Source organism: Moschus berezovskii, chromosome 21, assembly GCF_049115385.1.
Source record: "Moschus berezovskii isolate FMDL1 chromosome 21, NW_MosBer_1.0, whole genome shotgun sequence".
NCBI classification, from domain to species: Eukaryota; Metazoa; Chordata; class Mammalia; order Artiodactyla; family Moschidae; genus Moschus; species Moschus berezovskii.
The window spans coordinates 43,798,006-43,870,094 of record NC_142480.1 but is presented as its reverse complement, the minus strand read 5'-3'; the positions used below and the strand labels follow the sequence as shown (position 1 = coordinate 43,870,094).

At 39.8% G+C, this 72,089-nt stretch overlaps 1 protein-coding gene across 10 annotated transcripts; it reads left to right on the top strand.

Moving 5' to 3' along the window:
* The first annotated feature begins 14,663 nt into the window (after nt 1–14,663).
* On the top strand, nt 14,664–70,750 carry ZFAND6 (zinc finger AN1-type containing 6). Of its 10 annotated transcripts, none has more exons than XM_088829580.1 (7): nt 14,728–14,865; nt 45,801–45,961; nt 60,826–60,996; nt 62,159–62,327; nt 63,225–63,325; nt 66,953–67,066; nt 69,688–70,750. In XM_088829580.1, exons 3-7 carry the CDS (start codon nt 60,843–60,845, stop codon nt 69,834–69,836), a joined length of 687 nt encoding a protein of 228 aa, XP_088685706.1. In that variant the 5' UTR covers nt 14,728–14,865; nt 45,801–45,961; nt 60,826–60,842; the 3' UTR covers nt 69,837–70,750. The 10 variants fall into 10 exon arrangements, with proteins under 10 accessions (XP_088685714.1, XP_088685706.1, XP_055273915.1 ...); XM_088829582.1 differs by lacking the exon at nt 14,728–14,865 and adding an exon at nt 14,976–15,175; XM_088829581.1 differs by lacking the exon at nt 14,728–14,865 and adding an exon at nt 15,217–24,998.
* Nucleotides 70,751–72,089: the final 1,339 nt, after the last annotated feature.

The following is a 72,089-nucleotide window of genomic DNA, read 5'->3' as shown; positions in this document are numbered from 1 at the left end:
CCAGCCCCTGCTCCGCCCTATGTCCACAGGTGTTTATACCCTGTGTATAATTGTCTGGTGATTGCCTTCCTCCTCCTTGATGATGAGTTCCATCTGCACTCATCTTGTTTACCAGTGTAGCCCAGCGTGCAGTCCACCGCCTGCACAGAGGAAACATTGCATATAAGCATTTAATGAGCTGGTAGGTACAGGAGGCCAACACCAAGAATCAAAGTCATGGGGGCAGGTGAGGGTGGAGTCAGCTGTGAGTAAGACATGAGTCAACTGCCCACATCGGTTGGCATGAAAGAGGCTGCAAGCCAAATGGGGCACACACAAATGTTGGTGGCACTTAAGAGCCACATCTGGAGACAAGCAGGTGAGCAAGGACGCAGGTGCAGGAAACACAGGGCAGGCCCGAGTCATCGGTGATGGCACCCTTCCGACTCTTCAAAAGGTTTGGCTTACACCTGATAGGTCATGCCATGGCTGTTAAAAGGAAACACCCACATTGGACACTTCATGGCTTCTCTACCACATCGTGGCTCTGCGTGTATCTGGGCCGAGTTCCTCTAGGACACATGCACTCTCAGGGCAGTTTTAGCTTCAGCACCCTGCTGGGCTTCCCAAGTGGCTCAGTGGTAAAGAACCCGCCTGCCAAGGCAGGAGATGCAAGAGACGTGCATTCAATCCCTGGGTCGGGAAGATCCTATGGAGGAGGAAATAGCAACCCTCTACAGTATTCTTGCCTGGAGAATCCCATGGACAGAGGAGCCTGGCAGGTTATGGTCCATGGGGTTGCAAAGAGTCAGACACGAGACACGACTGAGCGTGCACACACCCTGCTATTGCCCACCCAGTGCCCTTGAAGTAGGATCCAGCAAGTTTCTGTTCAAGGAATGAATAGCCGGCAGAAGACCTGGCAGGCAGACCAGCTGGTGGGGAGGACCCTGAAAAAACGGACCTTCTGCCAGGAAATATAGCAACACAAGGCCCCCAGGATGACTATGAGGTTGTTGTCTGACTGCTTCCTGTTTGCTCCCTTGTAACCAGACTTCCTACAGTTGTCTATTCCTGTTCTCTTGTTTTGACTTACCAGCTTTCAGAATGATCAGCTTCACTATGTCATCTTGTCCTTTTAGATCCTAGTTTCTGCAAGAGCTAAACTGAATCTTCCTGTATTTATTCATTAAACATTTGCTTAGTCCCTATTATGTGCTAGATACTAAATTTTCAGACTCAAGATTCTGAAGGGTCTGGTAGGAAAGCCAGCCAAAGAAAAAAAATGCAGGACTTTCCTAGTGGTCCAGGGGTTAAGAATCTGCCTGCCAATGCAGGGAACACAAGTTCGATCCCTGGTCTGGGAGGATCCCATGTGCCTCGGAGCAACTAAGCCCATGTGCTACTACTACTGGGCCTGCGCACCTAGAGCTGGTTCTTGCGAGCAAGAGAAGCTACCACAATGAGACGCCCATGCACCCCACCGAGAGAGTAGCCTCGCTCGTCACAACTAGAGAAAGCCTACTTGAAAGAATGAAGGCCTAATGTAGCCAAAAATAAATTTTAAAAAAATTTAATTTAAAATAAATGCACAAGATGCCTCGTTAGCGCAGTAGGTAGTACGTCAGTCTCGTAAAATAAACATGCACAATCCGGGGTGATAAGACAACAAAGCACCCAGGGGCCACTGGGAACAGATAACCAAATCAAAATAATGTATGGTTTAATCTTTAGTGCTTTTTCTGACTTCGTTTCCTCATATATAAGAATGACTAAGGAACCAGAATTGGAGGAATCTGGGTCAGAGATGCCACTCACTTATTGATTCCCACACGCCCAGCCATGGTGTGGCCCTTCAGACCATCTGGGAATAAACACCAACCCTGAATCCTTCAGGTTTCCAAGGCTCCAGCCTAGGGAGTTCACCTCGGGGCCAGCTATTACACACTTTGTGTGTGGCCACCCCTCCTTCTCAGCTGCCTGAGGGCCTCAATCCTTGGGTCTCATTGCTCTCTGCCAGAGACCAACTGTCCCAGTTTCCCCAGGACTGGTTCCATTTTACCATCGTCCCAGGAAGCCCTTCAGTTCCAGATAAACAGGAGAGCTGATCAACACCCTGCAGTCTGTTCCGTTCCGTTCAGTCGTGTCTGACTCTTTGCAACCCCCTGGACTGTAGCCTACCAGGCTTCTCCGTCCATGGGATTCTCCAGGCAAGAATACTGGAGTGGGTTACCATTTCCTTCTCCAGACCCTTTGCCAAACGTGCTGGTCTGCACACTTGGGCCAAAGCTGCAGGTCTGGGGCTCACAGAGGGAGGGGCGGTCCCTGGCGCACTCGGAGGGACCTCGGTGTCAGCATCTGCCCCTCTGATGTGGCGTCCTGCCAGCCCCAGCTCCCAGGCCCCAGGCTGTTCCAACCTGCTGCCTGATGACTCAGCCACACCTCAGCTGCTGAGTCAGTCCCCAGGGAGGCAGAAATGGTAAGTCTGAGCTCTATGAGGGAGGCTGGAGACCCTGCTGCTCTCGTTCATTCTTCTGTTCTCTGCCTTGGCAGCTAGCAGAGTGTTCCAGGCCACAGTGGCCAAGGATGGATGCGCTCAGAGTAGCCTGGGTCTGTCCATTCAGTAGGGCTTAGGGGATGCCCTTGACCCAGGCCGCATGACCCTCTGCTCAGGTCACCTCTGTTACGATTGCACATAGGATGTCCAGACCTAAGAATCAGCCTAGAGCACCCACATTGCCTGGAATCCAGCCCCTCTCATTTTCCCACTCCATGGGGACACTTTAGAGCTGCCCAGGCCCCCTGGCCGTTATCTAACAGTCCTCTGCCCCTTCCTGCCCCAAAGTGGCCTTGCCTTGCTCCTGCCAGCTCCTTCCCACAGCTTAGAGACAGGGCGTCCACCTCCTGGGCTCAACTCCAGGGGGCTGGCTTCCCAGTCGCCCACAGTCTGCAGTCTGGCAGCTGCCTGGACTAGGATCCTGTGTTTTACCCTGCACCTCCCCTGGAAAATCTCAATGTTGAGTTTTCTGAATCTCTGAGTTGGCAGCTCCCTGGGACCATCCCACTGTATCCAGCTGTGCTCTCAGGTCAGAGTCAGGCAGCTGATGAGGTGACAATGAGGCACCCAGGGAAGTGTCAACCTTCCTCTTTTCCTTCCCAATCAACACTTTCACCACCAGCTGGTGGTTGGGTCCCCTGAGAGCTGTGAGGAGGGTGTGGGAGGAGTGGGGGCTATTTCTAGACTAATCACCTCAGCGCTGAAAGGAGCCCGGCCTCCCACCTGTGCAGGGAAGCCATCTTGCTGCTTTTTGCAGAGAAGTCGACTTTAGCCTTGGCTTAAATCTACCTGGTGGAACGTATCTAGTGTCCCAGTTCCGGTGTCTAGGGACTGGTTGAGTCGTGCCCATCGTTAGGAAGAAGAAGGAAACATGCTTCTCTCCTACAAGGAAAGCAGCCCCTTTGTGTACAGACGGATTCCAGAGCTGAACTTCTAGATGAGCTGAGTGGGCACCCTTGTGTTTGGGGTAAGAACTCTCCTGAAGTACATGTTGTCATTTAGTTGCTCAGTCGTGTCCAACTCCTTGTGACCCCATGAACTGTCACCCGCCAGACTCCTCTGTCCATATAATTTCCCAGGCAAGAATCCTGGAGTAGTTTGCCACACCCTCCTCCAGGGGATCTTCCTGACCCAGGGATCAAACCCATATCTCCTGTGTCTCCTGCATTGGCAGGCGGGTTCTTTAACCAGTCTAGCCATCAGGTAGCACTGGGGCTCTTCCTCCATAAGCCTGCAGGACCTAGGGAAGAAACCTGGGCAGATGGAGTCTGTCTATCAGGATGACCTGAGGCTTTTCAAACAGACTGTCCACCCCAGACTCCCAGTGCTGGGGTGGGGCCCAGGGGCAGGGGTAGGGAGTTTCAGGTTTTCTTGGACCAACGACTGGTGAGTGCAAGCTGGATCAGCAGGACCTGCAGCACAGAGAATCTGGATTTGATCAGGCTGAGTCTGGGGCTGAGAAAGAGCAAAGTTCTCAGGGCTCAGGATTCAGGCAGCTGCCGGCCTGAGCAGGAAACATGGGCAAAGTGCATAGAGAGCCTGCGAGAGGCCCCGCAAATGGGGTAAGTGCATGGGGCCTGTTGTAATTGGGCTCTGGCCCTGGTCCAGGCCTCTGCTGCTCCCTAAGAGTTCTTTCTTACTCCAGACACAGAATCCATTTCCTTGAATAACTGACCACACCTTCCTCTCCCCACCTGGGAACTCCTTCTGTCTGGACTCTTGGGTCCCTGTCCTGTCCTGCTAGTTGGTCGTGCTCAGTGATGGTCTCACCTTTGGGCCTAGAGCCTTGTTCTAGGGGCCCATGCACTGACAAGCCAAGTCTGTGATCCAAACTAGTGCTTCTCAAAGTGTAAGTTGCATAAAGATCCTCTGGAGATCTTTTCTTTTTTAAAAATTAATTTTTTGTCTGTGCGCGGTCTCAGTTACAGCATGCAGGATCTTCAATCTTTGTTGCGGCGTATGGGATCTCTTAGTTGCATGTGGGATCTAGTTCTCTGACCACAGATCAAACCTGGGCCACCTGCATTGGGAACTCAGAGTCTTAGCCACTGGACCACCAGAGAAGTCCCTGTGTTTTTAACATAAATATGACCTTAACATAGTACTGTTCTGTGACTTGCCTTTTCACTTAATATATTACTGAAATACTTTCCTAAATCTTTGGTTTTATTCACATAAATTCTACAGGCAGTTTACAGACTGTCTGTAAACTGAAATATTCAACTGAATAGTTATTGAAACTCACTTAGCATTTCTTTGCTGTTATTCCTGACTTTATTTTTTAAATTACACAAGCAGTATGTGAATGCATTCAAAATGTAAAAAGTTCAAAGTACAAAGAAAAAAGAAAAATCTCAGTCTCCTTCCTTCCTTCCCCACCCATATTTCCCCTGTCCAGCAACACCTGCTAGTGACCGTCTTTTGTATGCATTGACATGTATGTACCTATTTATTTAGATGGAATCACACTGTATCTATTGTTATGCAATTTGCTTTGGTCATAACACACAAGTCAAAAGGGCCTTTACCAGCCTTGAATTGCCTTTACCTTTTACCACATTTAGAAAAAGGCACTTCTTCCTCAGATAAAATATTTTTGTTAGGGTATTATTGCACAAGCTGATCAGCTCTGCCAAGGGCACAAAGAGGTTTGGTTATCCCCAGTAGCCACACTCTTACCCACATATAACCTGAACTCCCTGGACACAGTGTCCCTGGGCCTCCAAACAGCGCACCCTCCATTTCCAGATGAGGAATGGGTGTGAATCTCCAGACTCAGAGTTGGGCAGGAGGCAGGAATTGGTGCAGCAGGCGAACAAGAAGAGACTGCAGTGGGCTCCCTTGTGCGGTGGTCAACCTGGAGATGCTTTACCGACTGAGCTACTCGGGAAGCCCCTCAACCTGGAGATGAACTTAATCATATTCTACAGCTGCATAGTCACCCACAGGATGGCTGTACAAAATTTAGTCCGCTTTTCTCTTATCGACAGATATTTAGGTGGTTTTATTTTTTTTATATTTATTTTTTAAAATTTCTTTATTGGACTGAAAGGTGCTTTCCTGGTGGCTCAGATGGTAAAGAATCTGCCTGCAATGCAGGAGACCTAGGATTGATCCCTGGGTCGGGAAGATCCCCTGGAGAAGGGAACCGTTACCCAGTCCAGTATTCTTGCCTGAGAAATCCCACAGACAGAGGAGCCTGGTGGGCTACAGTCCGTGGGGTCACAAAGAGTTGGACACAACTGAGCAACTAACACTCATTGGACTGTGGTGGGTCTTAGTTGCGGCATGTAGAATCTTCTATCAACCTTGTGGTATGTGAAATCTTAATTGAGGCATGGGGGATCTAGTTCCCTGACCAGGAATGGAACCTGTGTTGGAAGCACTGAGTCTTAGCCACTGGACCACCAAGGAAGTCCTGCATTTAAAATTTTGAAGACTATGGTGTTCTGGTATTGTGGAGGGCCCAAACTGCATGATTGAGAGTCTTGGTTATATCCTTTTCCAGCATTACATATTATGAAAGCAATTTCCTAATTTTGTAGGCAAGACATAGTCTCTCACTATTATTTGCATTTCTTTGCTTCCTGGTTAGGTTGCATGTGTTTACAGCTTTGCTAGCCAGTTCCTTCTAGTTGCTTGCTAATTGTCTGAAGGCTACTCATTTATCTATTGCAAAAGGCCGCATAATTTTAGCCATGATTGTATTAGATAACCAATTAGACAACATTTAGAACTACTGTTTACTGAATGTTCTTGTGCCAGACACTGTGCCAAGCACTTTGCATAAACTCTTTTTACATTTAATCGATGTAGTGAGGAAAATAGAATTATCTTCACTTGGAAGATAAGGAATTAAAGCTCAGAGAACTTAACTTACCCCACATCACTCACCTGGTACGTGAAGGAGCCATAATTTAAGCCCAGCACTGAGTGCCCAGTGTTCTAATCACTGAGCTGCTTTTTGGCCAGGGTTTCTTATAACTTTAACACTCTGTGATTTATTGACCAATTCATTTGACAAACATATACTGAGCTTGGGTCTTACAAGGTGGCAGGAGTGGTAAAGAATCTGCCTGCCCATGCAAGAGACTTAAGAGATGTGGGTTCGACCCCCAGGTGGGGAACATCCTCTGGAGGAGAAAATGGCAACCCATTCCAGTATTCTTGCCTGGGAAATCCCATGGACAGAGGAGCCTGGCAGGTTACGGTCCACGGTGTCGCAAACAGTCAGACGAGACTGAAGCGACTTCACAAGTATAAGCACAATATTGAGGGCGCACAAAGGGGCAAACACAACATCTCCCTGGTATCCAGGCACCGGAGGGGTTGCCAGGTGCTACCTCTCAGGACAACACCCACAGTGCTGAGTGAAGGCTGTGCTGCAGGCAGATAAGGGATCAGGGGATCCAGTGTTACTGGAACCTGGATGAGAAGCTGAATGTAAAAGGTCACGAGGATAGGAGCTGTGTAACGTTCTGTGACCTGGCAGGACTAGGACCAAAAATGGGTAACCTAAATTCACGATCCTTCCTCCCTCCCACCTTCTGCCAGGGTTTCCCAAGGATCAACCCTAGATGGAAGCCGAAAGACAAGGATGCTCTCTGAGACCATCTATGTGGGTCAGCTTCTCAGGGCACAGAGTTGGGGGTAAATAGGAAAAAAGTATATCCTAAGAGGCAGACAAAAATAGGAAAGGAAACTATCCAGCATCATCAATGGTTGGTTCTCAGCAATGGTTGGGCATCCGATTGTCTTGCTCACTAAAAAGGACACACCGTAGAAGTGGCCAGGAGTGGGGCCTGTTGGTCCAGGGCCTGGCCAAGGTAGGTCACTGATGCATGAGAGAAAACAGGTTCTGATGGCTGTCAGAGGGGTTACTGAGACATTTTTTAAATAATTATTTTAGAATAGTTTTAATTTCTTTTTAAAATAATTTTTTGGAGTATAGTTGCTTTACAATGTTGTGTTAGAATAATTTTTAGATTTATATAAAAGTTATAAAGATAGGATGGAGCACACAGTTTCCCCTGCTATCAACTACTTACTGTATATTTGTCACAATTAAAGAACCAATACTGGTACATTATTACTAACTGTAGTTTATAAATACTTTTCTGAGATTTCAGTGTTGTTATTTGCTAAGTCATGTCCGACTCCTGTGACCCTATGAACTACATGTAGCCTGCCAGGCTCCTCTGTCCACGGGATTTCCCAGGCAAGAATACTGGAGTGGGCTACCATTTCCTTCTCCAGGGGATCTTCCCGACCCAGGGATCAAACTCACATCTCCTTCATTGCCTGCATTGGCAGGTGGATTCTTTACCACTGAGCCACTTGGGAAGCGCAGTGGTTATATTCAGGTGAGAAATAACAAGGGGGTTGTACAGGACAGTGGGGGTGAAGTACATATCAGAGATATTTCTAAGGAAGAATCAGTGAAATTTGTGATTCATTAGATGTTGGGGAAGGGAAGACTTAAGAAAAGGATGAGTCAAAATTTAAAACTTTAAAATGTTGCCACCATTAAGCAAGTGAAAGGATAATCCATAAAGGGGAGATGATATGTGCAAATTATGTACCTGATAAGGGGTTCGTATTCAGAATATGTAAAGAACTCTCACAGCCAACAATGAAAAGATCAGTAACTCATTAAAAATGGGCAATGGATCTGAGCAGACTCTTTTTCAAAGATGGTATACAAATGACCAATAAGTACATGGAATGATGCTCAGTAGCCATTAGGAAATGTATATCAAAACCACAAGATATCACTTCATACTCACCAGGATGGTTACAATCAAGAAGATATGTGTTGTCAGAACTTCCCTGGTAGTCCAGTGGTGAGGCCTCCGCACTTCCACTGCCTGGGGCTCAAGGCTGATCCCTGATCAGGGAATTAAGACCACACATGATGCCCAGTGTGGCCAAATAATAATAACATTGTCAAGGGTGTAGATAAAGTGAAACTCACTCTTTGCTGATGGGAGTATAAAATGGTATAGCTCCTCTGAAAACAGTCTAGTACTTCTTCAAAAGACTAGACAATAGAGTTACCGTAATTCCACTCTTAGGTATATACTCAAGAGAAATGAACACATATGCCTCCACAAAAACCTGTATACAAATGCTTGGAGTAGTACCATTCAGAGTAGGCAAAAAGTAGAAACAACTCAAATATCCATGAACTGATAGATAAATAAAATGGGGTATATCCATATAATGAAATACGATTCAGCAACAAAAAAGACTAAACCATTGATACAACACAGATGAACCTCGAAAATACCACACTAAGTGAAAGAAGCCAGTCATAGAAGGCCATGTATTGTGTGATTCCATATTTATGACTAAAATAGGTAGATCTATAGAGACACAAAATAAGTGCTTATATAGGGTTGGGGGGTAAGACAGTGACTGTTAATGGGTAGAGGGTTTTTTGGGAGGGTAATAAAATGTTCTAAAATTGATTATGGTGATATTAGTACAACTCTGTGAATATACTGAAAACTACTGAATTGTACCCTTTTAAAAAACTGAACTATAGTTGATTTACAATATTGTGTTAGGGTCAGGTATACAACAAAGTGGTTCAGTTATATATAACTGAGTGTATAATATATATACCATTTTCATTATAGGTTATTACAAGGTATTGAATAAAGTTCCCTGTGCTATACCGTAAATCTTTTTTTATCTAGTTTATATATAGTCACATTATCTGTTGATCCCATACTCCTAATTGATCCCTCCCCCTCTTCTCCTTTCATCAATTTGTTTTCTATATCTGTGAGTCTGTTTCTGTTTTATAAATAAGTTCATTTGTATTATTTTTTAGATTCCACATATAAGTGATATCATATTTGTCTTTCTTTGAATTGTGTCCTTTCAATAGGTGAATTCCATGGCATGTGTATTAAACCTCAATAAAGGTTTTCTTAAAAAAATTTTATAAAGACAGGAAAAGGATCAGGTTCTAGCTTTAATTACTGAAAATGAGGTGTCACTATTGGTCAAAACGGGAACCAAAGGAGGTAAGAATGTGTTTGGGGGAAGAAAATGAACTTTGGACATATCGAATGCCTCTGATGAGCAGACACTAGATCTCGTAGTCTGGAGCACAGGAAAGAGGAAGGACTGGAGACAATAAAGCGAGTTATCATTTACTGAGCACCTATTAGGTGCCTGTGCTATAAACACTGCTTTATGTACACCCTGCCAGTAAATTTTATATAACCATGTCAGTGAGAGGGGGGCCTTTAGCTCTCTTTCTTCCTGCTATATCCTGGTACTTAACAACACAGGTTGGCAGAAAATCAGCATGCAATGTTCACTGGATGGATACAAATGCAGTAGCTTTTAATCCACACAACCCTTTGAGGTAGGTTTTTACGTATTTCACATGATTTGCACAAGACCACTAAGCCAATCAGCCTCCCTGGTGGTTCAGATAGTAAAGAATCTGCCTGCAATATGGGGGACCTATGTTCAATCCCTGGGTTGGAAAGATCCCTTGAAAAAGGGAATGGCTACTCACTCCAGTATTCTTTCCTGGAGAATCCCATAGTTTCATTCCAAGAGTAAGCTGGTTAAGTCCAATTTGTTTGAAAGTCCAACAATGTTAGCCTAGGTACCCAATTAACACAACTGGCTATATAATACTGTACTGTCATAGGTTTATAGTATTTTTCACACAAATAATACAACAAACAAACACAAAAAATAAAGAAAACATTTTGAATCTTACAGTACAGTACCTTGGAAAGTTCAGTATAACAGCTGGCACATGGGGCTGGCATGCACATTCACATCTTTGAAAGTTTGCAGCTTAAAGGTTCGCGTGTAGGAGACTTACTGTGTTGCATTAACTGTGCCCCCCCCTCCACCCAGTAAGAAAATGTTACCCATCAGGTTTCTACCCTTCACCCAAGCGATATTCTCCAAGGTGAATTCCATGTCACTAAATGAAACAGTCAATTCTCAGTCCTCTTCATACTTGAATCATCAGCAGCTTTTGACACTCCCTATGTGACAATTAAAAGATGCTTACTCCTTAGAAGGAAAGTTATGACCAACTTAGATAGCATATTAAAAAGCAGAGACATTAGTTTGCCAACCAAGGTCCGTCTAGTCAAGGCTATGGTTTTTCCCGTGGTCATGTATGGATGTGAGAGTTGGACTGTGAAGAAAGCTGATCGCCGAAGAATTGATGCTTTTGAACTGTGGTGCTGGAGAAGACTCTTGAGAGTCCCTTAGACTGCAAGGAGATCCAACCAGTCCATTCTAAAGGAGATCAATCCTGGGTGTTCACTGGAAGGACTGATGCTGAAGCTGAAACTCCAATACTTTGGCCACCTCATGCGACGAGTTGACTCACTGGAAAAGACTCTGATGCTGGGAGGGATTGGGGGTGGGAGGAGACAGGGACGACAGAGAATGAGATGGCTGGATGGCATCACCGACTCGATGGACATGAGTTTGAGTGAACTCCGGGAGTTGGTGATGGACAGGGAGGCCTGGCGTGCTATGCCTCATGGGGTCTCAAAGAGTCGGACACGACCGAGCGACTGAACTGAACTGATGTGACAATGTTTCATTTGGCTCATCTTCTGATTTCTCCTTTTTGGTCTCCCCCATGAATTCCCACACTTCTCTGTGAACTCTGAGTTGTCAGAACCCCCCACTTCCTGACCCATCTCAAGGCTTTAAGTGCCATTTATGATGATGACACCCTAACCTGTATCCCTCCAACACCTGTGCCACAAACTCCAGGGTTACACATCCAACTGCCTGCCTGATGTCTCCACTGGGATGTGTAGACAGAATCTCCAGTGCAGTGTGTGCAAGAAGAATCTCCTGATCTCCCCTCTGTCAGTTACACAAGCCCCAAACCTGGATATTACCTTTACCTCTTCTCTCTCCCACCCTCCATCCCATCTATGAGGAAATTGTTGGTTCTACCTTCAGATTATACTAGAATCTGACCACTTCTCACTGCTTCTACTGTCACCTGGTCCAAGTAACCACTATCTCTCACATGGATGCTAACGTGCATATGTGCGTGCATGGTTGCTTCATTCGTGTCTGACTCTGTGATCCTATGGACTGCAACCCGCCAGGCTCCTCTTTCCATGGGCTTCTCCAGGCAAGAATTCTGGAGTGGGTTGCCATGCCCTTCTCCAGGGGATCTTCCTGATCTAGGGACTGAATCTGTGTCTCCTGTGTTTCTTGTATTGCAGGCAGATTCTTTACCACTGAACCATGGGGGAAGCCGTGGACGCCGACACTCTGTCCTAAAAGATCCTGTTTCTACACTTTTTGCCATGTTGGTCTACTCTCAATACGAGAGGCAGAATGATCCTTTAAAATCTAAGTCAGATCATGTGACCTTTCTGGTCAAAACCTTGCATTGGCTGCACTTCTACCTTTCACTCATAGTCAAAGCCCATGGCCCCCAAGGTCCTACATGAGCAAGTCCTCTCAACCTAAATTCCTTTCCTATTTTCCCCAGCTCAACTGGTTTCAGGGTCACTTTCCTTGCCATTCCTGCCTGGGGACCCATGTTCTAAAAGTTCTGTTATGGGGAACACTGAGTGAAACCACCCACCCTATCCAGGCACCACAGTAACCAAGAACATGAGTTATTTCATGACAGAAGGTCCTGGTAAGAAACACAGAACAAGCCACCAGCAAACCAGAAGAGTTCAGGAAAGGTCAAAAGGAGATGCCACATGTCCTGCCAATCTCCCAGAGTCCTCCGCTGGAATCCATCTTGGCTGAGTGATGCACCCGCCACCGGAAGGACACTGAGTCACCAAATACAGGCCAAGCAAGATGACTGACCAGAGACAACTCGGACTCTAACTCCATCACCATAAAACCCGAGACTGTGAGCCACATAGCAGAGCTGGTCTCCTCGGTTCCCTTAGCCTGCTGCTTTCTACCTGGGCACCCCTTCCCAATAGTCTCCTGCTTTGTCAGCCTGTGTGTCTCCTCCGACAATTCATTTCCGAGTGTTAAAAAGCCTACTCTCGGGCCCTGGAAGAGGGTTCCCATTCCTGCAGGTTTTCTCAGTCTGGAATGTTCTTCTCCCAGGTTTTCATGACTATACCTTCATCTCTTACAATTCTGTTCAAACCTCACTTTCTCAGTGAAGCCCACCTTGACAACCCTGTTGAACACGGTGACCCACCCTCCCCCATCCACCAGCCTGCTCTCCTTTTTCTTCAATCTATACTACTTACCATCTTCTTACTCACAGCAAAAAGATCTAAATGTGTTTTATATATATTTATATTTCCCCCATGAGAATGAAGAATCTATAAAGGGAGTGATCTTTGTTTGCTGAGGTTTCCCAAACTCATTAAAAAACTGAGACCCAAGGAGGTTATGAGTATTGATCAAGGTCACTGAGTGACCCATCTGATTAGGAACCTGAATCCTGGCCAAAATCTAAGTTCTTTCCATATAGTTCTTCCACCTGGTGACAAGAGGGCAGTGAACAGCTGAAAGTACCCCAGGTGGCCCAGGCTGCAAAATTATTCTTAGTATCAGAAGAATCCACCAAATTGTTCTAATTCACCGTTTGATGCTTTCCTATTTCCCACTAAGTCAAGGACTCAATGTGGCTTTGAGGATCTGTCAAATAACTGACCCTAAAACAGTCTCTAGTCTCCATTATAACCTGATCTCCAGGTCTGTATTATCAGGGATGATGACCTTGGGCAAAATCCTCTTGTGCTGGGTGAGTCCATTGTTTGTATGTATGTTTTTACAATTAAATTTGAATGCGTTTTAAATCAACATTCTTGGGTAAGTCTCCCTTCTAATGCTCACACTAGGTTTAACTTTACAGGATGTTCCTTACCTTGCCCCTAAAGCATCTGTTTGTTACCTCACAACCTTTCACATTCTGTTCTTCCAACCCCACACTGCATTTTCCAGCCTCTTTAGGAGAGCAAGAAAATGTTTCTCCAGGTTGCCAGCAGGCTGAGCCTTACACACTCTCAGTGCCAAAAACCAATGCCACCTCCTCCTTGAAAACTTTCTGGCCCCTATCTCTCCTCTATAATTAACCTCTTCTTATCCCAAAGGCCTATTGCAAAATACCTTAGTCACATCAATATCTCTCTCCCCACAAGTGAGATCCAACTAGGGTGAGGATAGTGAGATTTTTTGAAACGTAAAATTTTAAGGGGCACCAAAAAGCTCAGTAATCAAATATTTCTTATTCCATTTTTTTAACATGAAAATTTCTTCCAAAATATTCCTAAACAAAACACCAAATATAAAACTAAAAAGGACCCGCTGGACCCGGTCCACCTTCTACCTGCCAGCCCCACGTGAACCCCTCTAATCACGGCAGGACTGAATGACCTCGAACTATGAGCTTGAATTTCTTGTACTGCACCGGAACCCAAGGGTGAGAAGCTGCGGGGGAGCCGTTCTGCTCAGCACCCCACGCCCCAGCGCAGTAGGTGGGAAGTCCACTCAGCTGGGAAGTGGACGTGCACTTCTGCAGAGTTTTGCAAAGGGGTCCGGGTGCCTGTGGGGGAATGTGCGTCCATGCATGTGTGTGTGTTGGGGCGGGGGGGACACACCTGTGCATGCTCGCGTCTACTAGTTTTCCTTATCTTTCCAAGCAGTGGCTCAAGACCGGGCAGAGTATTGCCCCAGGCCTTGGATTCTGCGCTTGCAAAAATGGGGGGTGCGGGCACAATGTTGCACGTGGGGGAAAGCTCAGAATTCCTTCTTGCACAACTGGCAGGTGAAGCACAACTCTTTCTGGCTACTCGATCCGAAACATGAACATGCAGCCCCCTTCGAGATAGGAGAGGGACCTGAACCTACCACCCCAGACTCCATGAATCTCCTCTAGACCCCAGGAAACGTCCTCCCGTTGTCGCCCCCGATGCCGCCGGGAGGAAGCCCCAGCAGAGGAAGGATAGTGGAGGCGGGGAGGCCGAAGGAGCATCTCCTCTCGCTTCGCCCCGCCTCCTCTTACGCTCCAGCCAATCGCCGCTTGCTCCGAACCCTGGCCCCGCCCCTCCCCGCCGGCTCCGGCCTGCGGCTCCGCCCCGTCCGGTAATAATTAGGCTGCGGGCGGGGGTTGCCGCGTCAGCGCCGGGCGCCGGCCAATCGCCGAGCTCTGCCCCGTAGTCGCGTCACACGCCGAACAACCAAACAGAAAAGTTTAATAAACAGCGGACGGAGGGGCCGGCGGCGGCGGGGCCGGAGCGACCAGGGGTTTGGCGGCCTCACCTGTCCCCATTCACCGGCGGCGACCGGCGGCGGCAGGCAGCGCGTCAGGCGGAGGGAGCCGCCGCCAGGTGAGGAGCGGGGCCCGCGGGGCCCCGGCGACCGGCGCGTCCCCTCCCCCTCCCGCTCCCTTCCCCCACCGGCTGAGGCGACGCCAGGCCCGCCCCCGGCCCCTCCCGGCCCAGGGGAGCCGGAAGCGGAGGGCGGCCGGCGGGCGCAGCAGGTGGTGGGCCGGCCGCGGGCCCGGGCCGGGCTTTTGCTGAGGGCTGAGGGGCTTCCTGGCCCTGGGGGCAGGGGTCGAGGTGCGGCGGACTCCCCCGGACGCGCGGCGGGCCCTCGCGGTCCCGGGCTTCCCGCAGGGGGCGGGGGCGGCGCGCCGAGGTGAGACCCCCCCCGTCCTCACTGCCCCCGGGCCTCGGGGGGTGGGGAGCCGCCGCCGCCCTCCGATTCCGAGCAGTTGGCGGGCGGGGGCCGGAGGGACCCCGGGCGCCCTCTGGCGCGTCCCTGTCACCGGCCCGGGTCAAGTTCCTCGCCTCACGCCTCCCAGCCCGAACCCTTCTTGGAAGCGTTTTTCACCTGCCGTGTTTCCAGCCACCGGCCAGGGGGAAAGTCTAGCAAGTCAGACTAGGAAAGGGGGTCGGGAGGGTCTCTCTTTCCTCTGCTTTTGTAGGGTGGACTCAGAATTTCTCGATTTTCCTCTGGAGTAGTATTTTCACGTTGCCGTCTAACTACGTAAACAAGGACAGAAGAATAATGCGTCTGAGATGATTTTAACTTTTATGTCGAAACTTTGCGCCAAACCAACCACACGATTAAGACGCTGCGATGATTTATCTTCACACTCAGATTAGTTGTTCAGCAGTGTGAAGAAGTTACACACAGACCATGTATAAGTTGTTTGGTGGTTAAAAAACTGGTTCGTTATTAATGATTTAATGCTCCGAGCAAGAGGTTTAAAGTCCTCTGCCAAATCAAATTCGGAATTTGTTTTTTTAATGTAAAATCCCATAGACTTTTAAGGTTAGTTACGTAATATTTATGTTACCATTTTTAGGACATTTTGCCGCGTTACCCTTAGTCCAGGGCTTCAAGGGAAAAGGTTTTCTTTCTGCAGAATATGCACGTTTATATTTCCCAAACAGGTTATCTTTTAAACTTTTTTTCTTTTATGTTTTAAAATGTATTTAAGGAAAACAGGGATTGCAAAGGTGTACAGGAGAATTTCGGGGTTGTTGGCTTATTATCTCAATTGTGATAATTTCCTGTGTCAAAACAGATCACATTTTACACTTTTAAGTATATGCAATTTATTGTATGTTAGTTACAGATTTTTAAGCAAAGTATTTAAAGTGTATTTAATGCCACAAAGGTATGAACACACACAACACAGTATTAAAGTATGCTGCACACAATAAAGAGATAAAAATTAATAAAAATCCATGCTTTCCATCTCCAAACCAAAAGTTGGAATATTACCAAAACTTGTATATGTTTATGAGTTTCTTATCTGTCTTATACCTCTGCCTCTCCTTACCGAGGTAATCATTTCAGTCTAGTGTATTTTGTTTACCATTCCCTTGCGTTTTTTTTTTTTTCTAAGTTTCATAACATAATGTCTGTGTGCTCAAACTGTGTGTTTAGTTTGTTTTTCTTTTGAGCTTTTTTATAAAAAGAATATGTGGCTGTAGTTCACTCGTTTCATTGCTCTGTTAATATAAAGATTAATCTTGTGTTAATCTTCCACGACTCATGGGCCTTTAGCCTATGTCTTTGATTCTGTTTTGCTGTGTCCCATGAACATTGCTTGTTCCCTGGTTTCTGGTACACAAGTGCAAGAGTTGCTTTAGAGTGAATGCAGATTTCATTGGCACATTTTAGGTACTCAGGAGTAAAATAGATTGAAATACTAGAAATGAAAAACTTTAGGATTCTCTTTTATGTTTTAATGGCAAATTCATATCCATAGTAATTGGTTCATAGTTTTTAAACATTTGCATGAGAAACCAGGATTCCTGTCAATCTGAATGAATCTTGTCCTTGGAAATCCCATGGTAAGAAGTCTGGCACTATTTGCTTTCAACTTTTTCACTACAAAATGTAAATATAGTAGGAAAAAACACTTGATTGGGTATAAAATAAGTCACTTTTCTGGGGTTCCCTTTCCCACTTTTTAATTTCTGGGAAGTTTCTTAAAACTTCTCTTGTGCCGTAGTACACATGTGTAAAAGAAACCTGTCCTGAGTTTATCCTATCAGTTATGCAGACTGAAGTGAAGCACCTATCAAATGGCAGAGCTTTTAAGGAAAATGATTAGGGCCAAGGTGTTATTCTCTGGAATTACATTGAGTGTGTCCTTTGGAACACTTGAGAAAGGTGTGTGGTGAGTATCGGGATATGTTAGCAACACATTTAAGTACTTTTTATTCCCCCCCGCCCCCGCTCCGATTTGGGATTTATCGTGTGAACAGAAACGCAAAGATAAATTATGGAGCAGTATTAACTTCCTGAAAATGGTGTGTGTATAAGTAATATGAGTTTATGTATATCTTTGAATAAACTTTTTTATTTATAGGCGTGAGAAGTGCTGTTTTTTGTTTGTTAAGAACAGTGCACGCAGCCTGCAGACAGATATCAGGAGACTTTGTTTTGATAGGACTATTTTATCTTGCTTTAAAAAAACAAAAACAAACCTCAGTTTTGTATTTCATTATGAGGGCAGCTTTCCCCCCCAAACCGTCAGAAAGTTACAAAGAACGAGTAATTATTAATATTTTGGCAGGTATCCCACCAGTCTCTCTGTTTTTGTTTTTCTTATCCTAAACAATTAAACGTTGAATTCTAAGCAGTACGAGGCTGCTTCTGTGTTCAAAACTTAAACCAAATATGATCCATCTCAGCACCTTTGTTGTATATGGTATGGTGGTGCTAGTCACCTCACTGGTATCTGCTTCAAGGTTCTCTCCTTTTCCTGTGCAGAACAATCGTTTCAATGTGTAAATTAGATTATCTTATTCTCAGACTCAAAACAAATCCAAATGTTTTTATACTCTTGACCAACAGTGTCCAATGAAAATGTAATAGGAGCTACAAATGGGAACCATATAAGTAGTAAACATTTTCTAATAGCCACATTTACAAAGAGAAACAGGTGAAATGTTTTTTAACCCAAAATGTGATTCAACAAGTAGTCAGTGTAAGAAATTACTAATGGGATATATTTTACTTAATCTCTTTCAGACCGTCCTCACCATTGGTTGTGTGTTTTGCACTTAAGGTGCCTCTTGGGCAGGCCTTGTTTGTTGCTGATCTAGACTGTCGGGCCCATCAGCCTCACAGGCTTATTTTATTCTGCTCACCCTGACTCGTGCATCCCCAGCAGTGCTATATGCCAAGTTTAGTTCTCTTAAAATTGTTGTTCCTTCTGACTGAACACCCAGTCGTGTTTTGCTCAAATGTTACTCCTTGTGAGACGCCATTTCAGACCACTTTCCCTGTTAGCTGGCTGTGTTACCTTCTTTGTGTCCTTTGAGAATCTAACATCTGAAGTGATTTATCTGGTTATTGTCTGTATCCCCTGCTTGAAGTAAACTGCTTGTGGGCAAGGATTTCCTCAGCTTTACTGTTCAGTCGCTCAGTCGTGCCTGACTCTTTGCGACCCTATGGACTGCAGCACGCCAGGCCTCCCTGTCCATCGCCAACTCCCAGTTTAGTCAAACTCATGTCCATTGAGTCGGTGATGCCATCCAACCATCTCATCCTCTGTCGTTCCCTTCTCCTTCTGCTTTCAGTCTTTCCCAGCATCAGGGTCTTTTCACATGAGTCAGTTCTTCACATCAGGTGGCCAAAGTTTTGGAGCTTCAGTTTCAGCATCAGTCCTTCCAATGAATATTCAGGACTGATTTCCTTTAGAATGGACTCGTTGGATCTCCTTGCAGTCCAAGGGACTCTCAAGAGTCTTCTCCAACACCACAGTTCAAAAGCATCAAATCTTTGGTGTTCAGCTTTCTTTATAGTCCAACTCTTTTACATCCATATGTGACTACTGGAAAAAACAGCTTTACTGTTAGGTCCCCATATATTGAAAATAAGATTTTTAAAAGGTACATGCTATTTCGTCTTATGAAAGTACTGTTAATTTAACTAGTCACTTATTGTGTATAACTTGTTTCTTTATCCTTTTTTTCACTATTACAGTGTGGTGAAGAACATCTTAAGAGCTACATCTTACTATGCATTTCTTATTTCTTTAGGGTTCAGCCTGTCTTAAAATTGCTTAAAGTATGTGAACTTTTTTTTTTTTGTCATGAATACTGACAAATCTTAAAAGTTCGACTAACATTGTAGTATAAGTTGACCAAACCTCTATGAAGTTCGATGAAAAATATGAGAGAGGACACATTTCCTCCATATCTTTATCAGAAATAATATTTTTTCTTTTTCTTTTCATAAGATTTGTAATTTATTTCTTAGATTAATGAGTTATGATAATGAATAGAGGTATAGGTTCTAGACATCTTCTGGTTTGTCTTCGGCCCATTGGGGTGGTGTTTGTATTTAGGATAGCCACCCTTTGACTCATCCTACTAACATTTTCCCTTGCTCTTCATTAGCCTTTTATAAAAGTTTTTGTCTTTTAAGAAGTTGAGGTTAATAATATTGTTTTTACAGCTTCTACTTTCATATTTAATGAACTCTCCTACCCAGATAACTGTTTTCTTCTAGTTCTGTATGGTTTCATTTTTCACATCTCTCTCTCGTGTTCATCCAAGATTTATTTTGACATAATATGTGAAGTGAAAGAATTGTCCTTAGTTTTCCTTAGTAGTTAATCAGTTATTTTAGCCCCATAAAAGAAAACTTTTTCTTTTGCCTTCAAATATAGCTGCCTTTGTCATATACTAAATACATTTATGTTTGGTTCTTTTTAGCTTTCATTCAGTACCAGTCAGTGCACATTGTTTTAGTAACTGGGAGTAATAATGTGTTTTCCTTTTGTTATTGTTAAGTCTTACCATCCTCTTCCCCCCACTCCCCCTACAATTTTCAGTTGTTGCTTTGTTAGTCCTCGAGTTTTTAGTTGATTCCTTAGGGTCTTCAGGTTGTTTTTGGTCTTGAATTTTTTAATTTAGAAAATACTGTTATTTCCACTTAATGTTTTTTGTTGTATAATGAAAAAACTTTAATGCCATTAAGTTTTCCTTTGAGCCTAGTTGAGGTATTTTTTCCTTTAAATTTTACCTGTAATATCTTTATTAAAATCCCTGCTGTTGCAGTTTTCATTCAGCTGTTCCTCTGTGCTACTTGGGCATTGTGCTAAGTGTTGAGGAGACAGAGACGAATGATACAGGATCTTTGCTGTCATGGCGTTTACTGTCCGTTGGAAAAGCTAGGCTGTTAACAGACCACTGCATAGAGTTTTCAGATTTTGACAACTGCTGGGAAGGAGAGAAGTAGGGTGTGCTGATAGAGATTGGAAGGTGCTAGTTGGGATGTTTGTTCTGAGAATGTAATGTTTAATTAAAGTTAGTGATGGTGTGTGTGTTTGGGAAGTTTTCTTAACTTCCCCAGTCTGTCACAACATTAAAAAAAAAAAAAAAGTGATACACTGAATTAGTTCCATAAACATTTTTTGTAAAAATTGTCTTGCAAACAGGTTCAAGCCCCTGTCCCACCCCCTCCACACCATATCCTCCAGTTGGATTACTGCCTCATACCCTGTCTGGAATAGAAATTTTGGAACTGTGATTCTGACTTTTAAGATCAGAAAACTGCTGGGGCAAGTTTCCCGAGTAAAGGGGACGAAAAGAACCTGGCTCAGTTTAGGAGGTGACCGGAGATTGGAATGGCTGGAGTTTACTGAGTGAAGAGAGTGGGGCAGACTTTATTGCAGGACTTATTTCCAAGTGCTAAGGCTGCTTCACCACCCTCCTATCCTATTTATAGTCTGTGATCCAAATTGGTCACTTACAAATAACCTGGATTATTTTTCTCCTTGATACTTTCCTTCGTTATTTCTATTGTATTTTCGCTTTCCTCCCACTCAGGATCTTTGAATAGGCTGTCCCCGTTTGCTAAATGGTGATTTCCTTTGATGAATTAACCCTTAATGCTGGCAAAACAGGTTAAGTTCTCTGTTGGCTATATTTTCTCATTTCCCATTGGACATTTCTTTTGTAAATACTTGTAACAACTGCAATTCATTAAATGCATGTGATTTGTTTCAGCAGTCTTTTTCTCCTAGAGCTGTACTTTTCAATCTTGCCACTTGTGACTATTTAAATTAACTAAAATTAAATAATGTAAAAAATTCATATTCTCAGTTTTACTAGTCACATTTCAGGTGCTCAGTATCCATATGCAACTAGTGGCTGTTACAGTGGGCAGCAGAGATAAAAAGAGATTTGTGCAGTAATGAAAATTTATCTTAATTTCTGAATAATCATGTGGCTAAAAGCTACAGTATTTAAGTTTAGGTAGCCACATCTGGCTGTTGAATTATGGCAAGTCTGAATTGAGATGTGCTATAAGTATGAAATATAAGCTTGATTTCTAGCACAAAAAAGGGAAAGACTTCAATTTTTCAAGATATTGATTACATATTGAAGTAATGCTACTTTACATATTTCCTGTTAAAGAAAATATTTATGACAGTTAATTTAAACTTTAGTGTTTTAATGTGGCTGCCAGGAAGTTGAAGATTGCATGTGACTCGCATTATTTTCTAGGTGGTCAGCACTGGTCTGACTAGACCGTAAGTTTCTACAATGGAGGGACAGGTCACTATGGCGTTCACAGCAGCCAGTGGTACCCAGCATATATATAGTAGGTGTTCAAAATGTTTGATGAATGAATAAGCTTTTCAATAGGTAGAAAACACTACCTATTCAACTTTTGCTTTTTAAAATTGTTGGTTTTCTTCTGGACTATAATTTAAAAATTTTTTCCTATGACTTTTGAGAAAAGAAGCTTTTCTTTTGATAGCTATATAAAGAACTGTCCTTATTAAATAATTGCTGTGCATCATTCATCTTTTAGTTATGTTTTTCTGGCTTACTCTGCTAACCAGAGAGGGAATTTAAAGTCTTCCAACCTGTTTTCTGTCATTTTTCTTTGTGTAGCAGTTTACTTAGATGATCGATTGTGTGTTGATTGGCACGTGAAAATTCATGACTGTTAAATCTAAATAACTGAGGACTGTGAATGCTTTTCTTTTACTTATACTTTGGTCTCCATATTATGATCCCTGTTCCTTTTTTAATTTACATTCGTTGGTGACCTTGTCTGTTTCTTTAGATTTAGAACAATTTACTGTGTTACAGAAAGATATCTCTTTTTAAGCTTGGTTTATGATTTTTTACCTGTTTACTTCCTAAATGTTTCCTTTGTGTTTGCTGTTCTCCTGAATGGACCCTCACTGCCCGCCTCCTTCTCCCCCATACTCACTTTGTATTTTTTTCTCTTAATGAGAAGATAGTCATCAGGAGTTGCAAACTCAAATACATACCTCACTTCTGTAGACACTGTGTATTTGTCAGGGAAATATTTCTTAAATATTTTTTTCTTCCATCAGTTGATGGTTTTCAGACTTTATCCTTAATGACCCCTAGTCATGTTTTGCTATTGTCGCCAACTACCTTTCACCAGCTACTGCTTTAACTACCTGTAGCACTCAGGGATATTACTGCCAAGGAATAATTTCTGTTGTAGGAAGAATATTGTGAGCCATTCTCAGGCCCTAAAAATTCCGTGGAAGTTTTCCCCTGCTCTGAACGTACCAAAGGTTATTTCTAATAGTCTAGGTATTGCCTTTTTATATAGGGTCTTTTTAATAGTAAGTGAGATGAGACCAAGTTGTTCAGTGGCTTGGTCTCTTCTAAACTGTTTTCAGTTGATAGGTTTGTGAAAACCTCTGAACTCTGACAAAGAGTACACCCTTTGAATACTTGATGTTGGAAAAGTGGTGTCGTCACATGCAGTCAGGGAGCCTTGTCCCTTTTGCCGCCTCCCTGTTCCCAGGAAGCAGTTATTTTCAGATAACCTCAGTTGTGGTATCGCTCTTTTTATTTATTTTTTCTGTTGTTTTCTTCTATTGCAGATTTAGAAGAGGAATAAAATACTCTTACTTGTAATCTGTAAGCCACCTAAAATGATATTTATCAACTTGCAGTTCTTTTAAATAGGTCCTGGAGGTCTTTGAACCATCTGGAATGGTTCAGTCTATATTTCAATCTATATTTTCTTTTGGTTATAAATGGAGAGGATTTTGGTGTTAGATTAGTGTATGTTCTATGTCTTTGTTGTACACAAATAGTTAACTTTGATGTGAAAAATTGATGTTAGACCAAAGGTTCATTTGGTTCCCATAGCTGAATACTAATTTTATGTTTGGCAAATTTTAAAAGTAAAATGTTTGCTGTCTCTTTTTCTATAACCCTATAAAATTTTGGCCATCTAAAACTTATTTTATGATGTAACTCAAGTTTGATGCTGTAACTCAAATTGTATATTTTTTCTATTGTCTGCTCCTGTACCTCTTCTATGCCCAGGGTCTTTTTGCATGTGTCCACACAGTGGCAAGAAAACCTGAACTTGACTTGTGAAGTACTGGGCATTCAAAGCTGTGAATCCTTGCAAAGGATCTTGGGACTGGACCTCTGTGAATTGGCTCTTTCAATTTGTCCACTTAAAAGGCATAATAGATTATGCAGCTGTTTGGGCTTCTGTGGGGTATTACTCCATATTCATGTCTAGTTGCAATTATGTGCATTTTCAGTTTCTTACAGACTTCCCTTTGTATTCAAAATAAGTTTCTTGGGTTTATGTTGTTCTAATGTATGAATTTTCTTTGAGGAAAAATGCTTGCAAGATTTTTAACTTAGAAAATGAAATTTAAATGAAAAATTCTTACATAAAGTAACTAAAAGTATATTTTAAGAAGGAGCTACTCTGATTTTTTTTTTAATTTTGAATTTGTTTTTATAAGTCAGTCAATTTTTGGTAGAGGTGAATACTCTCAAATTTGTCATTCAGTCGATAATGATGAATGTCAGAGTAATAGTTAATGGATCAAACTCCTAAAAACAAATGGTTCGAATTTAAGCATACAGCAAATTAAAAAATACAGCAAATTTTGTAATGTACAAAGTGACCAAAGATCTTTGTTCAAAAGTCAGAGTCTCTTTAGAATCTGTAGTAAAAATAACATTTAACGTAACATATTTTAAGAGGAGGATACCCTTCATCTCTCCCTTAGGGTTACTGTGCCACCTTAGAGTAATATCTCGGTAGGATGCAAAATAGTGTCCACTTTTCTTTTAAAAAAACTAAAAAAGAAAATGAACCATCCTGAAGTTTATACTTGAACATGTTCATTAGAACAAGTTGTCTTCTTTTGTTTTTGCAGTGGATAAGCATTATCCTTGCAAAACATGACATCAGACCTGTAAGTGTGGTGACATAGAAATAATATTTGCCTCATTTTTCTTGTTTTAAATAAAAATATCAGTCTGATGTCACTGAAAATTTTATTCTTGTGATATTGTATTTGATATCTTAGAAATTTTTGCATTCAATATTTTAGTGCTATGTATTTTCATTTAAGATGTAGCTTTATGTTTTAAGTCTTAGAGAAAATGCTATTTTGTTCTCATTAGCAAAATTTTTGCAGTGGATTTCTGTTGCTGTTTTAGAATTTTCATACCAAATGTGAACTCTATTGAAAAAGGAATCTTGTCTTTATAAAGCATTATTTCATCCTCAGGCTCTGTAAAAAAATAAAATAATTTCATTTAAAAGCATTGTATTTTAAACACTTGGTCACTGAACTGCAAATTAACACTTCTTCTGTGAGATTTTCATTGCTGTTACTTGGTTTATTTATTTTTTACCTAGACAAAAGAGTAAGCAAATAGTATATGATGGGAAAACTGAAACATTACCTACTGTTTCTTTAAGAAACCAGCTTATCAGGGGGTTTTAGTATGTTTAACCTAACCTGCTAGCAAGGAAAAGTTCTTTAAAATAATGGATATTAGCCGTATCCAATCACAATTATCAGTTTCACTAACAGGGAGGAGATTTTACTCTTCAGCCACTAGAATTGGAGAAGGTGGAGCTTGGTATTCAGGTTTGGTTGCTTTGGAGTACAGCTTCAAGTGAAGTTAATCTGAGGTGAAGCAAACAGAAAATTGTGGAGGTTTTGTTGGTAGGATTTTTGTTCTAATCTTTTAATGATCCTTTATTTTACACTTTTACTTCTTTGTGCTTCTGTGTATGCTAGCTTTTGTCATTGTTGCTATTTTCTGATGCAAACTGAACATTAAAATTAAGCAGGGAAGCAGAACAAAAGGGCTGTTTGGACAGGAAATAGGTATTCAGAGAATCAAACTTGACTTTCTTTTATCATTATTTTTAGATCAGAATTTTAAGTGTCATTAAAAAATACTTGCATAAAAATCATCTCCAATCTTTTCTCTCGGATTGGATGTTTGAAGAGACCTTTGTCAGTTTTTATAAATGACATCTTGAGGAGGTCTGTTTATGTCATTTTCCTTAAACTTAAGATGTGAAGTTGCTAAAAGACAGATATATGTGGTAGGTTTAAATGTGTCCTTTTTAAAGAATTGAAATGCCAACTGTTAATTTTTTTTTTTACCCCTCAGCATACATCCCCCCTTTTTAAACTTCAGTGTATTTTAAATCTACCAATGTGTTGGCGCTTTTTAGTATGCTCATAATTTTAGTTTTGCTTTTTTAAAAGATCATAGATTCATTTTATATAGAACAAGGTAAAACTTTATCCTCCTTTCAAACTTCATTTCTTTCAAGGTGGACATAAAGCAGTTAACATCCTTTTGAAACAGGAAATGAATGAATTTATATTTTTAAGAGGTATAGATAGGCTGCCAAAACTTAAAGTGTCTATAATTGACATTTCTTACTTAAGAAATAATTATACTATGTTTCAGTACCAGAAGTTTCCTTTAGAGGCTCTTGTTTTTATATTGTTGCTCTTTGATCTCATAGAAGTTAAGGTATAGAATAATTTGAATAATTGTCCCAAATGCCACCTAAGCATTTCAGTCAGTATACTTGTATTTACTATGCTGCTTCTTTCAGATCACGCAAAAGGTTTTAAATTAATGCTTTCTGCTCCATCTATTGCATAAGCAATACTATAATAGTAATAAAATCAAGAAAAGTCACCCAAATAGCCACAAGATTGTTGTGAGGTGATCTTACTTCTTTCCCTGTTCTGTACCTTACCATATTCTTATATTTGTCCTATAATTGTGAATAAAGACAGTTTTCTATTTTTTATCAAACTGTATCGTCTATTATTAAAATTGTTTTCATTTCATTTGCTATAGAATTCTCTTAGGTTAATGGGACCTTAATCTACCTAGTCTTTTGCCTGTTTTACATTTAGATTGTTCCTAATTTTTCACCATTTTAAATGGCATTGCTGAGCAAACCTCTTTGTGTAAATTTTAAGATATTTTCCTCTATATTTCTTTTGGAAAAATCCCCTAGAGTGGGCTTACCTAGATCAAAGGCTATAAACACTTCAGTAGCCAAATTGCTTTTCAAAAAGGTTATTCCAGTTTATATTGCCACCAGAAAAATGTGCTTCAAAATTTCTCTAATGGGTTAAGCCCCTAAGTGTTCTCATTAAAGTGTGCCTCTGAAGGTGTCTGACTTGATTAGTTTTTGCCTAAACTAATAGGCTATTTTAAATTCCGTTTTCCAAGATGTAGATGAATCTGAATCCATTTTCTGGACATTAAAATCAGCTGAAGGAAATTGGGAGAATTTTTACCTACTTAAGTGAGCAATTATATCTTTGTTGATTGTATTGTATGTGTTGCTATCAGTTAAGTACAGAGCTTAATGTTTTACATTGGAATGGTTGCTCATGCAAGTTTTCCTTAGTACATGTTTCTTCTGGTAGCACATATCAGAGGATTTTCTTCTAAGAAAGAACATCAGAAACATTTTTAGAGAGAAAGCTGTAATACTTAACTTTACTCTGAACAGAGATGAATAGCCTTTGTCACTTTGTGCATTTCTGATTTTTTAAGTACAATATAGAAACATAGATCTATGTTATAGATCTAGGTTTTAAAATATTAGCACCTTTCTAGTGTTTCTTAGGTTTTCAATTGAAGGTAAGATGACTTTGTATACACATAGTGTGTTACTAGTCCTGTGTTCTTCCCATTTGTCTTTAAAAGCATTCTTTGGCAATAACTACTGCATTGTGTATATGCTTGGCAGGTAGTCTGTTAAATAGAATAGGCTAGGATTGTCAGGATGTGACCTTCTTAACTAATGTTCCAGTATAAACTTAAAAAAGTTGTTTTAAAGCAAAATTCTATAAGACATTTAAAAAATCTTAATTTATAAATAGGAGTCAGTGATGAGTCATGGGTAAGTTCTAACTCAGTAACTACTGGTGGAGCTAGTAGTTAAGCATGTATGTATAATCTTGAATTAAATAGTCCAGCTCATTTTTCAGTTTAAATAATTTACTTTCTGTAAATTTTTGCTGATAAACTTAAATCTCTGTCTTTTTGTATATTTCTGGGGGAAGTTTTTTTTTCATGTCTGTTTTGTTTGTTGTGGCTTAGGTGTGATTTTTTTTTCCAGGTATTTTGGTTTTCTTAACATTTGAAATGGAAGGGAAAAAAATGAAAACTGATGACTTAATTAATGAAGCAGTTGTGAAATACATTTTCTCTGCATTTAAATTTGCTAGGTGTGTCAGGATTTTATGAAGATAATCTAAATATTTGATTCATGAGTAGAACAATTGCTTCACTTAAATATTTAAAGTTTATGTTGGTGCTTAAACATTTGTATCATGTTTCCTTTGTTCTGAATTTAAGAAAATGTATTTAATTTTCTTCTTAACCAATTCATCTTATTGCTGCCAGACAGAGATGAAGGTAATTGTAAATATAACAGTTTTAGTGAAAGTCATTTCAAATTTGTGTATAGATTATATTTTAGTGAGTAGGCAAGGTAAAGCTTTACCTCCTCTCCTAGTACTCTGGTAACATTAGAACCTTGGGCTTCCCTGGTGACTCAGACAGTGGAGAATCTGCCTGCAATGCTTTTGAGAACAGATAATCTTCCATTGTTTCTCTTCTGTACCTCTACTGCTGATTGCAGGTGGACAGTTTGAACTAAGGAGTATCCGTTTAGTACATTAGTTTCATTCTGGAGGGTAGAGGCCAGTTTTCTAGAGGAAGAAGAATCTCTAAATGATCTAATGTTGAGACAAAATAACAGTAGCAGTAATTCTGTGTTATTCTTTTAGAGTGAAGGAGAAAAGTGGTCTAGAGGAAGGGTATTAAATGCATTCAGCGTCTGTTGTTAGTCTTCATTCAAAGAGAATGCATTGATTTCTTTTTCATAATGACAGAGGAAAAGGTTAATGGACAGAAAGTTGGTAAAATGTGAGAGCCTTGAAACTGTGGCTTAGTAGTTACAATGTCTCTTTGTTCTGTGTAAAAGGGGACTTTACAGTTTTGCAGTGTTTTCCCTTTATGGCTTCTTTATAAAAGTAGGTAAATGTTTTCGGAGGTTTTAGTTTTTGTAACTTGAAAATGCTTATTTATTAACTGATAATGTATATTAACTTTTTTGACTGAATCTGATTTTCAGTGTTTGTATATCATTAGAAAAAAAAAATGAACTCAAAACATTATGGTTAGTACTGTTTTGGAGAAGCGAACAGATCTTTCTATCCTTATACCCATTTTTTTCCTCCACAAATAAGCATCTTGGTTACTTCCCCTACTCGCATGTTTTTTGTAAGTACGTAATTTCTTCGCAGAACTTAGTATATTGACTACTCTTTACTTCCTGAGACTCCTCCCCTAAGTTTAGTGATATGCCTGGGCTTCCTTCTGTTTCTGATCTCTACCCTTGCTGTTTCCTCATTACAGTCGTTAAGTATTGGAATTTCATAGAATTCTGACTCTTAACACTCTTCTCACTCTACACTTCTTGGATAATCTCCAGTCCCATGTCATCAGTTAGCATCTTTATATATTAATGGTTCTGAGATTAGTGTCTTAAATACAGATTTTTTGTTTGCACTTAAGACTCCTGTTCACCGAACTCTCCACGAATGTTTCTTCCACACCTGTGAAAAACTCATCAAAGCTCAGTGGCTTATTTTATCCTCCCCAACCGTGTCCTTCAAGTCCTTTTACCCCTACTTTCACAATAAATGTGCGGTGGTATTACCATCCATGTCAGAACCTGGGTGTCACTCTGAGTCTTCCTTCTCTTCTTCCCCAGTTAGCCACAACTTCCCATTGATTTAAAATCCATAGTAACTCTGGAATTAATCCATTTTTTCTTCACTGTTATAGCACTCGTGACAGTTTGGTTTCTTAGTAAGATTACTAAAACAGCATCCTGACCGATCTTCACATTTAGTTTTGGCTCTCTATAATACATTTTTCACTGTTCATTCACGTCTGTCTCTGCTTTAAATTCTATAGTGATTTTTTATTGCCTTTTGAATTTTTTACCAGCTGATTCTGTCCTAAGGATTCTGAGGTAGTTACCCAACAACCTTAAGAGGGGGAAGTATTGTTACCTTCATTTAACAAGTGAAATGATTTAGAAACACTTCCTATTAATAATTTGTCTAGGGTTGCCTTAGCTGGTGAGTGGCTAGCATACTTTGAACTGAAGTTTGCCATATCAAAGTCCCTTTTAACCACCCAGCCATGTGACTTCCTAGGCTAACCCCTGCTTACTAATGCATCTCCCCACCACCACCCTGACACCATTCTGACCTATTAGCAGTCCCTCCTAAGACAAACTCAAAGCCTGTTGCCTGAGGGAATTCCCTGGTGGTGGTTAGAGCTCTGTACTTCAAGGGCAGGGGGCCATGGGTTCCGTCCCTGGTTAGAGAACTAAGAATCTGCATGCCATGAGGTTCAGCCAAGAACAACAACAACTTGCCAGAGTTTAAAGACAAACGTTTTCAAAGACGTATTTCTGACAGTTTTTTGGAACATGCCTAAAAAGATATAGAACATTTTAGCATCCCTAGGATGTAAGAAGATAAAAGATTGAAATATAGGAAAAATTAAGGTCATTTTCCATGTATGGTTAGTTTTGAATTTCATAGCTGTTGAATTCCTCACATATAATAAAAGCATGAGACCTGGTTGTATAAGAGGAAGATTAGGCAAAGTGTGAATGCACTTCATCTGAGCGATTTAAAATGCTAAAAACCTCCTTAAATAGATGTTAGCCATAACCTTGTGTTCATTTTTGCTTCCAGGTGTATAAAGAATCTACCTGTGAACCCAAGTCATATAAGCTTTTGAGTAAGTTACAGATAGGTAAATAGGCTGCATGTAATCTTTTATATCAAATATTGTATCATCAAAAAAGTTAAATACTTCAGCTAATCTTGTCTAGATTAGCTGGACATTCCAGTTGTAGAACGTTTCCATCACTCCAAAAAGATTCTTTGAGTGTTTTTAAACAGGTCTCATTTCCATCCCCAGTCCTGGGTAACCAACCAATAGCCTGCTCTCTTCTCTGTAGATTTGTTCTTTCTCAGCATTTGATATAAATGGAATCATTAAATACGTGGTCTTTTGAGTTTGGCTTCTTTCACCTAGGTTGTTTTTGTGAGGTATATCCATGTTGCAATGTCTGTCATTAGCCTGGTCCTTCCCTCTCTTCTTTTGCCTTTTCTTTTTTTCCCTTCTTGTTTTCTCCACCCCCCCCTTTTTTTTAATCTAAGTGGAATCAGTGTTTATCCTTTGGTGTCTTACCCATTTCACTTAGCATAATGTCTTCAAGGTTCATTCATCTAGTAGCATATATGATAATCTCACTCCTTTTCAAGGCAATAATATTCCATTGTATGTATGTTTATCACATTTTTGTTTTTTTATCCATCCACGGCCATTGGGTTGTTTCTACCTTTTGGCTATTGTGTAATGCTGGTATAAACATTGTAAATGTCTGTTCTAGTTCTTGCTTTCAAATACTTTGGGTATATACCCAGAAGTGGAATTGCTGGATCATAAGTAATCCTATATTTAGCTTTTTGAGGAGCTGCCGAACTTTTCCATAGAGGCTGCACTATTTTATATTCCTACCACCAATGCAGAAGGGTTCCAGAATTGGTATCTCATTCTGGTTTTGATTTGCATTTCTTAATGATTAGTGATGTTGAGCATCTTTTCATGTGCTTATTGGCCATGCTTGGGTATACCGTCTTTGGAAATAACATCTATTCACGTCCTTTGCCTATTTTTGGATTAAATTGTTTGTTGAGTTGTAGGAGTTCTTTATATATTCTAGATATTAAGTATTTATATCTTTTGCCATGTGTTTCCTCCTAGGAGTTTTGTAGTTTTAGCTCTTATGTTTAGGTCTTTGATCCATTTTCAGTTAATTTTTGCACATGGTATAAGGTAAAGGGTTCAGCTTCATTCTTATGCATGGATATTCTATTTTCTTGGCACCATTTGTTGAAAAGACTGTCCTTTCTCCCATTGAACTGTCTTCGCTTGCTGCTGCTGCTGCTGCTGCTAAGTCACTTCAGTCATGTCCGACTCTGCAACCCCATAGACGGCAGCCCACCAGGTTCCCCCGTCCCTGGGATTCTCCAGGCAAGAACACCGGAGTGGGTTGCCATGTCCTTCTCCAATGCATGAAAGTGAAAAGTGAAAGTGAAGATGCGACCCCATGGACTGCAGCCTACTAGGCTCTTCCGTCCGTGGGATTTTTCCAGGCAAGAGTACTGGAGTGGGTTGCCATTGCCTTCTTTGAATGAACATTGGGATTGTTTCCAATTTTCAGCTAATCTGAATAATGCTGCTATGAACATTTATGTGTAAGTTTTTGTGTGACATACATGTTTGTTTCTCTTAAGTAGAAACCTAGAACTGGAATTACTGGGTCATGTGATAGCTGCATGTTTAACTTTGTAAGAAATGGTTTAACTGTATTCCTAAGTTTCTGTTGTGTTCTGTGTTCCCATCAGGAATGTGTGTTTTTCTCTTTAACCTTGCCAACACTTGATACAGTAGTAAGTCTTTTTAAATTTAACTGTTCTAGTAGACATGAAGTGGCATCTCTTCGTGGGGTTAATTTACATTTCCTAAATGACAAATGTTGAATGCTACCTACTGTTTCTCTGGCTTTAGCCTCCTGTCGTCCCAATTCTCACTCCCCTTTTCCCCACCACACTTAGTCTTAAGCTTATCAAGACCTCACTCCCAATACTTCCTCTTTCTTTTCCTTTGCTTCAGTTCCCTCTTCAGTTTTCTTCCTAGTATTCTTAGCTTTTAGTCTTGGAGCAGTTCTACCATTTATATACTCTGCTTTTAAACCTAAGCCACCGAATGCAACCAGAGAAAGTCACAAAATTTTTTGTTTTGATACCACTGTGAGTTTTTCTGTAGCTTTTTACTTTGATTTAGTTTCAAACTTACATAGAAGCTGCATGAACAGTACAAAAAGGTCCCATTCCCTCTTGATAGATTCTCAGTTATTTGTTATGCTTTTTTCCATCTGCTTTATCATATTGTCTTTCTCTCTCTGTGTAATATAGGCATGTATATATTTTCTTTCCTGAGTCATTTGAGAGTAAAGCTGGAGACTTACCCTGGTTACATAGCTATTAAGTGGTAAAGTGGGGAATTAAATTCAGATCTCTTTTTTTGGTCTCCTTTGTATCTGGCACATATTTGGTGATCTGAGAATGCTTCTTGAATTGATCAATGGCTACACCTTACCTGTTAGAATCTGTATATATCTTGTCTCCTTTTGGGGTTTTAAAAGTATAGCTGCTTGGACTTTGACTCGCTGGATTCAGATCCTTGTTTTACCACTTACTTACTAGCTGTTTGAAATTAAAAGACGCTTACTCCTTGGAAGGAAAGTTATGACCAACCTTGATAATATATTGAAAAGCAGAGACATTACTTTGCCAACAAAGGTCCGTCTAGTCAAGGCTATGGTTTTTCCCGTGGTCATGTATGGATGTGAGAGTTGGACTGTGAAGAAAGCTGATCGCCGAAGAATTGATGCTTTTGAACTGTGGTGTTGGAGAAGACTCTTGAGAGTCCCTTGTACCGCAAGGAGATCCAACCAGTCCATTCTAGAGGAGATCAATCCTGGGTGTTCATTGGAGGGACTGATGCTAAAGCTGAAACTGCAATACTTTGGCCACCTCATGCGATGAGTTGACTCACTGGAAAAGACTCTGATGCTGGGAAAGGTTGGGGGCGGGAGGAGAAGGGGACGAAGGAGAATGAGATGGCTGGATGGCATCACCGACTCTGTGGACATGAGATTGAGTGAACTCTGGGAGTTGGTGATGGACAGGGAGGCCTGGTGTGCTGTGATTCATGGGGTCGCGGAGAGTCGGACACGACTGAGCGACTGAACTGACCTGAGCAAGTTCCATAATCTCACCAAGCCTCAGTTCTCTCATTTCTGAATTGGAGATGATAATAGTGCTACTTGTAAGGGATATTATTGTGAAGATTGGAGGAGACATTGCAGGTATAGAATTTATCCATGGACCCTTCTCATTTCTGTTCTCTTGTCTTACTACTCTGATTTAGCTACAAGCTTCTGGTTTGTCCTGGCCCATGATCTTTTACTGGCAGAGTTGATGAGACATCTAAGTGAATTTCTAGACAGTTAGCAAAGAGAGACCTTTTAGGAGAAAGGTCTGGGCTAGAGTCATGATTTGAAGACATTTGCATAGAGCTGCTAGTTAGCGCTTTGAAACTTGAACTTTGTACATAAGAAGACAAATTGCAGGTGATGAGATACTGAGATACAGGTCCAGGACCCACACACCTTTGGACATTTCAGTTTTCAAGTATTTTTTTTCCTGGCTTCTCAACTTTTGAAATATTTCAGAAATACCGACTTTTTGGCATCCATAAAAATGCAGAGTCACATACCTGGAAGTAGTATAGAAATTTCAGGTAGTCTGATATTTCTGCCCATTTCCTGCACCCTTTCCAAAGGTACTTTTTTTTTTTCAATAAAATATTCTGTCTTGTTAGATCACATATCCTAGGTTTTGATTCAGAAGATAACGGTCATCATAAGTGTGACCCCATTTAACAAGTAGGAGGAAGAGAAATCATCAAAGGAATTAATTCCAAAGTAAGATTTCATTAATGTTGTATTGTCTTTTTAGTCAGTAAGATGTCAGGCACTACTCAACCTGAAATCAGAGGAAGTGTAAATGATAATGAGAGAAAATGTAAAAAAAATCACAAGAATCTGTGATTAATCTAGATGTTTAATTGCTGATTTGTATATGATTAAACTCCAAGCCATACTTTATCCTTTTAATAATTTGGATAATTTTCTCAGAATTACTATCTCTTTGAAGGAAATGGGTTGCCAGGACCTCTTGTCTGATTCCTTTTACAGAATGAGTTCCATGTAGATAAAAATTTTAATATTATTCTTTATGGTGCTGTCTTCCTATGAAAATCAGGAGTAAAATATTCTAGAAAAAGCACAGAACCTTGCTGATTTGTCACCAATATCCTTGGTTTGGTTGTCTCTAATAAGGAACAGATTCTGGGGCTTTTCCTGGTGGTTCAGTGGTTAGGACACCTACACTTGCACTGCAAGGAGCTGGGGTTCAGTCCCTGCCTGGTTAGGGAACTGAGATCATGCATGCCTTGTGGTACAGCCAAAAACAAAGAAACAGTCCCAATTATAGGTATCTCTTAATACCTCTCTCTAACTGTGAGTGTTAGAATTTTACATTCTAGAATTTAAAATTTTACTGTCTGATACAGTGAGGAAGCTTACTTCTCAAGACCAAATCAATTGCAGTGATTATTCAGTTGACATTTTGGGGTGGAAGCTGTTTTATATTTTCAGTACCATAATTCTTAAAATGAGAGTGTTCCATAAATTGAGAATGTGTGTTAATAAAGAGAGAACAATATCCTGGCTTGCTGCTTGTGTTTGCTTGGTTTCACATTTATGGTCCATCTTAAGACAAAAACAGGGGCTTCCCAGGTGGTGCTAGTGGTCAAGAACCTGCCTGTCAATGCCGGAGACATAAGTGACTCTGGTTTGATCCTTGGAGCGGAAGATTCCCTGGAGGAGGAAATGGCAAATCACTTGAGTAGTCCTGCTTGGAGAATCCCATGGATGGGGAGCCTGGCAGGCTATGGTCCATGGAGTCGCAAAGAGTTGGATACGACTGAAGTGACTTAGCACAAGGACAAAACAAATATATATTTGAATAACATAGAAACAAATATATTTCATACTAACCAGAAATCTTGCATGTAAAATGAGTCTAAAGTGGTTTTCAGTTTTTTGTGTTTTTTTTAAGCCGAGGGGAAGGAAACTTGAGTGTTTATTAACAGGAAAAAGAATTCTTTTGTATTGCAGGTAAAATACTTTTTTCATTACCTGTCATTTGTTAGACCTAGCTCCTTAAATAGTTAGAAGAGATAAAAAGGTATTAAGTAATGTTCAAAGTACATAGGTAGCAAGATAATTGCACCCCAGAGCTTCTGTAAGGTGTTAGCCACAGCTGAGCATTTTTAAATGATCATAATCCCAGGAGGTCTAATTATTTCATAATTCACATTTGCTTAATTGGAATGTGTATGTTGAATGGACATTCCATCTTTTCAAGGGAAACCTTTATTGCATAGTTAGTTGGTTTTAGAAGTTTAGAAAAAGCAGGGAAAGAAACCACATTAACCACAGAAATTATTCTCTGCAAAATACACCCACCTTGGAATAATACTGGCATAATGGCATAATTTGTTCTATGAAATCAGACATTTGTATACCTGTCGTGTGTGTATACTAAGTCGCTTCAGCCGTGTCCGACTCTTTGAGACTCTATGGACTGTAGCCCACCAGGGCTCCTCTGTCCATGGGATTCTCCAAGCAAGAATGCTGGAATGGGTTGCCATTCCTTCTTCAGGGGATCTTCATGACCCAGGGATTGAACTCACGTCTCCTGTGTCTCCTATATTACAGGTGAATCCTTTACCACTGAGCCACTCACTGGGGAAGTCCCACATGTCGCATATGTTACCTTTTTTATTTAAAAAACAAAACAGAAAAGCTCATAAAATCCTTAGTTGTTTATGAGAAGTAGACATGTTGAAGGACTTGTTTTGTCTCTTCCATTAGTACAGGAGGGTAACACTGATAGTATTCTCACGTGGTTTGGTTCTCACCCTCTGGAAAGGATTGAGTCAGAGTGTGTGATGCCACGGTGCTTTTTTCTCTCTAAAAATTGGGGTGCCTGTATCTTTTCGAATTTTTGTTTATATATGTATATATCCTGTATAGAGTAGAGTTGCTGGGTCATAGGATAGTTCTATTTTTAGTTGTTTGAGAAACCACATGTTTTCCACAGTGGCTGCATCAATTTACATACCCACCAACAGTGTGTGTATGAGGGTTCCCTTTTCTCCACATCCTCTCCAGCATTTGTTGTGTCCTTTTTGTTTGATGATGGCCATTCCTGTTGACAGGTATAAGGTGATAATCTCATTGTGCTTTTGATTTGTGTTTGTCTGGTGATTAGTTGTATTGAGCATTTTTTCGTGTGCCTGTTGGCCATCTGCATTTCCTCTTTGAAAAAATATGTATTCAAATCTTCTGCCCATTTTTTAATCTGGTTGTTTGTTTTTTTAATGTTGAGCGTATGAACTGTTTATATCATTTGCAAATATTTTCTCCCATTCAGTACTCTGTCTTTTCATTTGGTCGGTGGTTATTTTTCGTTCGCTATCCATAAAAGCTTTTAAGTTGAATTAGGTCCCACTTGTTTATTTCTGCTTTTATTTCCTTTGTCTTAGGGGATGGATTAAAAAAAATTGCTACAGTTTAGGTCAGACTGTTCTGACTATGAGGAAAACTCAAGACTTTTTAAACTTGCTTATCTCTTGAAATTTTGAATCATACTTTCTTTGGTCTTGGGTTTTCCTAGTGACTCAGAGAATCCACCTGCTAATGCAGGAGATGCAGGTTCAATCCCCAAGTCAGGAGGATCCTCTGGAGAAGAAAATGGTAACCCACTCCAGTATTACTTCCTGGAAAGTCCCGTGGACAGAGGAGCCTGGTGGGCTACAGTCCATGGAGTTGCAAAGAGTTGGACACAACTTAGTGACTAAACAACAAAAACAGCAAATCCTTGCTTGGTTTTTGATTCTATATGACTTAAAACCAGGTTCTTGGGATTTTTAACTTGCTGGCAGTATTTTGAGGCTAATATTGAAACTAGTTGGACTTCATCCAGCAGATGTGAGACAAATAAGGAGCTGTTATAAGGCCCATTGTTGATGAAGTAGAAACAATTTCAGCTGAATGCTAAATGGCTTCAAAGAGTATGGTGCCTAGCAGTTTATTTTGTGTTTTATAACTGCACATAGAAAAGTCTGATCTTGGAATGGCATGTATCCTAATAGGAACTTAAAATTATCTAAATGATCTCTATGTATTACTGAAACAAGATCCAATGCATATTCGTGTGTTGATTTCTAAGTAGTTTTAAAGTTAATATGCTGCTTTTTTTCTTAATTTAGGGAGACTTGAAAATTACTGGTGGTTTTTTCAGCTTTTGAAGTAGTGAAAAGATACACGTAGGATATTTTAATGGTGTGGAAAAGGGACTACTTTGATTTTACTTGAAAGGGAAAGTTGCTCAGTCATGTCTGACTCTTTGCAGCCCCATGGTCTAATACATAATGCAGCCCATGGAATTCTCCAGGCCAGAATACTGGAGTGGATAGCCTTTCCCTTCTCCAGGGGATCTTCCCAATGCAGGGATCAAACCCACGTCTCCTGCACTGCAGGAGGGAAGCCCTTCATTTTACTTACGTGTAGTAATAATGTCTTTCTTAAATGACCTATGGGTTACATTAAATTCTTGAATATCATACAAACTAGGAAGTTTTAAACACAGACTTGTCATCTGGCATACTATTTTTAGATTGTCATAGATTAATCTGCTGGCTGTTTAATGGCCTGGAAAGGGGAAAGGAACTAATTTAAACTGGATTAATGTGTTCTACACTGTTAAAGCATTCCCAGATTCTAAAAATTAATTTGATTTTTACATGGGTGATTGGATTTCGTATAATTGATATATAAGAGTTCAGGGTTTGTTTTTGTGATGTGGGTGAATGCAAGTCAAGTGTTAATCCGTTATATAAATATTTGAGTGCCTAGAACACCTGTTCTATGTAGGTGTGCCAAATACTAGAAATACAGAGGTTAGAAAGACAGATGGCTCCTAAAATGTATCGTTATCAAGATATAGTGGACTGAATTACATGGTTTAACTTTGACCACAAAAGTGACTTGTGTATTAACATGTCTTGGAGCCTTTTTTCGTTTCTTTCTATAGCACTCCCTTTCTCTTCAGAGTTTGGACCTGTATAGTACAGAAGAGCTAAGGGAAATATGGCAAATACAGATAAAGGTTCATGATTTTTCATGTCCTATATTAGGGGTTTGCTAGAAATTCAGATGAAGACCAAGTTGATCTGACTTAATAAGGCCTCTAAAGTGAGCTGCATTTTCTGACTCGTGTATGTGTTACAGTCTCCTTGGCAGTTTAGGTTAAGAGTTGATTTAGAAGCCATGAAATTAAAAGACGCTTGCTCCTTGGAAGGAAAGTTATGACCAACCTTGATAGTATATTAAAAAGCAGAGACATTACTTTGCCAACCAAGGTCCGTCTAGTCAAGGCAATGGTTTTTCCCGTGGTCATGTATGGATGTGAGAGTTGGACTGTGAAGAAGGCTGACTGCCGAAGAATCGATGCTTTTGAACTGTGGTGTTGGAGAAGACTCTTGAGAGTCCCTTATACTGCAAGGAGATCCACCCAGTCCATTCTAGAGGAGATCAATCCTGGATGTTCATTGGAGGGACTGATGCTAAGCTGAAACTGCAATACTTTGGCCACCTCATGCGACGAGTTGACTCACTGGAAAAGACTCTGATGCTGGGAAAGGTTGGGGGCGGGAGGAGAAGGGGACGACCGAGAATGAGATGGCTGGATGGCATCACCGACTCTGTGGACATGAGTTTGAGTGAACTCCGGGAGTTGGTGATGGACAGGGAGGCCTGGCGTGCTGTGATTCATGGGGTCGCGGAGAGTCGGACACGACTGAGCGACTGAACTGAACTGAACTGAACTGAGGTGATACCTGAAAATTTGCTCCCTGTCCTCCAAAATACATAGGTATACATACAGACGCCCATGTGCACATCCCATATTTAAGCTAGAGATTTTAGGTTTAAAATTGGATTAAATTTTTAGGTTTGAGTTGGTCATATTTCATTCACAATGTGAGTTGTTCTGATCCTTTTATTATAACAGTGTTTACCTGCAGCATTAAGGGAATTGGAGTTTTGAATTGAGGTCAGAGGAAAAGTTTGTAGAGCTAGCAGATAGGTTTGGTATGGGAGAGTATTTGACACATGCTATCTGAGAAAAAGGGAGAGAAGGCAGGGTTTGGGATAAAATAATTTTGTCTGTTTTGTAGTTGGGTAGAATCCATACGGCCCGCTCTGGTGTTCTTGCCTGGAGAATCCCAGGGATGGGGAGCCTGGTGGGCTTCCGTCTATGGGGTCACACAGAGTCGGACACAACTGAAGTAACTTAGCAGCAGCAGCAGAATCCATACGAGGGTTAGATCCCGGGGTGGGGAAGATCCCCTGGAGAAGGCAATGGCTACCCACTCCAGTATTCTCACCTGGGAAATCCCATGGACAGAGGAGCATGGTGCTCTGCAGTCCCTGGGGTCACAAAGAGTCACGCACAATTTAGCGACTAAACAACAACAGTTCTGTTGTTCAGTTGCCTTTTTTTTAAACAAGGTAGTGTTTGGTGCTATGTCAAAGATTAATCTGATACAGAGTTTGCCAGAAAGAAGGCCACGGTTCAGTAACAGTGCTCCTGACTTGGGATTAGCTTAAGTACCAGTGAGTATTCTACCAGTTAGGTTGCTCATAACTGACAGAGGGTGTATCCAGATTAGTATCGGAGACTAAAATTCATCCCTTCTTCTTTGTCCTGACCCTTCAGTTTTCCCTTCAGTTCTGGCCTTTGTCTCTTTTAGGCTGTGAGCGAGGTGATGTGTTTTTCTGTTCCTTTTCGAGATGAACTGTTTGTGACATTTCCTACTACAGAGACTACTGTTCTGGGCCTCCTGACAAGTAAAACAAAAATGGAGTATGGGCATAGATTGCAAATAATGATTGTATAGTTAAAGCTGTACTCTTAACAGCTCTTGCCATCTTACAGAGACTGACTCTTACAGTTAGTAAAAGACAGTTGAAGATAAGTTCAAGTGAGGGAGAGTGTGTTAAGCCATTGAAGAGAAAGGGGAACATGAAGTCAGTGAAGTGGTATGTTGCTGTCAGGATTTTCTTCTTTCTTGCCTATTTTCCTTTGTCTTTTTTTTCCCTCCCCTTTCCTCCTTTTTTTCCCTCCCTCTCTTTATTCTGTGGATTTACACCACTGAAATGTTGTGTATTATCCATTTATACCTTGGCCTCTCAGTGATTAACATTCTCTTGTCTTTTCCAGGTGCTCTGTAGTCAGTGTGGCATTGTCCGCTTATTGTGGGCAGTGCAAGATTTGCTTGGGTGGGACGTTTGTTTTATTAACAGTATTTCCCTTGTAGGTTACTGATCACTGATTATCTCTTGGCTTTGGTAATGCTTTGCTACCTGGCATACCCAGAAATTAACTTAATTAGGAATTTTTAGCAAGGACACACCCACTACTGCATATCCAAATGAAGAATAGCTGTGCTTTCTTGGAAAAGTTTGGCTCTTTAACTGCATAGAGTAACAGGGTTGAAAAGAGGGAGACATTCACTTGAATCTTTAGCTCTCACACCGATGTTTTAAACGAGAGCACTGCTGCTTATAGTTGATTAAAATGGATAGTCACAAATCAGTTTAGACTGCTGTTGGGTTGGATTTGAGTGTACAGAGATGGCTATAGGAAATGATGGTTCTCTTGTTGTTCGGTATCTGGTTGAATTCCTTTAGAACATCAGGTCCAAATATTTTTCTCAGGTTTAATTTTGAAATTATAGAAAATTGCATTAATAATACAAATAAATCCCATCTACCCCCTGGCAAGATTCACTCATTGGTAACATTTTGCTACATTTGGGCTATCATTTTATTTTTTTCTGAACTTTTTGAGAAGTTCCGTGCGTCCTGTCCCTTTACCATGTAGTACTTAAAGACGTGTATTATCTAAGAACATCATTCTTATAGTTTCAAGGACATTCCAGTTATCAAGGAAATTGATACAGTACATTTCTGTAATACACAGCCCACATTCAGATTTCTCTAGTTTCCTCAGTAATGTTCTATTTTTTTTTTTTTTTGAGGAAAAAGATTCATTTATGTAACATGTCTATAGTTTACAGAGGCCTTTCATTTACATAATCTCGCTTTACTCTCAGAATGATTTGCAAAGTAGAACACTTTGTCACATTTCACAAGTAAGGAATTGCTGCTTAGAAAAATGCTATCACCTGTGGCCATGCTTCCTTTGTGGGTTTTTGGGGCACCACCTTCTTTAGCCATTTTTTCCCTCCTCCTCTCTTTTTTCTCTCTTGGGAAAGGCTTTTTCTTTAGTGAAAGTGTTAAGTTGCTCAGTTGCATCCGACTCAGCGACCCCATGGAAATCTCCAGGCAAGAAACTGGAGTGGGTACCTCACCTTAAAATAAATGCTAACAGGCCTTTCCTCTTCTGCTGGTACCCTCTCATTAGGTGGCCTCATCCACTCTCATGTTTAGCCATCACACGTAACTGACAGCTGCCAAATCTACAATGCAAGTAATGTTCTTTAATAATTTTTTTCCAGTCTAGGATCCAATCTTCAATCATTATTGACTTGTCATGTCTCTAGTTTCCTTCAATCAGAACCCTATCCTTAGCCTGTCTTTGTCTTTTATGACCTGACACTTCTGAAGAGTGACAGACCATTTATTTACGGAATCTCCCTTGATTGGGGTCTGTCTGATGTGTCCTTGTGATTTTATGTAGGAGGTGTCGCAGTGATTGGATGTAGGAGGTGAGCAGGAATGCTGCGTTACTGCATGTGATTCTCAGGGCCTCTCATCAGGAGGAGTGTGTCCACTTGTCCTCTTTGCAGTGATACCAGCTTTGATCTTCCCATTAGTGTGGGAAAGTTACTGTTTTCCTTTCTCCAGTAAGCAATTTCTGGGGAGATACCTTGAGATTTAATATATGCTCTTCATCATCAAACTATGATCCTCAAAAAATTTTAACATTCTTTGGCAGTTTTGCCAGAATCTATCATTAGTATGGTGGTTGACGTTCAAATCTTTGTTTGCACCAACCCAGTAGTATAGGAGGAAGTCTGTTCCAGCTGTTGGGTTCCTTGGCTTTATAAATATTTTGTGTTGAACTGGAATTTCTCTTCTGAGACTTAGACACATTATTTCAAACTTTGTAGTTTTATGCCACTTGTGAGATAAGCCCGCTGTTTTCTTCTTTGTAACAGCCCCTCAGAATGCATTCCACTTTTGTCTTTTCTCTCAGTCACTACTCCCATTTCTAACAGTGATTTCTTGTGAGAGAGAGCAATCCTGAATGTATAACCATACTGTTGGTTTCCTGCTAACATTCGTTTATCAATATCATAGATCTAGCACCAAATCCAGATACCAGCTCCAGATATGGTTTATATCAGTTCCAGATGTGGTTTATTCAATACAGTAGATTGCTGTTGTTTATAATCTAGCTTGAGCACGAAGTTTTGGAGTCAGATAAATCTGGATTCAAGTCCTGTCTCTGCCACTTATTAGCTCTGTCCTCTCCAGCAAGTTCGTAACGTCTCTGAACTACAGTTCTATAATCTGAAAGGAGTTGGTAATAATTGCAGCTACCTTTTAGGGGGGAATGAGGATTACATGTGCATGTAAAATTATGGGAATGGTGCCTGTTGCACTGTAATCACTCATCAGGTGTTTTTTGTTATTATATAGAAAGGATGCTTCTATTTTTACACCCAAGATTGGTGCAGTTTATTTTTAACTGTTGTTTTTTATTGTTCAGTTCAGTCGCTCATTCATGTCCGACTCTTTGCGACCCCATGAATCACAGCATGCCAGGCCTCCCTGTCCATCACCAACTCCCAGAATCTACTCAGACTCATGTCCATCAAGTCAGTGATGCCATCCAGCCATCTCATCCTCTGTCGTCCCCTTCTCCTCCTGCCCCCAATCCCTCCCAGCCTCACGGTATTTTCCAGTGAGTCAACTCTTCACATGAGGTGGCCAAAGTATTGGAGTTTCAGCTTTATCATCAGTCCTTCCAATGAACACCCAGGACTGATCTCCTTTAGGATGGACTGGTTGGACCTCCTTGCAGTCCAAGGGACTCTCAAGAGTCTTCTCCAACACCGCAGTTCAAAAGCATCAATTCTTCAGCGCTCAGCTTTCTTCACAGTCCAACTCTCACATCCATACATGACCACTGGAAAAACCATCGCCTTAACTAGGATGGACCTTTGTTGGCAAAGTAATGTCTTTGCTTTTTAATATGCTATCTAGGCTGGTCATAACTTTCCTTCTAAGGAGTAAGCCTCTTTTAATTTCATGGCTGCAGTCAGCATCTGCAGTGATTTTGGAGCCCCCCCACCCCAAAAATCTGACACTGTTTCCACTGTTTCTCCATCTACTTCCCATGAAGTGATGGAACCAGATGCCGTGATCTTAGTTTTCTGAATGTTGAGCTTTAAGCCAGCTTTTTCACTCTCCTCTTTCACTTTCATCAAGAGGTTTTTTAGTTCCTCTTCACTTTCTGCCATAAGGGTGGTGTCATCTGCATGTATGAGGTTATTGATATTTATCCCAGCAATCTTGATTCCAGCTTGTGCTTCTTCCAGTGCAGTGTTCCTCATGATGTACTCTGCATAGAAGTTAAATAAGCAGGGTGGCAATATTCAGCCTTGACTACTCCTTTTCCATTTGGAACCAGTCCGTTGTTCCATGTCCAGTTCTAACTGTTGCTTCCTGACCTGCATATAGGTTTCTCAAGAGGCAGGTCAGGTGGTCTGGGATTCCCATCTCTTTCAGAATGTTCCACAGTTTATTGTGATCCACACAGTCAAAGGCTTTGGCATAGTCAGTAAAGCAGAAATAGATGTTTTTCTGGAACTCTCTTGCTTTTTCCCATGATCCAGCGGATGTTGGCAATTTGATCTCTGGTGCCTCTGCCTTTTCTAAAACCAGCTTGAACAACTGGAAGTTCGCGGTTCGCATATTGCTGAAGCCTGGCTTGGAGAATTTTGAGCATGACTTTGAGCGTGTGAGATGAGTGCAGTGAGTAGTTTGAGCATTCTTTAGCATTGCCTTTCTTTGGGATTGGAATGAAGACTGACTGTTTCCAGTCCTGTGGCCACTGCTGAGTTTTCCCAATTTGCTGCATATTGAGTGCAGCACTTTCACAGCATCATCTTTCAGGATTTGAAATGGCTCAAGTGGAATTCCATCACCTCCACTAGCTTTGTTCGTAGTGATGCTTCCTAAGGCCCACTGGACTTCTCATTCCAGGATGTCTGGCTCTAGGTGAGTGATCACACCATCGTGATTATCTGGGTCGTGAAGCTCTTTTTTGTACAGTTCTTCTGTGTATTCTTGCCACCTCTTCTTAATATCTTCTGTTAGGTTTATACAATTTATGTCCTTTATCAAGCCCATCTTTGCATGAAATGTTCCCTTGATATCTCTAATTTTCTTGAAGAGCTCTCTAGTCTGTCCCATTCTATTGTTTTCCTCTATTTTCTTTGCATTGATCGCTGAGGAAGGCTTTCTTATCTCTCCTTGCTATTCTTTGGAACTCTGCATTCAAATGGGAATATCTTTCCTGTTCTCCTTTGCTTTTCACTTTATTTCTTTTCACAGCTATTTGTTTTTTATTGTAGACTCATTTAAATCTATGGTGAAAAATGAGAAAGTTTTAAAAAGTGCTACTGAAGCACAGTTAGACTCTTGAATAAATATTTTAACTTACGTGAATATTATTCTATCAGTGACAACCTTGATAAAGTTTAGAGTCATGTCTTAAATTATTTATATGTCCATTATAAGTAGATTATAAAGAAACAAACATTTGAGTTATTTTAACTGAATCCTAAAACCTTTAGCCTTTTATTGCATAGCAAATACACAGTTTTTCAGCATTAAATAATATTTTAAAAATTAGCCAGTGAATTTTGAGTGTTTGTATGCTATTTCTTACGGCATTTTAAAACCATGTTATTAATATAAATAGTAAATTTACTTTGTGAAATCCTAAAACTTTTCCTAAAATTTACTATAGAAACTGAGTTTATTAATACACACATTTTTGGGGAGCATAGTTATCCAGGTATTTTAGAACATACTGATTGAATGCAGTTTTATTTTTCAGATAAGCTGTCTAGAACACTTGAAGAATCTGTTTCAATAATGATACTATAGGAATTTGAGTCTGTGGGGAAATGTGCTGTAACCCTTCATTGTAATGTTAGAAGTATGGCTCCTCTTTCTGTCACAAGAGGACCAAAAGTCTTATTCTCCTTAGTCACAGGGTTCCCAGGAATATTCTTGGTACACTCAGGGCAACTCATTGACTGTCTCTTTATAAAAAAAGTTCTTTCATTGGTGTTTATTTATGCTAAAGAAATAAGCTAAACTTTAGGAAAAAAAGACCTAGTGTTGCTTGCTTTGGGTATAAATGATTATAAAAGGTAGAAAAATCTATATGTTACAGTTCCATATTGTTCTATTATATACATTAGTGTCAGATACCAAGTGAAATGTTATTCTTAATTTTACATTGCAACCCTTTTTATGTAGCTGTAAGAGTGAAATACTCCTTAAACTTTTAGACAATTAAAGTGTGCATAGTTAATTTGAACTGTCTCAACTCTCTTTCATGTTAAATGTGTTACAGGAATGAATCTGAAGTCTGCTGCAATAAAACACTGAAGGCTTTAAAATGTTTTCTTGCATAAAACTCAAACTTTAAGTAGCTGCTTATGAGGATAGGGAAGGGAGGAAGCTAATGTCTGTCTCAAGATACAGGACAGCTGTTTGCTCATCAACCTCAACTGTGTGAGTAGACTTAAGCCTGTAACACTGTGTACTTAGGCATAATAATAACTTACAGTTTTTTAATCTAAAGTACTTAAAGATACGCTTAATTCAGCATGATGAGGTATTTTTTAGGGTCTACTTTTTTCTGGTGGGTAGAATGTTGAGGGTGGAGTGGGTGATAGGTTTTTATTTATAAAATATTTTCAAGAATAAAACTTAACAACTAAGTATCGTTAGTGACCATGCATCTTTTTTCATTATTATTGTGAAGCAAAAGAAGAAAATTCTGTAGATCACTCTATTTTATAGTTGATTTCATCCTTTTAAAATTAATATTTTAATCAATCATAAAATTATTTTGGAAGTATGATGTTAGCTATTAATTTAGAAGTAGCTCTTGGAAATAGTAAATTGTAATTAATAATTTTTATAATAGCTTTGTTTAATCAGAGAGTGTATACTTCAAAATAAAGGAACTCTAGTTTACTGAATGCAGTTAGAAGTCTTTTACACTTGCAAACTTTGGTTTTAAAAGTGCCTTAATATAAATACCTGTGGAAGGAAGATTCTCCTTTTTCTCTTACTAAAAGCTATCACCTTAAGAATCATTTTGGGATAGAGGGGTCTGACTTTTTTTGTGCTTCCTTTTTTGTTTTTGTTTTGGGTTTTTTCCTTCTCCTTCATGGATTTAGGAGTAAGACTCTTAATTGAATGTTTCCCACAGTAGAGAAATGCACGGTTTTATAGAAAAGATAATTAAAATATAAGACATTGCCGAGCAGTGTGATAAGATTACAGTGTGATAAGTAGGTTAAAATTTATCATGTCTTAGGGAAGTATGAAATAAAAGAAATGCTGTTTGCAGTAAGATGAGCTTACTTTCTCTTTCACATCAGAATGTGTTGACTGAAGGAAAATAAAAATTGATTTTAGAATCAGTGAGTGAGAATGCTCTTAGAAAGCATAATGAAGAACATGTAGTGAGTATGGATATTCTTATGAAAGTAGTCAAAGAGTACATGCCCGAAATGAAGAGAGGAATATGGGTACATTCAAAAGTAGTTAAAAAACTTGGAAGTTTCAGTCTGGTTGATTTTTTTTTTTTCTTTTCTGGGCTGGGTCAGTAAATGGACAGTAGTGTATGAATGCCCAGGGGTTACCTTAGTCCTAATTTTTCAGTAGCTTTAACAAAATCGTGTTTAATGATGACAGGTCTCACTTTAGTGAGATTTTAAGGTCTATAATATGAGGTTTAACTCTCCAGTTTACAGTCATTTGGTATTTCCCCTGTAGAGGGTGAGTTTAATTTGGTACTATTTTGTGCAATACTCTAGCACTCTATGCTCTTCTCTTTAATTAGTGTTTCTTTATTGTCGAATAAAGAAAATGTAGGTGAAGGAAGTCTTTAGTACATACTTAGTGAGAGTTTGATTGATTGATTGACTTTTTTAGTGAAGGATAATTGCTTTACAGAATTTTGTTATTTGCTGTCAAACCTCAACATGAATCAGCCATAGGTCAAAGTTTGATTTTTAAAGATGAAATTAGGCAGAAAGGACACACGGTAGGAAACAAGAGAAGTTTGTATATAATAAGTATGGAGGATTTGGGGGAAACTGTATGCCAGTAGTTTGGTCCTGTTTCCATTTCTCCTTCTATCACTCTGAGATGATTCTTTGTGTCTGTGTTATTCTTCTGCTGAGCAGGTAGAGCAGAGTGCTGAGAAGCTAATTAAGTTTCCTGGGCTAGGAAGTGCTTGCAGGAGAGTGTGAGCACCATTCATAAACTCTGCTTCTGCTCTGTCCTTGGCCTGCCCTGCCCTTAGCACACCACATAGGCTTCTTGTTGATCTTGCTCTCACTTCTGTGACAGAGTTTTGCCTAGATCATGTGTACATTTTAACTTCTTGTGTTGTTGTGGCTTGCAATATGCAGTAACTTGGGAGTTCGGAGTTACACTGAAAGCCATGTATCATGGTTAAGGGCCCAGGATGTACAGTCAGGCTGCCTGATTCAGATCCTAATGTAATAGTGAACAAATGACTTAAACCTTTCTGTGACTCGCTTTTCTAATCTGTAAAATAGATACAGTAATAATTTGTTACTTGATATGGAGTCTTGTGAGGTTTCAGTGAGTCATCGATACTTGCAAATTATTGCTTTTCTTATTAATCTTTTGTTTCTTCTTTGAGAGGACTAATAGTAAGTGGCCTATTCCAAGTCCTTAAAGTAATCAATTGTAAGGCTTTAGGATCTAGAATTGGAAACTCAAAAAGGAGAGTATTTTCAGTTGGGTATCATGGAAGATCTCTCTTGACCAGTAGAATAGAGAACCTTACTCTCCTGCCTTCTGTTCTCATTCTGCTATGTTAGCTAGCCAAGTTTCAGTTTTCAGTAGACATGTGTGGCTAAGTGTATTGGACAATGCTGTTCTAGATGATTGGATTCGAATCTGTAATATATTTACTTCAAACATGGCATATCTTGATGACACACAGCTGTATTTGTCTGGAACATGAAAGATTAGTCTTGGCGTCAAATGTAACTCCACAAAAGAGGAAGAAAGGAAGCAAAAATACTTACTGAAGAATATTGGTTAAAGTTAGGGATATTTTCTCTGAGTTTTAGGTCAAGTGATTTTTAGGTACTTCAACAAAGTCAGTATCAGTTCAGTCACTCAGTCGTGTCTGACTTTCCGACCCATGGACTGTAGCACTCCAGGCTTCCCTGTCCATCACCAACTCCTGGAGCTTGCTCAAACTCATGTCCATCAAGTCGGTGATGCCATCCAACTATCTCATCCTCTTTCGGCCCCTTCTCCTCCTGCCTTCAGTCTTTCCCAGCATCAGGGTCTTTTCAAATTAGTCAGTTCTTGGCATCAGGTGGCCAAAGTACTGGAGCTTCAGCTTCAGCATCAGTCCTTCCAATGAATATTCAGGACTGATCTCCTTTAGGATGGACTGGTTGGATCTCCTTGCAGTCCAAGAGACTCTCAAGAGTCTTCTCCAACACCACAGTTCAAAAGCATCAATTCTTCGATACTCAGCTTTCTTTATGGTCCAGCTGTCACATCCATACATGACTACTGGAAAAATCATAGCTTTGACTAGAGTCATTATAATGATATTTTAAAATAAAGGCATGGATGGATGAACTAAGCAGTGTTGAAGGTCTTGAGTTCTGTCAGTAGTGACTGCTTCTTGGATTAAAGTGAGCTACTTTTTACATTTAATGCTGGAAGAGTGCTTTCTAACCTGGAAGCACCTTTGAAAGCTTGGCAGTGTAATGGATGGCAAACTTTAAGTCTTTCAGGAAGGACTCAGTACCAGTGTTTTGTTATAAGAGAATCTTCCTCTGTTGAAGATGGTCCTGCTAAACCTTAAAGTAGTCTGGAGTCAACACTGGTTATCACTCACTGTGTGGGTAGAAATGTGGTATGTGTGTGTGTGTGTTTCTGCTTCTTCTAATAGCAAGAAGTAGAAACATGGTTTTATGTTCTGTAAGATCTTGCTGTTTTCTGGAATCTAATCAGGGACCAGAACACATTGAAACAGATACCCATTCTAACTGCAAAAGGGAAATGGGGAGATTATTTTAAAAGAGATGTGAAAAATCTCAAGCAATTGGCAAGAGGTTTACAGCTTTGGTACCTTTTTCTGTGTTTGGTGTTCTTCCTCTTCTCTACCTCCTTTTCAGATTGGGTCATTGGGTCAGGTTTTCACCCCTCTCTACTTAACTTTTCTGGAAATATTATCCCATGGTACCAGTGGGACAATTAGAGTTAAGACCTACAGGTTGCACAGATTTTATTAAAGGGGTATTGAAGGAGTCAGTTGGCATGCCTAACTTCAGTTTCTTCTTTTTAGAGTGTTTTGGGTACATTTTATAGTTTTGTGGCTCATAGGGATTATTGAAATTAAAAGTGACATCTGTGTATATACATGGAAGTCACACATCCATATTCCTGTCCTAACACTTGCACTGATCCTTACAAGCAGAGCCGTCTGTCATAACTTTCATCTTTTATGGAACCTTGGAGAGCAGTAGGCAGCACAAGTGTATAAGCTGCTGCTGCTGCTAAGTCACTTCAGTCGTGTCCGACTCTGTGTGACCCCATAGACGGAAGCCCACCAGGCTCCCCCGTCCCTGGGATTCTCCAGGCAAGAACACTGGAGTGGGTTGCCATTTTCTTCTCCAATGTGTGAAAGTGGAAAGTGAAAAGTGAAAGTGAAGTCGCTCAGCCGTGTCTGACCCCCAGCGACCCCACGGACCGCAGCCTACCAGGCTCCTCCATCCATGGGATTTTCTAGGCAATAGTACTGGAGTGGCTTGCCATTGCCTTCTCCGAGTGTATAAGCAAGGCCCCTTAAGTGAAGAAATGGGATAAAAGAAAGAAAAATCGATTTATAGTCATATAATTTTGCTGTATCTTTTCTGATCACACTCTAAATTGCATAGTTTTGAAGACATTTTTTCATCTGTCTTATATTTGAGTGCCTCTTGTGGACCTGCCATTGCTCTGGAACAGGAATTGGTAAGCTGAAGCCCATTGCCACCTCTTTTTGTTAATAAAAGTTTTATTGGAACACAGCTATGCCCATTTATTTAGTTGTTTGGAGAAGAAAAGTAAATGAAAATACATAAATGTGGGAACCAATGGGAAAATTTGAGTAGGTTCCCTATTTTGCCAAAAAAAAAAAAAGGATATTGAATTGTTTTGTGCAGATAATGACTATGTCAAATTCTTTAAGATATGCAATATGGAACCTGCATTGAGAATATAAAATTGACTACAACTTTCATTATAAAATCACAACATGGTTTGCCAGCTTAAGCACATTGCTAAACGAAGCCCCCTCTGAGTGAACTGAATTAGAAAAAATATCCCGAAGCTCAAGAGCGTGAGGCTAAGCATCTTTGTTCAGGGCACAAACTGTATAACACATAGTGGTCCTTGCTGGCAAACCTAGATCCTGTCTTGAACAGTAAATTCAGTTTCTTTAGAAGGAGCCTATTGCAGCCTGTTTGCTTTGGGGTAAATGCTCGGTTACTGCAGGTTGTAGTACAAGGCTGCTACTTTGCAGCACAGTTTCATTCACTCATTTAGCAAATACTGAATATCTACCATGTGCCAAGCATTTTTGTAAGTTATCAGTGGACAAAATGGACAGAATTGCTGTTGTTACAGAGGTAACATTTTAGTAGAAGGAAGATAGATGAAATAAGCGTAATTTAATAGTAAAGATTAAGATAAGGGCACTGAAGAAAAATAAAACTGGATAGGGTAATAAAGGATGCTGGTGGTTATTTCAGATAGAGGGATGAGGGAAACCCTTCTTCAGAAGATGACAGGTGAGCAAAGACCTGAAGGAGATGAGGGACTCCTGTCCTCCTAGTGACTTCTGGAGGGTAGACATTATAGCAGTTACAAAGGCCTTAAGACTGGAACATACCTGGCAGAGTATGTGATCCGGAGGAGTGGGAGAGGAGGTCAGGTAATGGGGGAGCAGATTATAAAGTGCCTTTATGTAGGTAGAGAGTTTGGCTTTTACTTGGTCAGCTGGAGGATTTTGAGCAAGCATGCAGTGTGCTTTGTTTTAGATTTAACATGATCACTGGCTGCTGTGTTGAAAATACACCATAGGAAGGTAATAAGAGAAACAGGGGAGACAGATGTATCAATAACTGTATTGGTTATCAATTGCCGTATAGCACATTACCCCAAAACTTAATGGCTTAAAACAACAAACATTTATTGTCTCGCATGGTTTCTGTGAGGAATAGAGAAGCGGCTCAGCTGTGTAATTTTGGCTCAGGGTCTCTCATGAGGTGCAGCTCAGATGTCAGCAGAGGTTGCAGTCATGTGAAGACTTCACCAGAACTGAAGGGTCTGCTTCCAGGTTCACTCACATGCCTCGTGGCCTGAGGCCTCAGTAACTGAGCAGGTGGGGCCCTCCCTACAGCACCGTAGGGCCTTCCCCAGAGCGAGCGATCCACGAGAGTGAGCAGGGCAGCAGCCGCAGCGTTCAGCATCTGTCATGGCTAGACTCAGATACAGACCATCACGTGCACAGCATTCTGTTGTTATCCAGACCAACACCCAGAAAATGTGGGTGGGGACTACCAAGGGCCTGAATGCCAGGAATCCTGGGGCTTTCTGGGGGTCGCCTTGGAGGCTGGCACCTGGTTTACATGCTTTTGTCTCAGTATCATCACAGAGCAAAGCTGCCTCTCTCCCAGCAGTACCAGTGAGATCCAGGGAGGAGTGACTGAGTCATAGGCCAGACTCGGATCACATGCCCACCTCTGTGACAGGTCTGGCTCTGAGGAGGCGGGGTTAGGCCTATCTCAGCAAGTGAGAGAGAGGTTCTGCTATCTGAAAGGGTAAGGAGGAAAATGTACCAGGCAGACAGAAACTGTCAGTTCAGGAATATGATATCTTCATGTCCAGTTATTGAATACATTTATAATTATTAAGACACCATGGATGTTATTTAGCCTTGGTGAATAGAAAGCAGTGTGCTAAATAGAGGACAGTTTGTACCAAGAGCATTGCTGTCATTTTTCCCATCATAGCTACAACTCTCTGTGTAAACTATACCTGCTGTTAAAGTTTTGTGTGACATATTGCCTTCATAGTTTTTTCCCCTCATTGGGTGATAAACATATACTTAATTAAGAGATGAAGCTTAGGGAGCAAATACTACTTTAAATTTACATTGTCTGATTAGAATCCCACAGTTAATAGGACCTCTGCCCCTGGGAGTCCCAGGCCCACCTAGACTCCCCACATTCTCTCCGGTGATGATTACATTAACACCATTTGCTTATTTAATCCAGGAGTTGGCAGACTTTTCGTTCATCACCTATTTTTGTTCAGCACATGACCCAAGAACGGCTTTTGTGTATTTAAGTGGTAAAGGTAAAAATCAAGAGGGACATTTTTTAACGTGAAAATTCTAGGAAATTCCAATTTTGGTGGTCATTAAGTACAGTTCTGTTGGAACATTGTTGGTGACTGCTTATATGTGACAACAGCGAATTGAATAATTGTAACAGAGGCTGCATGGCCTTGAAGCCTAAAATATTTACTATTTGGTCATTTACAGAAAGGTTTGCTGGCCCCTGATTTACACGTTTTTGGGTGCAGCAGAGTAGAGTCGTCTAAGGTGGGAATGCCAATCAGAGTTTTCCTGAAGCCTATCTTCTTCACCTGGAAGCACCATAGTGGCCTCGATTTGTGAGACCTGTTGTGCTGGTCAGTGAAAACTTCTTTATGTCAATAACCAGGGAAGTGAGATTTGAGTATACTAGAATTGGCTCAGAGGTCTCTTATCCTTGTATAACTTAGTGTGTTAAAACTGATGGATTAATTATTTGCCAGGAAGGAATATGTGGTATCCCCCAGAATGTCATCGTCGTGTTAGCTGGACTCAAGCCTTTTTGTCCTTCAGCCCACACAGCGGCAGGAAAGACAAGCTAACATAGGGACCTGGGAACTGCTGAACAGAGAGAGAGCTGCAGGGCACCCTCAGTACAGTAGGAACCCTAACTCAGAGTGAACAGGGTAACCCTAGACTATCAGAGTGAACAGCATCATCGACACATCTTCTACTCTTTCATCTGTTCGCTTTATGCATGTCCCTAGGTTTTCTATAACCTCTGCAGAGGTTCTTGACCCCCAGGACGTATGTCTCTTGCCTGTATGATAGCTGATGGAGCCAAATGCTCAGAACTCTATGGGAAATTGCTGTATGCTACCAGGAGACCTTAATCTCAAACACCTGTGACAGAATGGGTATTCTTTTGATCAGTTATTATTAAACAAATTCTAGAAGAATGTTCTACCTTGCTCCTTTCTGAGATCTCCATTTGATAAAATTGCAGAGGATTAGCCAGTTCTGAGTGGTAAAGGCCAGAGGCAAAGGGAAAGCTTGTCTTTATCACTTTGTGCCTACAGTATTAGTTCGAAGTTTAGTAGGCATTCTTATGTAACTCAGCATGTATATTTTTTTCTTCTCCTGAAATAAATAGTAATGATTCCAAGTTGAAAAGGTTGTAGGTGTTAACCTAAGAATTAAAACTCTGATGCTTATGAGCCAGGTAACTGAAAGTGAAGGTAGCCTTGAGTTGGAGAGTATAGGCTCTCTCTGAGAAGGATCCCAGCTGATTGGTTTAATTTTGGGAACATCAGACTGTTGTCAGGTTTTGCTATTTTCAAGAGGAGCTGAAAATCTGGGATTTTTTGTTTGACATTTCCCCAACTTTTGAAAGTTAACAACTAATTTAAAAAAATTAATATGTGCTGGCTAACCAAACATGCCTGTGGGTCAGATTTCACTTGTTTGCCAGTTCACAACTTCTGTATTTAACTCGTCATTGTAGACCATATATCCTCCCTATTTATTTCAGGAGGAGGTAGAACAATGCAATGAAAAGTTATATGTGCCTTTTATAACTGGTTTGGATTACTGATCATTCTTGCTGAGTGACTGTTTTAATATATGAATCGTGGGTACAGTGTTTGAAACATTTTTCATCAGTCTGTTTTCTCCCCCTTTCAATAGAAAATAACCCTTTTGGGGGGCCTGATGTGAATAGTCCAACAAAAATGAAATGTGTATATTCAACAAAATACTTTGTAGTATTCACATTAGGCAAAAAGGGAATTTGAAAAGGAAATCATTTTCCTGGGAAATGACTTGTATACCTGTAAAGCATTTGAGTAATGGGTGAGCTTAAGTGCCCCCAAAAGGTGGTACAGAGAATGTCTTTTGGAATACAAAATAGAGGAGGATCGAGGTGGACAGAAATGAAACCAGAAGAGGTAGAATTTAAGCTGATGCCTGAATAGGACTGTCATAGGCAAAGTGAAGACGCGGATGGCATTTATGAAGGAAGGAGCAGTATGAGTTCGATTCTTGTTTCCAGCATTGAGCATGATTTGTTTCAAACAGATGGGAGCAAAGGACCCTCTGCTTTTTTAGGCAGAGCAGAGATAGAGCAGTTACTGAGTTTCCACTGTGTGCCAGGCACTGTATGGACGCCTTCTGTATACATTGTCTTACTTAATCTAGTTATATAAATATGAACACCCTTTTAAGGAGTTGAAACCTCGGGCAGTTTAGTAACATGTTCAAGCTCTTATAGGCAATAAAAACGGCAAAGCTGGGCTCTGACCCCAAGCCTATTCACTTTGCACTTGGCATTTACTTTGCAGGAAAATTGGACTGGTTATGGTAAATTATGTAAAGCTCAGAATCCCAGGTCTAGTACTACTCCTTCTTGGAGCAAATATAGAGTAACTAAACTGGAAGGAATATGATGAGAACTTGGTGTTGTAGGAAAATTTAAATAAGTGGATTTTGTAGAGAGGCAGTAAAACAGAAGGAAAAATACTGTTAAAATAACTCAGGTGTGAAATGATGAGAATCAGAATTGGGATGCAAAAGAAAAGAGCATGAGATATTTCCAAAAAAAAATTATTGTAACTTGGTGACTGAACTCTAGGGAATGAAGCAGAGTGAAATAAGTTTGACATGTATTTGCAGTTATAATTGAGTCTATGTTGCATTCATTTGTTGCTGTTCTTTTGTCAGAATTTTAATAATTAGTAATGAACTTTCTTTGTAGTCTTAAAAGTATTTGATCTTGAATTTTTTATGCTAATGAAAATTTCTTAGGTTAAAAGACATACAGAAAAAAAGTTTCTCAAGAACTTAGTTAAGCTAATTAAAGCTGCATAGTTAAAAATTTTAAAAAGCTGCATATTCAACCTTAAGGTTGAGTAAATGAATGAAATTTTAAATTACCTTTAAATGAAAAGAATAAGAATTCATGAATGTTCACAAATTTGTAGGTTTGGCAGGACAGGATGGACTTTGAAAGTCATTCTCTTTTAATTCTGTTTTTGATTTGAAAAAAAAAAAAAAAAAGGACATTGACCTCAAAGCTTACAGGTATGTGACCTTGGGCAAGTTATTAACTTTCTTTGAATATCAGTTTTCTCATTTAAAATGGGGATATCAGTAATACCGACGTCATAGGGTGCTGGAGAGAATTAAGTGAGGTAATACAAATAAAACATAAAAATGGTTTGTGGCCCATGGTAAGCTCTGAATAACTAAGTGTCCGAGGAAGGTAGAGAGGACAGTCAGGTGTGGGTTTGATTATGAATGTTATTAAGAGTCAAATCTCATTTTCTGAACTCTCTTTTAATTCGTACTTTTTTTTTCAATTCCATCGTGCTGATCCATTTTTCTCTGGCAATCTCGGTCTTTACTTTCTTGGATTTGGCTATGGTTTTTCCCGTGGTCATGTATGGATGTGAGAGTTGGACTGTGAAGAAAGCTGATCGCCGGAGAATTGATGCTTTTGAACTGTGGTGTTGGAGAAGACTCTTGAGAGTACCTTGTACTGCAAGGAGATCCAACCAGTCCATTCTAAAGGAGATCAGTCCTGGGTGTTCACTGGAACGACTGATGCTAAAGCTGAAACTGCAATACTTTGGCCACCTCATGCGACGAGTTGACTCACTGGAAAAGACCCTAATGCTGGGAAGTATTGGGGGCAGGAGGAGAAGGGGACGAAGGAGAATGAGATGGCTGGGTGGCATCACTGACTCTGTGGACATGAGTTTGAGTGAACTCCGGGAGTTGGAGATGGACAGGGAGGCCTGGCGTGCTGTGATTCATGGGGTCACGGAGAGTCGGACACGACTGAGCGACTGAACTGAACTGAACTGAATCCCACAATACCTAGAGCAATCAAGGAATTGTTCTGCCTTCTCCTTCTGTTTCCTCTTTTCCTTCCTGAATGCCAGGTTCATGGGCCCTTCATATTTACCTACCAAAAAGGTACCGGAGCATGGGGACACCAGACTTTCAGTTTCTCCAGAGCCACCCCATCTTTGCCACTACACATAAAGATAAACTAGGACACCCTTTTATGGCTCTTGGTCTTTTTTCTGAATCTTCATGGAAAGTTACATTTTGTGGCCTAACCATGAATAAATAAAACTGATTTTTTTCCTTTTATTTCTCTCTTTTCCTGTGAAATCCTTTGCGCTTTTTATCTGCCATGATAATAGTTGTTTTTGAAAGCTTTTGACTTACAAAAATTACTGCTAATTTGCTACTGTGTAGGGTATTTTGCGGAGAAGGCAATGGCAAGCCACTCCAGTACTCTTGCCTAGAAAATCCCATGGATGGAGGAGCCTGGTGGGCTGCAGTCCGTGGGGTCGCTAAGGGTCGGACAGGACTGAGCTACTTCACTTTTCACTTTCACACATTGGAGAAGGAAATGGCAACCCACTCCAGTGTTCTTGCCTGGAGAATCCCAGGGACGGGGGAGCCTGGTGGGCTTCCGTCTGTGGGGTCACACAGAGTTGGACACGACTGAAGTGACTTAGCAGCAGCAGCAGCAGCAGGGTATTTTGACTTGGGGAAATTGTTACTACGTTTTGAATTTTAGTCTTACTGTTCAAAAGCAGAGGTTGTGATACAAAAAGCTTCCTGATCATGTTGTACTTCTTACCTGTGAGTCTCTGCTTGAGTTTTTATAGGAATAAGATAGTTTTCTTTTCTGGATGCTTGTAATTGCCAGCATATACTGAAAAATTTGTCAGTACTGGTAGGGAAAGTTTTTAATTCTTATATAATTTTAATGTCATTAATGTGCAGTATAGAATAGTTGGTGATTTAGAACAGTGCTTCTTGGGAATTCCCTGGCTGTCCAGTGGTTAGAACCCAGCACTTTCACTGCCCAGGCCCGGGTTCGATCTTTGGTTAGGGAACTAAGATCCAGCAAGAACACTGTGTCTCAATCTTTTTCCTTTATTGCCCCCCACCCCACTCCCAGGAATCTTTTGAAACAGTTTTTTCCTTATTGGCTTCCTACCTCCATAAAATTTTAATTCCACAGATGCAGTTATCTATGTTTGTATTATGTGTACGTCTGTTTTATACATACAGAGTAACGGGGTTTTTTACTCCCATCTCCAGGGTCAGCGTCTGTCTTCTTGAGCTGGTGCTGCTTGCTGTACTGGTTACAGCAGCAGGTTCTCAGAATTTTTGGTTTCAAGACCTTTGAGTTCTCAAAAGTTATTGAGTACATTGAAGACCTTTAGCCTGTGTCTGTCATATCTTGTGAAAATTTTATCATATTACAAATTACAGTGTGACAATCACAAATATTTATTAGTTATTAATTTATTTAAAAGTTATTGTGAAAAATAACTCCCCCCTTCAGAGGGTTCAGTAAGAAACATGACATTGTTATGCATTTTTGCAAGTTCTTTAAGGTCTGGATTAGAACAAACATCTGGTTTCTCATGGTTGCCTCTGTATTCAGTCTGTTGGTTCATGGGGTCCGCAAACAGTCGGACACGACTGAGCGACTGAACTGAACGTTTAAAAAAAAAAAAGCTGGTGTCATACAGATATGTAGTTGGAAAAGGAAGGAGTTTTTGATAACCTTTTCAGATAGTAGATGTTATTCTTCTTTGATATTACACCAAAATATGACAATTTGTAGTTTCTTAAATACAGTGTAGAATCTCATGCTGTGTAAAAATGTTTTGTCCTGTTACTCTGAAACCCATGGGTCTATCTTTCCCTTTGAGTGATTGTTTTGTTCATGAATAATGTTGTACCATCGTAGGTTGGTCATTTAGAAAATATTGGTTTCCTGGCTTATGCTGATCTCCCAAATGTTGATAATAGAACCAATACTCACATGTCATTAATATCACCACTAATCAGCTTCCCTGGTGGCTCAGATGGTAAAGAATCTACCTGCAGTGCAGGAGACACCGGCTTGATTCTTAGGTTGGGAAGATCCCCTGGAGAAGGAAATGGTAGCGCACTCCAGTATGCTTACCTGGAGAATCCCATGGACAGAGGAGCCTGGTAGGCTACAGTCCATGGGGTCACAAAGACTAGGACATGGCTGAGCGACTGACACTTTCAGTTTTTTCACAGATCATTTCAGAGACTCCCTAAAAATTTACTTGTCAAGCTTTTTTATTTTATTATTTAAATATTGTCCTTGGCAATAAATACTATTAGTTATTTTTCTTGAAGTAATAGGCTTCATTCATTTCTGAGAAAATATCTGATATAATCAAATCTGAATAATCAGTTTGTCAGTTCTTGAAACAAAAAACCTGTTCTGTGAAGATGACTCAGCTTGTAACTCAAACAATTGTTCAAATACTTTTTCTTCACTCACCATGCAGCAGGAATGCTTTATGTGTATTTCCCAGTTTGTCACACAAAATATTAACAAGTTGTGTGTGTTCAGTCTCAGGATTTAATAAATTAAGAATTTTGCTGTGACAGGTGATCAAGAATATAATGGTACTGTGTGTCATGGTTTGCTTCCTTGATGAGGCTCCAGGTTCTTACCACCTTTGCTGTTTACTCATCATTGGATTCTGAGATGACTTGGCTTCAAGTAGAAAAGATGTTTTTCAGAATTTCAGATTCTGTTTCTAGGCCTAAAGGTCTAAAGACTATCAACAGGTATAGGTTTTTCTTTTTAAAGGTACATGCTAAACCTAAACCTGCTTTGTTTTATAATCCAGTCAAATGCATTATTGCTCTTGGTTCTGAAATTTGCATTAAATCCACCCCATTCACCCCTCAATCCACAACAATGTTTGCAAATAATTTAGGTGAAAAAAAAAAACTATTAGTGGTAAACAGTGAAGGTTTCTTTCATTGTTTATAAATTCGAGAAAACTTCAGTGGCAAAACACTGTCCTTCATTGTTAGTCTTATCATTTATGATGTTTGAACATAGGCTCCTCTGTAAAGACACCTACACCCATTTTGGAGTAACCTTCATTTCATTTGGGAGGCTTTTTGTTGTTGTTGTTGTCTTTAATAAGATAGAACCTGTTATTACCTTCTGTCACGTTATTCATGCCAAAGAACCGCGTGCTCTATGGGAGAAATGGCACACAGGTTTCTTCTGTCTGCTGTAATTGATTATTGCCTGTGGTTCCCAAACAATTCCTCTGCCTGTTAGTTTTTAAATTTTAAGTACTTTAAATATTTTGTCCCCAATTATATAGTAGTATCTTCATTTAAGAGGATTTGAAAAGTACAGAGAAGATACACATCAGAAAAAAAAGAAAATCTGTTAGCTTTCCCATCCTTAGATTTATTCTTTCTGATCTTTATTGATGATTAATAGGTTTGTCAGCATTATAAATAAGCTGTGAAATACATGCTTTGTGTATATGTGTGTATATATACATATGTATTTATAGTTTTTTTCTGATTCTACCCAAGTTATTCTGTTAAAGGAGATGCTGGGTTCAAAAGGGCAATCTTTCACAAGGCTCTTAAGATGAATTGTCAATGTAGCTTTCTAAAATGACTGACTCAGTTTCTTATTTTACCAGTGTACTATTTTTCCACATCTTCACCAGCATTGCTATTATGTTAAATGCTTTTTAAGCAGAAAATATTATGCAAGTTAAAACATGAAATTTTAAAGCAAAAGTTAAATGATTTGGCCTTACTAATACAACAAAGAGCAAACTGTATTTCTCATTCCTAGGTGCCCAAGCTGAACTAGACTTAAAAGATTTTTCTTAACATTCTGATGGTGTGGAATCTTTAGATCAGATACCTTTCTCTAGTTCTTAACATTGTTTGAGCCAATACAATCCTCTTCTTGTACAGTGAGGCTCAGAGATAAAAGTGCAGTTTTTGTATCCTTTTGATATTTTTTTTTCCTCTCTCTACACCAGACAGCTGTAGAGTGGTTTGGGGAGGAGTATATGTACATTTTCCTTTATTACATAAAGCAGATTTGGGTATATGTGATTGTAGTATGTATCAGAGTTCTCTGCTCATTCTGTGTAAATTTCAGGTGTGCAACAGAGGAACATGGCTCAAGAAACTAATCACAGCCAAGTGCCTATGCTTTGTTCCACTGGCTGCGGATTTTATGGAAACCCTCGTACGAATGGCATGTGTTCAGTGTGCTATAAAGAACATCTTCAAAGACAGAATAGTAGTAATGGTAGAATAAGTCCACCTGGTAAGTAGTTCTTACCTGGTAAGTAAAACACAGCGCTGTTCATAACTGAGATACACCTGAATAGCATAGGATACACAGCACCTCTTCCTGCTTTCACACTGTACTTGCATTACTACATTTACATCAGGAAAATGTCTCATTGCATATTGTAATGATCAGTGGTAGGGCAAGAGAAAGAGGAATATCTCCACTCATTGAGAAGAACTACTGTCGATCCATCTCAGTCTTACGTGCTGTGGTCGAGATCTCTTACTAATTAATAAAATAGATGCACACTCCAAGTATGTAGCGCTGTCTTGGAAAATAAGCTCTGAAGGAGTGGGGGCTTTATGAGGACCTTGGTTCTTTTCTCTGGGATGACTTCAGAGGCCAAGGTAGTTGTAGGAGGAGAGAGTTCCAGATATGTATTTGGAAGCCACAGATGACTTCAGAGAAAACCTTCCTCCATTCTGCATAGGAAGGAGAGGTGGGGCAGTTTGACTCAGAGAAAAGGGTGTTTGTTCATCCCCAGTTCACTTGAGTTCTTTATGCATTTTTATGTCAGAGGATTCTCCTGGAATTGACATAGCTTTTGCTTCAGTGATTGTGTAAAAAGGGATTTTGAACATGAGCTTTACTGATCTAGGATAGTTCTCATATAGGTTAATGCCTGAATATGTAGGTTTCTGTGGTTAATAAAAGTGCAGGCTGTTACTTATTTCATTTAAAATTGTTTGTGGAGTCTATTTCATCATTGCTTCCTGTTCAAGCCAGACTTCTTTAGATTTTCTTGAGGCTAAAATCAAGTGAATATAAGTTACTATGTTGTTTTGTAAAATCATTATCTACATTTTTGCCTTATGAAGAACAGGTAAAATAATATAACCTGAGTGCAGATTTTAATTCTGAACTTACATTTGCCTTACTACTGAATTCTTTTTTATTTTAAAGATCTCATTGTGCAGTATTACTTGGAAGACATTTATGAATTAAAGAGTTTGGGCGATAATCCTAAAAAATAGTAGTTTAGGTCTTGACTGTATATTTTGTATGTGGTAAAATTAGCATCCTTTTCATAGGAAAATTATTGAAAACTTTTAGTTCAAGTAATGAACTGGCATATTGCATAGTAAAACAAAACCCATGTACTGTATTTCGTGGGAAACTGGTCTTGGTTTTTTAGATAAGGTGCCGGCCCGCCCAGGGCACAGAGTCACTAATGTGCGGTGTGGTCCTGTTGCAGCGCCTTCTGTCACAAGTCTGTCTGAGTCCTTACCAGTCCAGTGCACAGAAGGTAGTGTCCCAGAGGCTCAGTCAGCACTAGACTCAACAGCTTCATCTATGCAGCCAAGGTAAGAGGCCGCCTCTAAACTGTGACCAGAGAGCTATCGAAAAGTAAGGCATTTTTTATGTATCTGGTCAGTTCTGTTATTTAAGGAAAACTATTTAAAGTCACTTTAGGATTAACTAGCAGAAAATTGTATCTGTCTCATTATTATCACTGACTAGTCAAAAAAATCTTTTTATTGGTATTACATGATGGTGAGAGTAGGGAGTTGTCTTAAAATGTAGTGAAAAGATTTTGTTTTTCAGACAGCTTTTTTTCTTCATTTTTCTTCATAATGTATCCTGACCAACCCCTGAAGTCCTTTTGAAGCATGTTAAGTTCTTCTAGTCATAGCCCTTTGATGCAAATACTAGTGCTTTGTATTAAAAAACGGTCTTGTCACAGGTTCTCTGTTTAATATCTTGTGATCCTGTTCCGTTCAATATCATGATATCGTCCTGATATCTATTTGTATTGTAGTGTATTTTGTTTTTAACTGAAGTCTTTTAGAAGCTGGAAACACAGAAATATTTGTTTCATTCTGCTGTTAGGAAACATATACTAAGTTTCTTCTCTGAAGTTCCTTTTTCCATTTCTCCTGTGTCCATCAGTACATCATATACAAATTTGTGTTAGGGTTCTTGAAGCATGTCTTTATCATATTAGTGTTCATTTAGTGAATTCATACACAGTAGACACGTACTATTGCTTTATTTCAAAATCAAAAAATTTCTGGTCCAAATTGGTCTCAAGTTTCAAAATTCTGTAGTTCTGTAGAAGTTATTTTTTAAAAAAAGCATTTCTGGTTAATTCCTGTCTTAATGATCTGCTTAGATATGTTGAACTCTTACTTATTAATTACTTAGTTTATAGTAATGAATAGAGATCATCTTTTAAAATCTAAATATTTTTGCTTTTCTAGCCCTGTGTCAAATCAGTCACTTTTATCAGAATCTGTAGCGTCTTCCCAAGTGGACAGTACATCTGTGGACAAAGCAATACCTGAAACAGAAGACCTGCAAGGTTTGCACATGATCTAGCACATGTTTGGTCATTTATTTAACATCTGAGTATTCCTAGCCAGGCACTCTCCTAGAAGCATGTGTTTTATAAATTACCTGCCTGATACATATTTTTTATATTCGTTTTCTTTATGAGCAGGGTGTTTTACATTCTTAAGTATTTAATTGACTGAATTGTAGGGAGCCCTTTCCACTTACATGTAATTAGGTCATCAGCATCAACATAGAAATTTAAAAATCTGTTTTGTTTGAGAAATAAATTGAATGAGTGGTTGTGTTATACTGTTCTCTTTTACTGTTTTGTCTGTTTTAACCTAAATGTTCTTTCCTTTCCCATGAACTGGGGCTGCTGGTTTAAGAGGAATCTCTTGCTTTGGACTTGGATTATCTATTTACTTTGACTGGCAGTGACCCCCCCTTTCCCCACGTGTGACTTCCAGCACAGCAGTCATGCTCAGTTACTCTTATTTATAGCATGGCATCTCAAGTTCTTGCCCATACTCTTCGTATCCCCATTATGTGAACCAAAATGAAGTGGATCTAGGAAGACTGGAATATGTGTATGAAGGCTTTCTTAGTGGGCAGAGCTAGTAGAGGAGGCATTTCGGATATGTGAAAAATCTGTGCTTGGTTAATTATATTCTGCTAGTGTGTGGAAACGATGTATTAATTGAGGAGGATACTCAGGAAAGAAGCCCGAAGATGAGCTGTGTGTCCTTTGACCTGTGACATGATTTAAATGGACACGATGCCATACCCATTGAAGCCTTCCACTGAACATGGTGTTCACAGGGTGACAACGGATATATCTGGCAATCTTAGCTGAAGTTTGCTAAAGTTTAAATTTAGTTAAGCTAGGTAATTCCCCTTCCTCTGATTTCATACCCAACAAATGATTGGCATAATTTGCCTCCTTACACATTTTGCTGTAGAAAGAAAATGTAGCTGTCTGATCAGCATAAATATTCCATGCAATTATGAATATTGTAAATATTCATGATTATTATAAGTGAATAATTTTTATTTTTAGTTAAATAGAAAAGGATGGGCAGAGACAAAGGATATTTTTTAAAGCAGAAATAGAAAAATTCCCAAAGTTTAGTTATCCATCAAACATGGGAAATAAGACAAGGGTGATGTTAAAGCTTTCAATTGGATGACAGTTGAAACGGCAATGATGTGTTTGTTCTCAACAGGGAGGTTGAAAGAAGTGATGGTGAGACAAGATTTTAGAGCAAATTGGAAGTGGTCACACTTCAAAACTTAAAGACTCATTGGAGGTAGTGGATGGGTAAATGGGTGTTTAAATGTATGAGCAGTCTTCCGTCTGAGGTTTGGAAGTCCTTGGCCCAGGTTGGAAGATGAGAGGCAGAATGGAGAAGGGCAGGTAGGGTACCAAGTCTGCATGCACTGGGGAGAGGATACATTATCTGTATCCTGGTTACTTTCAGGCCCCAGATGCAGAGAATTGAGAAACGGGTTGCTTGGCAGTTGCCAGAGAGAGCTAAGGATGGAAGAATGAAAACAGGCTGCTAACCATGAAGGTGTTATTTACCTCTTAAAGTTGAACAAATTTTAGAATGTTGATAGTGGGGAAATATATGCTGCTCAAGAATAAAACAGTGATTGTTTTACAAGTTTGACAAAAAATTTTAAGTTGGTTAACTGTTATAATACGAAGACACATTTATGGTATATGGATAATAATAACAGTTTTCCTTGCCTAGTGCTGAGTACATTAATGCAAAAGATGGTCTTGATGCTATGTTAGGAGAAATTGTGCGTGCTCAGTCGCTTCAGTTGTGTCCAACTCTTTGTGACCCCATGGACTGTAGCCTGCCAGGCTCTCTGTCTATAGGATTCTCCAGGAAAGAATACTGGCCTGAGTTGCCATGCTCTCCTCCAGGAGATCTTCCTGACAAGGAATCGAACCCATGTCTCTTATATCTCCTGCATTTGCAAGCACGTTCTGTACCACTTTTGAGGTTTTAAATAGTGGGGTTTTTAATTGTATAGACTCCTTTTTTTCTCACATGTAATTTCAGTGACTTAAGTTAAACCAGTATTAACTTAAGTTCCTTTCAAGAACTTAGCATTCATAACTTGAGTATAACAGAATCATTGAACAATCAGGTATAAGTTTCATATGAGTTTGAGAGGGTTAATTTTCCATGTGTAAAATCTCTTAGGCTAGTTAAAAAAAAAAAAAGTCTTTCTTATACTGTTGAATTGAAAATGTGTTATTATAAACCCGCATACAATTGTGTATCTACACAGATACACACACTCATGACACACAATATACCTGTGATTTCCCTATTTGATAGGAATAAATGCAGAAAATATTTTTTCCATCTACTTAACAGATGGACAAAAAGAAAAGATGTCTTTCACTCAAGTGCTATAGTCATTTGAGCTGGAACTAGGACCTAGGCACCTGACTCCAGACCATTATTCTTTCCACTAGACAGCTGTGGTGCTTCCTAGAGTAGGCTGTCTGTGTGTGTGTTCCTGCTGCCAGCTCCAGCCCCCCTCAGTTCCCGGGGTAGGGTCAGCTGGTTTGGTGACTCGCCCAGGTATCTGTTCTCTCTCTTCCTTATTGTTCCACTTGTATCCCTCAAGCAGAATTTATTAGATAGGAAAATCATCCCAGATGGAAGAAGGCACACGAGTAGCTGCTGTGTGCCTAAATCAGAATTCCCTAACATTGTTATTGGAGTTTTCAGAGTGGTGTCCTTGAAAAACAGCTTTTTTCTCTGTAGGTATTTTGCTCATAATCAGGATAGGTGGGTGGTACTGCTTCCATTTGGTCCTCATGGCTCTGAAGAATTTCATGTTTAATTGAGAATTTACTATATTAAAACATCTTTCTCTTTTAATTATGCCTTGTGATTTAATCAACAGCAGTATCTCACGTATACAGTGAGGAATGTGTATCAGTTAGGAATGACAGGTTTCCAGTTTATTAAACCCATAAGTTAGCGGTGTAGGGTCAATAATTTGACCTGAATTTTGGTGCAGATGGCCTTGGTTTCACTACTTAATTTACTATCTTAATTGTAATCTTTTAATCAATATATCTTATTCCCCATATTTTAAAGGTTTTATATGAAATATTCTGAGCATTTTGAACATACTTAGTATTCCACTGAATCTTGGTTTTAGGATTTCTTTCCCTTGTACTCTCTGAAATCTACGTAGTTCTGACTCAGCAATATTTAGAAGTTTGCATGTGACCATTTTTTTACACATTTTCTTTCTTTCTGCCTTAGAATACCCAAGTAGTGTTTGTGTGTTGTATGTTTTTTATGGGTCAAATACATAATTATCAGAAAATTTTGAAAATATAGCACTTTCTAGAGTTATTGTTAACATCTCAATGTATAGTTTAGCTTTTCTGCATCTGTGTATACATACATACTTAACATACATATATGCATTTAACAAAAAGGGGTCATATTATATAAACTACTTTGTAACCTAATTGTGGGCATATTTCCATGCTAATAAATAAACACTCAGTTATCCTCTGAATAAACAGATCAGTGGGGACAGGTGGGGGTAGCAGCCACCTCAAATAAGAATCTCATTGCACAATTAAATTTCACTACCTTAATATTTTTATCAGCTTCAGTATCAGAAACGGCACAGCAGGCATCTGAAGAGCAAAGCAAGTCTCTTGAAAAACCAAAACAGAAAAAGAATCGCTGTTTCATGTGCAGAAAGAAAGTGGGACTTACTGGTAAGGGCCTGAGTCACAAGGTTTAAATTAAAATTCTTTTTAAGATAATGCTTGACTTACTATTAATGGCTTCAATTAAGATTATTTCTGTTTCCATATGAGTTAATAATGGATATGCTTCACCTCCTGAATTTTTTTAAGTAAAAGTAGCTTTAATTACATACCTAATAGTGAAATGAGTAGCTTTTCTTTTAAAATTCGTTTTAGCTGCATTTGAGAATGTTAGACAAGTAAAGTCAGTGTGCCAGGTTCTGTGAAAGGGCAGGGGTGTGGCTCCTGCCTTTAGAGAGCCAGAAATTGTTGTGTGAGAGAGGGTGTTTAAGTACTTGGTGAGCCGTGTGTAAAACGGCCAGTCATTGGTTGGTGGTACGGGCTCACAGAGTTCATACATGTAAGGTGACAGACCTGTCCTGACACCCAATAAATAATCAGTACATGCTGACTGCTGTGACAGAGATATTAGATGGTATTAAGAGAGGGGAAAAATGTTCGAAATACTACTTGGCTAATTGGCAAAGAAAGTATGTTTACATGTAGTCAAGTATATTGCTTTGGGAGTTCAGAGATGTGCGTAATTATTGATAATTCATAGGAGAGGAGCAGAGGCCCCTCAAAGAATCCAGAAGGTAGGATGTTTCAGCTGGGTCCTGAAAAATGAGTAGGACTTATAACTGATGGACATAGGAGCATTTCAGGCAGAAAAAAAGATAGCTTGAATGAAAACTCAGAGAAAGGAAAGAATAGGGCATGGTTAGGGACCATAAATAGGGAATGTAGCACAAACTATCTGCAGAAGGGTGTTTGAGACCCATCAGATGAGGCTGATGGTGTGTGCTGTGGTTAACTGATGGGGAAGAGTGGCAGCTATAAATAGTTTCCATTTATTGTTTACTATAATTCAGCATTCTGCTGAATACTCTGCCTAAGAAACTGACTTAAGAATAGATAGGATTTTGAGCAAAATTATGTTTTAGGAAGGTTATGTGGCTAAGGAATAGATAAAAGAGGAAAGGAGATTTATAGTCATATCAAAGATGTTTTAAGACTGGCTCATGCCTTGGCAGTCCATGGGGTCGCGAAGAGTCAGACACGACTGAGCGCCTTCACTTTCACTTTTCTCTTTCATGCATTGGAGAAGGAAATGGCAACCTACTCCAGTGTTCTTGCCTGGAGAATCCCAGGGATGGGGGAGCCTGGTGGGCTTCCGTCTATGGGGTCGCGCAGAGTCGGACACGACTAAAGCGACTTAGCAGCAGCAGCAGCATGCCTTGGCAAGTGTATTTATTTAAAGAATACAAACATGAGCAAATAAGGCATTTTAAAGTGTGTGTGTATATATATACTATATAATATATATGTATAGTATCAAATACTGTCTTTCTAAATCTCAGAAACTTAGACTTCATGAATAGAAGGCTGCGACTTAGTAATTTCTATCTTGTCCACTCTTGTTAGTCTGATGTTACTTTTGGCTTCATTTTTCATTCCTTATTACGAAGTCACTGGAGACTTCCTGGTGATCCAGGAGTTAGGACTGCACACTTTGATTCCTGGGTTCAATCCCTGACTGGGGAACTAAGATCCCACAAGATGTGTAGTGCAGCCAAAATAATAATAATAAAATTTTTTAAATAAAATGTTATGAAGTTACAGAACATCTTTGGAAGTTTTAAAAAAATGTGGTAATGGAGGTTTGCATTAAATGTCAGCATTTAAAATATTGATTCCTGTGTTCTAACAATTCCATCATACAGTAAAATCCTTTTTAGGGTTGCAGGACTAGTTTTATTTAAAGACTATTCACCCTGCTTATTTCTGTCTTTTGGCTTCAGTTCTTGGGGCATTTCCCTAAAATAAGTAGCATTTATTGCATGTTCACTGTGTTAGGCAGGTAATACTTCCTCGTTTAATTCTTACTATAACTGACTTCCAGAATTGGAGGTGCAGAGACTGGGGTTCCGGGAGGCTTGGTAATTTGCCTTTGTTAGTAAATAGATTCATGCTTGCTAAGTCGCTTCAGTCGTGGCCGACTCTGTGTGACCCCATAGACGTCAGCCGACCAGGCTCCGCGGTCCCTGGGATTCTCCAGGCAAGAACACTGGAGTGGGTTGCCATTTAGGCAACTGCAATTGGATCTCATGCTCTTAGTCACTGAGCCAGATTACAGTTCACGTCTCAATTGGAGATTGGCCAAGGAGAGCTAGTGTACTGTTTATTTGTTAACAGTTCTGTCCAAAGTTTCATATTTCTTAACTAAATCTTAAGGTTGTCTTCTGACAGTATGCTTATTTTTTCACATTGTAGTATTTGAGAAATGTCTTACATTTTCAGTTTATCAGTCCTGTTTTTGATAGGAAGAGGTTGTGTTTCAGGTGAAGAAACTTGAGCTCAGAGAAGTCGCTGTGACTTAGGCTGGCACAGACCTGTGTTTGTAGGTGGTAACAAAAACTGAAGCCATCAGCTGGTGAATTTGAGAGTGTACTAGGTTGTGCAACTACTAGTTTGGAATGATTCTTTAGATTGCTGCCCTAAAGACATGATCTTTTTAACATTAATTATGTAGAGAGTTTAATATTTAGACCTTGCACTCAACTCACATACATGTATTAATCCATTTTCAGGGTTTGAATGCCGGTGTGGAAATGTTTACTGTGGTGTACACCGTTACTCAGATGTACACAATTGCTCTTACAATTACAAAGCTGATGCTGCTGAGAAAATCAGAAAAGAAAATCCAGTAGTTGTTGGTGAAAAGATCCAGAAGATTTGAACTCCTGATGGAATACAAAATCCTTTGACCATCTGCAAACTAAAAACTGACTTGAGGTTTTTTTTCCTAGTCATTGGGAATGTAGAGCAGTGTATCTTGCATAGACCTTTAATCATACATGTCATCAGAAGAATAGATTTTTGTTTTTGTTTTGAAAATGACTCTGAACATTTATTTCCATTGCAATTTCTGTGGCTGAAAAAAGTAAACTTTACGAGTATTATCCTTTTAAGATCATTTTAATTTTAGTTGAGTGCAGAGGGCTTTTATAACAAATGTGGAGAAATTTTGGAGGGCTGTGATTTTTCCCAGTATTAAACATGCATGCTTTAATCTTGCAGTTTATTTTCTCATTGTGTATGTATATATAGCTTTTCTCTGCAGCACGATTTCTGTTTTGATAATGTCCTTTAGGGCACAGCTAGTTATCAGTAACTGAATGTATCTTAATCATTATGGCTGCTTCTGTTTTTCCTTAACAAAGGTTATACGTATGTTAGCATATAGTTTCTTTGCACCCACTATTTATGTCTGAATCATTTGTCACAGGAGAGTGTGTGCTGATGAGATTCTGAGTTTGTGTGTTTTTAAGTTTTTTTGAGCGAGGGAAGGAAAAGCTGTACGCATTTCATTGCTGACTGCAGGTTTCTTTCAGATGATGTTCATCGGTCTGTGTGTATACAAATATGAAGAATGATCTGAAGTAATTGTGCTGTATTTATGTTTATCCACAGTCTTTGATTAAATAAAAAGGAAAACCGAAATGTTCCCTTGTGTTACTTTTTCTCAGTTGCTCTTGCTGTTAGTTCATTTTGACTTCTGGTCCTTTAGTTTTCTGCTTTACTGATTTTGTGAGATGAGCTCTCACATCTATCTGTGACTGATACTTAACGATGATAAACTGTGATCTTACATTCCCGTGAGTTGAAAGTGTCATATTTTCTAGCTCTTGTTTGTTTCTCTGTTCTGAACTCTGTCACAACGAATTAGTATCTAGCAGAAGCTTCTTTTTCTAGTAGGATTAGAGAAACTGAAAGAGCATAACTCAAACATGAAGAGCTGGAGAACTGTGGAGTAGAAAGATCTCCAAAAAGCCATTTGTTCTGTGGTTTTTAAACTTACCTAGCAGCCAGCCTTTTAAAAACTTGAATAGTCTCTAAAACAGATTAAATAGTATTTTACAATACAAATTTCTTGAGTTTATATTTGTTTACTTAATACTTGTGTATTCCATCTTAGTATGTGTATTCTCCTTTCATATGTAATGATGACTTTGCATTGGAATCTGTAAATATTAAACAAGAGAAAACCATTATGACTATCTTAGTAGATCCAATTAAAGTATATAATGGGATTTAACACTACCCAGTCATAATAAAAACTCTTGATAAATTAGGACTCGAAAGGAATTTCCTTAAGGTGATAGTTTCTTTGTAAATCTGTAAAACAAAAGACAAGCATCTGCCTGAAAGAGGAAATTTCATACCCCTTAAAATTCAGAAACAAAGGGCTGGTTTTCCACTATCACTGCTTATGTTCAAAATTGTGTTGGCGATCCTAGTCAATAGAATAAAAATTTTTATAAGAAATAAAAAGTAGGAAACACTATTTGTACATTACACGTTCTTTTTTTGTAGAAAACTCAAGTCTAAAGAGAAAGTACCAGAAATACCAGGGTTTCATTACAGAGGTAGGTGTAACATTAATTTTCTGAAGCCAGTTGCATTTCTTTGTATCAGTAACAATCAGAAAACTGGAGGACATGTTTTATAATAGTATTAACACCAAGTACCTAGGAAATTTAACAATGTATGTTGAAAACCTCTTTTAAGAAAAAATTTTCAAACATTATTAAGAGATAATAACTAAGACCTGAAAAAGTAGGGAGAGAGAGAAGTTTGCGGCTAGGCAAACAATGTCAAGAAGATGTATTTTGTACCCAAATAGCCCTATAGATTCAAAGCAGTCCCTATCAGAGTCCCACCAAGTTCCTCCTGAAACTTGTTAAGGTGGTTCTGAATTAAAAGATAAGGATGAGCCCAAGGCTAAGACATTTCAATAAAGAAAAATCAGGGAGGTGTGCATTTTTCTACTCTATGTTAAAGACTCGTCATGAAGCCATGTTCATTAAAATAGCATGGTATTCATTAAGGGTCGTACAGAATCCTAATAGATTAGACCAAAATGCCCCAAAAAAGCCATTCATGAAATGAACTGGGTATAAGAGATACAGCAACCACATTGAGGGAAGGA

What these genes read in the sequence shown, in the direction of transcription:
- ZFAND6 (XM_088829588.1), top strand. Translation starts at nt 60,843, where the DNA reads ATGGCTCAAGAAACTAATCACAGCCAAGTGCCTATGCTTTGTTCCACT. An exon ending in TGGTAGAATAAGTCCACCTG is followed by an intron (nt 60,997 to 62,158) that starts GTAAGTAGTTCT and finishes TTGGTTTTTTAG; the next exon opens with ATAAGGTGCCGGCCCGCCCA. An exon ending in TGAAACAGAAGACCTGCAAG is followed by an intron (nt 63,326 to 66,952) that starts GTTTGCACATGA and finishes TATTTTTATCAG; the next exon opens with CTTCAGTATCAGAAACGGCA.